This window comes from Momordica charantia, assembly GCF_013281855.1.
Source record: "Momordica charantia cultivar OHB3-1 chromosome 9 unlocalized genomic scaffold, Mcharantia_2.0 BLBB01000009.1, whole genome shotgun sequence".
Lineage (NCBI taxonomy): Eukaryota > Viridiplantae > Streptophyta > Magnoliopsida > Cucurbitales > Cucurbitaceae > Momordica > Momordica charantia.
Window position 1 is genome coordinate 9,642,239 of NW_028275167.1, and position 72,089 is coordinate 9,714,327.

At 38.4% G+C, this 72,089-nt stretch overlaps 4 protein-coding genes across 13 annotated transcripts; 1 reads left to right on the top strand and 3 right to left on the bottom strand.

The window, feature by feature from the left end:
• Positions 1 to 6,512: 6,512 nt before the first annotated feature.
• On the bottom strand, positions 6,513 to 31,970 carry LOC111023599 (rab GTPase-activating protein 22). Of its 5 annotated transcripts, none has more exons than XM_022301068.2 (12): positions 31,474 to 31,970; positions 30,608 to 30,750; positions 28,137 to 28,232; positions 26,047 to 26,150; positions 25,209 to 25,432; positions 23,574 to 23,696; positions 23,281 to 23,369; positions 15,101 to 15,206; positions 7,661 to 7,758; positions 7,085 to 7,336; positions 6,909 to 6,992; positions 6,513 to 6,752 (listed from the first exon to the last, which is right to left on the bottom strand). In XM_022301068.2, exons 2-12 carry the CDS (start codon positions 30,734 to 30,736, stop codon positions 6,741 to 6,743), a joined length of 1,317 nt encoding a protein of 438 aa, XP_022156760.1. In that variant the 5' UTR covers positions 30,737 to 30,750; positions 31,474 to 31,970; the 3' UTR covers positions 6,513 to 6,740. The 5 variants fall into 5 exon arrangements, with proteins under 5 accessions (XP_022156760.1, XP_022156758.1, XP_022156759.1 ...); XM_022301066.2 differs by having other exon boundaries at positions 30,608 to 30,777; XM_022301067.2 differs by having other exon boundaries at positions 30,608 to 30,780.
• Positions 15,261 to 21,160, bottom strand: LOC148208921 (uncharacterized). The gene has a single exon (XM_088117705.1). The coding sequence runs from the start codon at positions 20,968 to 20,970 to the stop codon at positions 20,158 to 20,160; it is 813 nt and encodes a 270-aa protein (XP_087973831.1). The 5' UTR covers positions 20,971 to 21,160; the 3' UTR covers positions 15,261 to 20,157.
• Positions 31,971 to 48,930: 16,960 nt separating the features above from the next.
• LOC111023598 (uncharacterized) lies at positions 48,931 to 58,812 on the top strand. Of its 6 annotated transcripts, none has more exons than XM_088117242.1 (4): positions 48,931 to 49,767; positions 49,896 to 50,143; positions 50,235 to 57,671; positions 58,348 to 58,812. In XM_088117242.1, the coding sequence occupies exons 3-4, from the start codon at positions 57,173 to 57,175 to the stop codon at positions 58,725 to 58,727; spliced, it is 879 nt and encodes a 292-aa protein (XP_087973368.1). In that variant the 5' UTR covers positions 48,931 to 49,767; positions 49,896 to 50,143; positions 50,235 to 57,172; the 3' UTR covers positions 58,728 to 58,812. The 6 variants fall into 6 exon arrangements, with proteins under 6 accessions (XP_087973368.1, XP_087973366.1, XP_087973367.1 ...); XM_088117240.1 differs by having other exon boundaries at positions 48,931 to 49,725; positions 49,821 to 50,143; XM_088117241.1 differs by having other exon boundaries at positions 48,931 to 49,725; positions 49,831 to 50,143.
• LOC148208922 (uncharacterized) lies at positions 50,666 to 53,668 on the bottom strand. The gene is made up of 4 exons (XM_088117373.1): positions 53,536 to 53,668; positions 52,840 to 53,405; positions 52,048 to 52,485; positions 50,666 to 51,130 (listed from the first exon to the last, which is right to left on the bottom strand). The coding sequence occupies exons 1-4, from the start codon at positions 53,666 to 53,668 to the stop codon at positions 50,666 to 50,668; spliced, it is 1,602 nt and encodes a 533-aa protein (XP_087973499.1).
• Positions 58,813 to 72,089: the final 13,277 nt, after the last annotated feature.

The following is a 72,089-nucleotide window of genomic DNA, read 5'->3' on the forward strand; positions in this document are numbered from 1 at the left end:
TTTATTTCAGAATATAGCAAAATTTTTCACTTATATAAGTAGTATATCAGATACTCCTATCAGGATAATATCGGTAGTATATTAGACACTCATATCAATAATATATTAGAATAGTATATTAGATGTATATCACATACGATATTGCAAAGAGTAGTATATCAAATGTATATCACATACATATTGCAGGTATATCAGACACTTCATATCAATAGTATATCATGTACATATATTACATATATATTAAAGATGTATATCATTTGAGTAAAGTTGTCATTTTAAAATTGGACCTCCATTCTTTTTCTTGTAAAAAGTGTTATATTTGAAAAACCTAAATGTGGATGCTATTTTGCTAATCTTACTAAATGTTTTTGTCTACCACTGGTCCTTTAATTTATGTTACCAAAAATATCAAAAAAAAATTACGCAAAACTGTTGCGCGTGATATTTACAAAATTTTGACACAAAAAAGTAACTTACACATATACAAAATTTTCTCACGTATATAACTAATATACTATTTTTAAATCATTGATAAAATGTACTACTGATATAAAATTCATCACTGCAACGTATATTATTGGTGTATTAATTCTTATGTTTGAGCTATTGTTTTCGAATATTTTATCATTAAATATGCTATTATTGTAGAAGTCTCAAATCAAAACAATCTACAAGTAATATAACAATTTATTTCCCTTTAAGCAGGTATATCTAGCAAAATCACAATCATACAACACAATAAGAGATTAAGGGAAAACAATAAACGACAAAGAAAATTTATACTCGTTCACCCTAAAAGTTTATGGGCTACGTCCAGTCTTCTATTTAGATGCAGGTTTTACTAATAATCAGAATTGGATACAATCACTCAAAATATCTCACCCAAATATTCACCCTCGAGAGGTCCCAACAAAAGTCTCCTAATTTCTAAGTATTTAACACAATACACTTAGGTACAAGAACGAAGAACTCACAATAGAATCAAGAATTAATTACCCCAAAATAAAGTGATCTAGATCTGCCCCTCTGCTGTCAGTGCTCTCGAGCCGCTGCCTCAAAACGTCACAAAAAACTGTATAAATTTCGACTAAAACAAACCTTAAATGAAAGTCCAGTATTTAGAATACTGTCGTAACATTGAGACGCTAGGTGTAGCGTCTCAACTATATTTAGAGATTAGTACATAGATGGTCTATTCAGATATCATAATTACATAAAAAGATTGAAAAATATAGAATTTAAATTTTTTTCATGAAACAACCCTAATTAGATGGTACCCATCACACAAATTACTAGTATATCATTTTAAGGATCTATCTCAATATTAAATAAATATTAAAATCTAGAATTGGTAAATTGGGAGCTCAAATCCCTTAAAATGTGTTAATGATATTTTCTAAAATAAAAAAAATCCCAAAACCCCAAAAAACCATCCATTTTCGAAACCCACCCCTTTCTTCTTCCTCCGACCGTCCGTTTTTATTCCTCCGACCCTCCGTTTTTATTCCTCCGACCATCTGTCGCTGTCTGCTTTCCTCTTCGACCGGTTCCGTTTTTCTTTGTTGCAAGAGCATTTCGTCTGCGTTTATCCCCTTCGGCTGGAGATTTCTGTCAGTTCTTCTTCTTCGGTCGTTTCTGTCTGCCTTCATCTCCGACCACCTCCATTCTTCCCCGTCGCCAAAGCAGTTCATCTCCCGATTCAAATGTTTGCATTCCAACGGTTGTTTTTAATTTATGATTTCGTGTGAAATATTTTATATATGAGGATATATATCATAGTGATTTGATTATGATATATCTTATAACTTAACTTGTATGTATGCGGATATGCGAATATATACTATAAGGATTTTGAATGTATATATGAGGATATAAGTGGATATATACTGTGATTTTGAATATATTTTTTGAATATGTAGATATATGTTTATTGAGACTTCAAAAGATGTTTCTGTGATTTTGAATTGCCTTTGAAGATTGAGTAGTGGGAGTGAATTAATAGAAAATCAATCTTGAGTAAATTAAGGTTTTGAAGGGCTGGATTAAGGAATTTAGGTTGAAAATTAGTACGGGACCCACAATAATTGAAGATTATGATAATAATTTATGGAATTAAATCTTTTATATATAAAAAAAACAAATAACTATAATAAATGTAAATGCATATAATGAGAATTAAAACAAAATCTTACATGCATAAATATAAAAGTGTAAAATTAGACAAATTTAGAGTGTAAATAAGTGTCTAAAACAGCCAACAGTATCTCTATTCCTACTTTTACAAATCACAAACTTACAAAGAAAAAATAAATCAAACCGTTGTTGAAACTCATTCACCGCTAATCCCTTTATCGACCTCCAATCTCTTACAAACTAAAATTTCTAAATCTAAAAGGTGAATAAGTGTCAAAAGAAAAGAAAAAAAATGGTAGAATAAGATGAACATAAGCAATCCTTGAAAAAAATGTGCCCTCATGAAGAAAAGTTATTCAGAATAATCACATGGAAGTGGGGGCAAGAGAAGCAGAATGGGGATTCCATTCCATTAAAATGGCAGCAAAGAGGAGAAGAAGATTGAATGCAGAATGCAGAATGCAGAGTTTGGACCCCCAACCAAATTGAGGGCTCTAATTTATTACTCTTCACAGATCTCTTTATTGCATTAAGGACACTTGTCTATGTTTCACTGCACACTTTTTCACTCCAGTCAAAATCAACAACAGCTTCTCTTCTGAGTTCTGACTCCATTAAAAAAAAAAAAAACGAAATTTAGTACGGTGTATCAATTTTTATCTTTAACGTCTTCGTGGGTATTGTAATCTTCGTCATAGACTTTAAAAGTATTGTAAATCGGTTTTTTGTTTGAAAGATTGTTGGAAAAAGTATTCTCATGTGTATGTCAGGTGAATTATAAAGTATGTATACTTGATATGAGATTGATACGATTTAAAAAAAAAGACAAAGTTTTCTATTTTGGTTGAAATTTGTAAACTTAGGTGGTGTTATTTCATGTTCGATTTTTGTGTTTTAATCCAATTAATTATGGCAAAAGCTTTGATTTTCATTGGATTAGTGATTTTTTGGAGTTTTTTACATATATTTTGGTCTGTGTAGCTTCAGTTTTAGTTTATTTTGGTCATTGTACTTTCAAAACGGTTTATGTACTTTCAACTTTAGTTCATTTTAATCCTTATGTTTTAAAATGTTTGTTTTGGTTCCTATACTTTTAAAAATAGACTATTTACAAAAATTCTACACATAATAAAAACCATTTAATATGAAGTCATGGTTAATGAGTTTAATTAACGAAAGTTCAATAGATGTGTATAACTTGAAATACGTATCTAAGTTTAGTACTCAATTTGATGAAATCGAAAATTTAAGGTGAAATTAGTATAACTAGTCAAGTTTAAGGGTAAAAACTCATTTCCTACCCTCTCTTCTCTTATAATTATGAGAAAAATTAACAAAAGAAAAAAATGATGTGACGATGGAATTGTTGACTGTAATTGATTGATTTGGCAAAAATATTAATTTAATAATATTGAACCTCATTTTCTCCTATCATTTCCTTTTTCTCCTCCACCCTCTTTCTTTCGAAGGTCGTCTATTACTGATGTTACAATTCATAGGGAGGTCGTAAAGGTTGTATACTTGTATGTAAACTCAAAATTTAAGAATCAAAAGCGTATTCTTGTCCTTTTATTTTTGTTTTTCAAAATCTAAAAGTTATTTTGTTTCTTGTTTTTCAAAGAAAAAAAATGAGAGATAAAAGAACACTATCCACGGTTCGTGTTTTTTTCTCTTTTTTTTTTTAATTTATTTTTCAAGCCTCTATAAAGTGTGCTCTTAAAATATATGCCATAAGGTTTATGTTTTGAAGTTTGTGTAAGGCTAAAACTTAAAGATTGAATACTTACGTCTAATTATAGCATTCAAATTTGTATATGAAATGCAAGTTCAGAAAATAAGATATCATACTCTTTTTTTTTTCCAAGGGGTGGGGATCAAACTCATAACCTCTTAGTTGGAGGTATATGTCAATTATCGTCGAACTATGCTCGCTTTGACAAGATATCGTACCCGTTAGTCTATTTAATGCATTATTTTTGTGCATTGATGGAAAATAGACTTCAATTGTTAGGCTAGAGACTCTAATACTCTCTCCGTTATGTGAAAAATTAACTATATATACCTCCATCAAAATGAAATAGATGAACTTAAAAAGCTTTTAAAAATAAAACCACTTATAATCACTCGACCTATCATTTGACAATGAGTCACTAAACTTCAATTCAACCATATGTGTTGAGACGTTTACTCATTTCTTAAAGATCGGAACTTCGTCAATTTGTCATTGTACTAACAAAATCAACAATATCTATATTATTTCAAATTAAAAGGAGAGAGTCAATAAAATAATTAATATAAATAATAAGTTGAAGAGACAATTGAGCTTACAAATAAAAATAAAATTGTATGGCCCAACACATGTAGATTCAAGAGTGATAAAATAATATTTTTGTTTATGTTTTGGAACAAATTGAAAAATGAACGAGAAATAAGAAACTTGTTTGTGTTGTTTCTAAAATTTCTATACAAGTTTGAGAATATTTCTAAAAAATGAAAAATAAGAAACATAAATTTTAATAAAATCAAAAATGAGAAACAAAAAATAAAAACAAGCAGCCATTTATTGGCAATTCTCCAAACATTTATAAAAATAGGATGAAATTAAGACTCAGACGAGTACAAATCTTAATATCAATACTAACTATATCTAAATTAACGAAATGCAAGCTCAATAACGAAATGCAAGCTCAATACTAAGGGAATTAAGTTCTAACAATTATCCTAAAATAAATATGTAGCTAAAATTGTCCGAGCAAGTAAACATGAATAAATCAAAGAAGATGTTGGAATTTATGAACACCCCAATTTTTTGCTATTTAATTTTTTGGTCCCAATGTTGTGCAATGCTACGGCAAAACACATCACAACTCTTGAATAACAAAAATTTACAAGGCAAGCTTAGTAATGAGACTTGCAAGTAGAAAAAAGACACTTAGACGCTAAAGTCAGTTGTAAGTCCAAATCTCTGAGTCGTTTTCAGATAAAATTGCATACTTGCTTGAGTGAAATAAGGGTGTATTTATAGGGGTTCAGATGAGGATTCTCGTTACGAGAATCACAGTGGGGATCGCAGCGCGATCCTGGCAGTTATTAAATTCGCTTAAAATACTCTCGATATATGTAGGAGGGGACGAACGCACTTTGGCCCAGAGCTCGGGCTCACCGAGCTACAGGACCCTCTTGTCATATGGCTAAGTTTATGTTCTCGGCAAGGTCAATGACCTGAGACCCACATGTATTCCTCGATTTCCACCCAACATTTCAAGCATGTGTTATGATTTCCATAAGTTTGCAAGCAAAAAGTGTGCATATACTTTTGAATTAACATTTTTAAGATTAAAACTAGCAAGCAACCCATCCTATGTTGGATCAATCTTCAGAAGAGAGATAGCAATAAGCACACTTAAGTAAACTACAATCAGTACATAACAAAGGGACTAACAAGGTAGAGTTAAGGTTCCACAAATTTCAACATAAAGAGTTAACTCATGCTCAGAATAAGGATAAAACTGAAAAGTTCAAGTTAGTTAAAGCATAAAACTACTGCAAGTCTATGAGATAATAATCGTTGTAGGCCAAGATGTAGTTCACGTGAGGCGATCAAGGTGACGTAGAGTTGGACTATTTGGTCTATGTCGAGATGATTTAAGCTAAATATGAGTTTATCGTAGGCATATTTAAGTGAAATCTCACCACTTGAACTATAATTATGTGGCTATAAGAGTGATTTTCCAATTATAGGCAATCATGTTAAATAGATTGGTGGATTTGAGAGCCCATAGAACTCAATGGCTCTCTCAACTTCTTCCTAGTACTAGGATAGTGTAATAATATTGATACAGTGTTGCATAGGGTTTTGTTAAAACTAAATATATTTGTGGATGTCAATTGGTACCTTCCAAAGCAAACATCATTAGTCTTAGAAACATGATATATGACATGGTTCATATATCAGAACTGATCTTTACTTCTAATTCTATATATCTATCGGCAACACATATTTTCGACCAAAAGATTACAAGTTTGAATTCTCACCCCCCACATCCTGTATATTGAACTATAAAAAAAAAACATAATTATACACAAACAATTATACAATATAATTCAGCATAATCTATATATCTTACCCTCTTTAAACAATAACAAATTGTCAAATATTTAATGGTAATGAGAAGCTAAGTATTTTCCCACAGAAATATCCCGATCCCTAGTTTGGCACTTTTATCACTAATCCTTATCACTGAGTTCGATATCTTTCTTTCTCTCTTCCCTTTTCTTTGGCTGGTTCATAAATATAGGCATTTGATGAAAGAGAATTTATGGATGACTGAAAAGTAATCTAATTACTTCGTTGTCCTATCATATTGGTATGACTGTAATAAAAGTAATGAAATAATGATAGAATCCAAAGATGAATTTGAGAGAGGTTTCAATATCCAAAAAGGCTAAATGCAACAGTACGTAAACATCTCATATATACACAATGAAAACTTAGATTTTTCCCACCATCTCCTCTCTCCTTGAGATGATCATTGGCAACAGATGGGATTTGATGGAAATGAAATAATGGTGGACAACTGAACTTGAGGCTAGCACAGCAGCATTTGTTAATTCTTGATCTGCAATTTAAGTACTCATTAGACTATTTGAATGTTCCCTCGATCAGCATCGTCAATAAGGTACATCAGCTCATTAGAATCAAAATTAAAAATTTGATGACGTAGCGAAAGCTTTTTAAATTCAAGGACAAGATAGGCACAACAATCAATTCATACCTTGCTCAGGTACTTCCTATGTAATTTCAATGCCTCGTTACATGCTTTTTTGGCATCCAGATTTCCAGTTACATCACCCAAGATCTACAGTCAAAATCGCCGATCCAACATTAAGAGATAATATCCACAACGCCATGAATGATAGTAAGAGGGAAAAAAGAAGAGGCGTGTCTTACATTTACAACATCATCCAGACCTTTGGCTTCCTTAAGAATTCGCTTGTTCTTGGCCTCAAGGACACTTGCAACTAGGAAAACTGGAAGCGCAAGTTGCTGGTCATTAGATCCACTCTTCACATTTTTCCTCTCAAATTTGCCATATCGTTTTAGATGTTTGTCATTCCCATTACTTCCGACTCCTCCCGTTGAAGCAGATCCCGACTCGTATGATAAGAACATGTTTGGATTGTATTCCATGGCCCACATCATCTGAAACCAGTCTATATTACTGTATCAGTTAAACAAATTTGAATATATCTACCATGCATCATATAAACTTAAGTACCAGGACCATGTAGTACTTGTACAGATGTTCCTCGTTCATTGTTTTTCAAATGAGTTTGTAAATTTGAAAGGTTAAAATGCACAGATTAAAAGTTCAAGAATGGAAATTGTAATAACTTTTGCATAGTTCATCTATTAAACAGTGGTTCCTACAAATATTTTTCAGTACTACATATACAGCGTTTCAGTTTCACATCAAGAAACCCAAACCAAATTTTCTCCTAAGTTAATCAAATAATTACTCTTTACCTCCCAAAGATATAAACTGTCCACAAAGGAGAACTCTCTACGAAAAAGCACCATCAACATCCGAAATGCAAACAAATATTCTCCACCATCTAAGTCCTCTGCAAATATGAAAGTATAATCTTGAAAACCAAACCCAAAAAGAACTATGAAACATGGGAGAGAGAAGAGAGAGAGATATATACAAGGGAAAAAAATATTGTTAACGCATGAGGAATTAGATATTTGGTATTTTGTAAGAATCATATCCATGTTGGATTTTAATCCAACTCCTTTGGAGTCAACTTTTTGGAATTAAATACATTGAGATGAACCAAATCTTTTAGAATGAGTATTAATTCAATTTCTTCATAATTATTTTTTGAGAAGAAACTATTTCATCGATGCAATTTCTTTAGAATTCTTCCCCAATATAATGTATTTTACATTTTATTTTGTAGTTTCAATGGGATATTATTTTTTGTTTCACTCATTCATTTGCGCTATGATCTAGAAGCACCAAGTTACAGCTGTTAAATTATATTAGTTTTTTTTCTTTTATTTTCTTGTTGCATTAAGGTTCTAATAGATTAGGACTCCCTTATTCTATTAGGTAAGGGTTTCTTTTAGATTGCTATTTAATCTACTATTGTATCAATTCTTTAAAAACAAAAGAATTATTTTTTTTCTTATCAATTGACATGGTATCAAAGTTTTGAGGCTTTTTTTATTGGCCTTCATTGCCAATTGATTTCTTGTTATTTTGGATTTTAATTTTTTGGGTACGATGTTTCTTCATTCTTGTTTGCGTGTTGTCTGTACGTGGGTTTTTCTTCCGCTGCTATTTAGATGCCCCTCAAGATTGTCACTGCCACCACCGCCACTGTTCAGACACCGTCGCGGTACAGTTTGACTTCGTCGTAGGTTCAAACACCATCGCTGCTGCCGTTTCTTTGTTTGCCACTGCTATTCGAGTTCGAGCTCATTGAAGTTCGTGACTTGTTGTTTGTCTTCGAGTTTGCCACTGCTGATCGTGGCTTGTTGGTCATTATTGTCGCCAAGTAGGTTTGTCGGTTGTTCCATCGTTGGATTGTCACCGTCAGGAGTGCCATCCGTTGTAGGATTCTAGACGTGTCTTTCATAGTTTGTCATCGTCGGGTTCGTGGTTGCTTCTTCTAGAATTTCAAAAGAAAGATCTTTTTGGGTCTAGTTCAGATTGGTTCTACGTTTCCTCCAAATCTGCTCTATTCAACCAAGTTCATCTCAACTCGATCCAATTCAACCTTTTTAGGTCCACCAAAATTACCAAATAAGCTATTATAGAAGAAACTAATTAAACTTCCACAGGATAGCAACAGTACATTCATCCTAGTTATAGGGTTGGATGGAAAAAATGACCTCAAATGGTCTCAACTTGTTCGAACATTCTTGGAAGGAAAAGGAAAGTTGAATCACATTTTTGGGAAATGACCGAAACAAGGAGATTTGAAGTTCGATGTGTGGGATGAAGAAGATTCAATGATCATGTATTAGTTGTGGAATTCAATTACTCCGACCATTAGTGATACATGTATGTTTCTTGAAAATGCCAAGGATATATGGGCACAAACAAACTTATTTAAAAGTGAAGGATGTTGCATAAATATATATGATATCAAGATTCGTATCTTGAAAACAAAAGAAGGCAGTTGAATAGAGACAGAATACTCTACAATCCTTCAAAGCTTGTGGCAAGAGCTGGATCTCTATCAATACAATGAAATGAAATGAGTAAGGATGCTACTACACTTTAAAAAGTTGCTGAAGAAGACCGAATTTATACTCTTCTTCCAGGTCTCAATGTAGAATTTGATGTTGTAAGAACAAAAATTTTGGGCAAAGATCCCTCATCTCTAAATAAGGTTATTAGCATGATTAGAAGTGAAGAATCTTGTCGTGGTATGATGCTAGAACCACAAATAGAAGGATCGATCATGAAAATAGGAAGTACTAAAATGACTAATGTCGAAAACAGTGCACATGTTGGAGTGCTAACAATTGGGACGGAGGAAAATCAAGAAATATAGACCAAGTGGGATCCACTTATTGCAAGAAATCGGGGCACACCAAAGATAATTGTTGGAAGCTACGTGGAAAACCTAAAAACTATCAGAATTCAAATTTCAAGAATGGGTCGAATAATGGTAATGCAAATAAAGGGAATAGTCAAGCTCACATTTCATCGAGTAAAAAAGGCAACATGACAGAAGAGATTTTTGAAAAAGGAGAACTAAACAGATAGATTGAAAAGCTAAGGAGTTTTTTTAGAAACTTTGAAAAAAAACTCATAATCTTTCTACCTATATTATTGACTCTGGTGCAATTGGATTATTGACTCTAGTGCAACTAACCATATTCTAAGGAGTTTTTTTAGAAACTTTGAAAAAAAAAACACATAATCTTTCTACCTGGATTATTGACTCTGGTGCAACTGGATTATTGACTCTAGTGCAACTAACCATATGACGAATAGTAGTTGTCATTTTATCTCCTATCATCCTTGTCCGAACAATAAGAAAATATAAAAAATAGAAAAATATATACAGATGATACCTTTATTAACAGTGACTAGTCAAGGAGAAATCAAAATAAATTCAAACATTACTTAAAAGAATGTACTCCATATACCCCGTTTGACCATTAATTGGATATCAGTAAGGAATTTGTTCAAAGATTTGCAGTAACCTTTTTTCTTGTATTTTTCAAGACCAGGGCAATGGGGAGATGGTTGAACTTGCTAAAGAAAAAGATGGACTTTATTATCTTGATGAACCTACTGGTCAGGATAGTGTTGGGAAAGATGTTCAAGTCTCTTTTACCTCACAAAACTCATCCTTCTTTAAATAAGCTTTGGTTGTATCACTATCATTATAGACTAGGACATCCCTCAATGTGATGTTTGTGAGTTTGTTTAGCAAAAGCATGTACCATTTCCTGGTAATAATAAACGAGCATCAGTTCCTTTTTCTCTCATTCATAGTGATGTTTAGGCCCCTCCAATGTGCCAAATGTTTCCAAATTTTGCTAGTTTATTGTGTCCATTGATACTGTACTCGAGTTTTATGGGTTTAAGTTTTGAAACAAAAATTTGATGTTGGTTCTACCATTCAAACAATCTTTCATATGATAAAATACCAATTCGAAATCCAACCCAAACGATTCCGTTTTGACAATGCCCGAGATTACTTCAACCAAACATTAACATCCTTTTTTCAAAAACATCCATGAGTCGTCTTGCGTGGAAATTTCTCAACACAATGGAGTTGCCAAAAGAGAAATTGGTCTCTTGTGACTTATGCCCTTCTATTTCAAAGAAATGTTCCTAAATCCTTTTGGAGGAAGTTGGACTAACAACCACTTATTTAATCAACCACTTACCCTTTGCTACTCTAGATCATAAAACTTCTATGATCATGATTGGCAACTTGTGACTTATGCCCTTCTATTTCAAAGAAATGTTCCTAAATCCTTTTGGAGGAAGTTGGACTAACAACCACTTATTTAATCAACCACTTACCCTTTGCTACTCTAGATCATAAAACTTCTATGATCATGATTTCTGCACGACAAATAACTTGATTCATCGAGTGTTCAGTTATGTAGCCTTTGTTCATGTTCATAGTCATCTGGCAAGGTAAACTTGATCCACAAGCACTCAAATGTATTTTTGTTGGATCCTCGCACACTTAAAAGGGATATAAATGCTATCATCCTCCTTCTGAAAGGTACTTCATCTCTGCCGATGTTACCTTTTATGAAGACACCAGCTTCTTTACCTCACCTTATCTGAAGGAAATATTGTTGGAAGATAAGGATTTATCCATTTCCAACCTCACCCTTCCTTCATCCCCTTTATTGAATCCTTTACCATCACCTATATTGAACTCTACTGAAATTGACTCTGGCCAATCCTCGTCTTTACCACCCATAGACACCTTACTTGTATCAAACCCTACTGAAATTGACTCCAATCAATACTCATCTCTACCACCCATAGACACCTCACTAGGACCATCTAACCCACCTATTACTATACTATAACATGTTTATTCAGGAGGGAACCCTAAGAAAGACAACCAATTCCAATAGTTTGAACATATCTCTAGAACTGAAATCAATAAGAAAATAAAGAAAAGAATCAGCGATGAATCCGACATTATAATATCTACTAATGATGAGTCAGATATGGACTTGCCTATTGCTTTGAGGGAGGGAAAACGAACTTACACTCATCATCCGTTTCCCGAACTTATACTCAATATCCGTTGTCTCACTTTGTATACTATGAAAAACTCTAAAGTGAGTATAAAAGCTTTATGTTAACCTTACTCAAGTAAATATTCCAAAAACATATACGGAGGCAATACAACATAAAGAATGAAGACAAGCAATGAATCTTGAATTTAGGCCTTAAAAAAAAATAAAACATGGGAGTTGGTTACCATACCTAATGATAAGAAAATAGTAGGTTGTCAATGGGTATTTATAGTGAAGTATAAAGCAGAAGGAACACTTAAAGAGGTACAAAGTATGGTTGGTTGCTAAGAGATATACTCAAACCTAGGGAGTCGATTACCATAAAACTTTTGCACCTGTGGCAAAGATCAGCACAATATGATTACTTCAATCTTTTGCTATAAATCGTGGATCGTGGATGTGATATGTTACAATATGATGTAAAAAAATATTTTTCTACATTGTGATCTTGAAGAGGAAATTTATATGAAAATTACACTTAGGCATGAGCAAGCAGGAAATAAGGTTTCTAAACTCATAAAAGTGTTGTATGGACTAAAGCAATCTCCTAGAGTTGCGTGGTTTGGCAGATTTTATCAGATTATGCTACTCCATAGGGGGTTACAACACTAATTTTTATGTCGATGTTGATGATATTGTTGTCACTGGTAATGTTGGTAATGAATGAGATAAATTGAGAAATTGTTTGATCTATGAGTATGAAGTTAAAGAACTTGAAAACTGAAATATTTCATTAGGATAGAAGTCACCTATTCTAAACGGGGCATATTCTTATCACAATAGAAGTATGTGATTGACTTACTTTTTAAAATAGGAAAACTTGGTAGTAGACCAATGGGAACGTCGATTGATCAAAACCATAGATTATGTGCAATCGAAGAGAGTCTTCTAGCAAATAAGGAAGCTTACCAGAGTTAAGTTGAAAAATTAATATATCTCTCTCATACAAGATTATAGTGTATGTTAGGGAAGTGGTAAGTTAATTTATGCTTAGTCCAAAAGAAGTTCACCTTCAAGTAATGCATCAAATACTTCACTATTTGGATAGAAAATCAACTTCTCGCTATTGTACTTCTTAGGTGGGAATTTAGTGACACGGAGAAGTAAAAAGCAAAATATAGTTGCAAGATTGAGTTCAGAAGTAGAATTAGAGTGATGACATTGGACATTTGTGAGTTACTATGGATAAAGATTACTTTAGAAGATTTGAAGATTCCATAGGAAGGAACTATGAAGTATGAAATTGGTAATAAGTCTATCATTAGTATTGCACATAATCCAGTTCAACATGATAGAACTAAGCAGGTTGAGGTTGATAGACATTTCATGAGGTTGATAGACACTTCATGAAAGAGAAGTTGGATAACAAACCTCATATGTACTCCTGTTGTGCCAACAAATAATCAAATAGTTGATATCCTTTCAAAAGGATTGAACAACAGCTTTGAGCATTCGATTTAAGGGTGTTCACGGTTTGGTTCGGTTCGGTTTAAGGGCCGAACCGAAACCGAAACCAAATATTTAAAAAATTAAAATTTCAAAACCTAACCGAACCACATGTTCCATATGAACCGATCCGAATATTCGGTTCGGTTTGATTTATGCGGTTTCTGAGTTGGTGTTCTTGTTTCTTATCCTCCACGAAGTTGAAGTCGAGAGAGGAGGATATGGCAACTGGCAACGAGGTCAAACGAAGGTAGATGAGGTGGATGGCAGCGGCGGTTGCATATGAGGTTGATGACAGCAGCAGCGGCAAAGGTCAGAGGAGATAACTGGCAACAATGAAGACAAGAGAGAAGTGGGAAGGAAATAAACAAAAACTTTGAGAAGAAAAATAAAGAGAAATAGAAAATGGAGAAGGAGAAGAGTTGAGATGGAGAAGAGGAAGAGTTGAGATGGAGAAGGAAGGAAGAAGAGAAGAAACAAAACTTTAAAGAAGAAAAAAGAGATAGATAATGGAGAAGAAGAGTTAAGATGGAGAGGGAAAGAAGAACAAAAGAAATAAGAAGAAACCCTAATTAAATGAATAAAATTTAAAAATTAAAAATAAGTAATTTATTTGAATATTTCAAACGAATTAAAAATTTATTTAAAAAGAAAAGAAAAAGTTTAAATGATAAGGCTGCCATCATTAATGTCTGTCACTGTCATTTACGAAGGACAAGACAGGAGGCTCATCAACTGTTCTTTAATTAATTATTATTATTATATATATATAAAATAATAAGTAAGGATATTATATAATGTATATTCGGTTTGAATATTTTACTTAACCGAACAGAATCGCAAAACCGCAAAAACCGAAAATTCGGTCCGGTTTCGGTTCGGTTTTTTGGTTCGATTTTGTTGATTTTGTTGTGCACCCCTAATTCGATTAACAAGCTGGGAATGAAGAATATTCATTCACCAGCTTAAGGGGAGCGTTAAATTATATTATACAATTTTTCCTTTTATTGGTTACGGTTTCTGTTCTAATAGGCAAGGGTTGCTTTTTCCTTTTTATTCTTCCCTGTAGAGTACAATTTAATCTACAATTGTATCAATTCTTTAAAAATATAAAATTATTTTTTTCTTATCAATTGACAATATGCTATAGTGATAGTGCAAGTCAATCCAACGAGAAGGAAACCTTCTAGACCTTTTTAATATCAACTTCTGGAAAGATGAAAGCAGAGAAAGACCAAATAAAACACAAATGCACTAGCCTACACCTCGAGGTTAGACTTGATTTGACCAAATTTATGTACCAATTATAGTGTGATGTTTCAAATATGGTGTTTTCAAGTGAAGTAATTTTTCTTAGACCACTTTATAGATCACTTGATGTGAACATTGTGATGTTTGGGTGTATTATTAGAAACGTAATTTCAACAACTAGTGGCCTTTACTCCTTTAAAAAAAAAAAAAAAAAAAAGGGACTAGTGGCCTTTAAATATCAAAGTTTTCACCAAGTATCCAAAACTCTAAAGAAACTCGGCATGATTTTCTAAAGTTGGAGAATTGTCGTGGCCACAGTAGAAAGAGAGGAATTGCAAATAGTTAATATCAACCTGACATTTGGAGTTACATATAAAATTGACAAAATAATAATAATAAAGAAAACGAAAAGGAAAAATGCAGTGTCTGGGACTACCATTAGAAGATGGTTTTAGAAAGAAAACGTCATACCAAGATGTTGATGAAGCTTAGGATCGACAGTTTTAATTATTTGTGACAACGTACTCAGCTGAGACTGCACTCCTATTGTACCAGTAGTGCACCTAAAGTTTTCTCTCTGCCATAGGGAACAGGGGGAGAGAATGGAGTATGAGAACTATAACCTGGAAAAAAGGCCTTAAATGTAATAGATTATACAATTTACAATATTGCGCATTTCATTTAGTCTTTGTAGAATAGTTTCTAATTTGGTCCTTAAACTTTTATGGTTGTGGACTTAGTCATTATACTTTAAAAAGCCTTTAAACTTGCAATTTTGTATCCAATAGATCTGTCATTAGTTTCATTAGTTTAACGTTGATGTGGTACACTGACTGAACTATTTAAGAATATGCTAAAAATCAGCCCGCTACATGATTACTATTCCTGCAAAGGCTGCCAATAAACAATCTTGAGAGAACTTTAAGGGATATTAGATCTTGAGAGTTTCAAGCAATAAATCTTGGCCGGTTATCAAGTATTCAAGTCCCACCAATTCAAAGGGCTATGGGCAGCGATACAAAAGTTTACTCATCTTATAGACACAGTATCGTGTGTAGTAGGTTGTGCCAATAACAACTTTTTGAACGACCAATGGACAGAAAATATCACTCTATCACACGATTTCCCCAGACTATGCCCTCGCCACTTCCAAGACAAATATCCTAAAAAGATAGAAGAATTTGGAAACTGGGAAGACAGTTTTCTTTAAGCATGACCCTTAAATTCACTTGCTCTGTAGTGGAATTTGAAAAGACAAATATCCTAGCAAGATAAAAAATTTCAAATGGGAGCTTAGCCACAGTAGCATCAATACCCAAGAAGTTATTCAAAGAGGACTCCCCTCTCTTGCCAATTCTCCGACCTAGTGTGTTATGTGCCTGAAAGATTCGGAATCCTAAGGGCATGGTATGAGTTTGTTAACAAATTTTGGAACATGGTGCTATCCTCCTAATGGCAGACCCCCTTACTCATAATATGAAAATGATAGGCCCCCAAATCACGAAGATCTATAAATGCAAGAGCATGAGGGGTGTTGGTGTTGAAGTACCAATAAATGGTTAAATCTCATCAGTTTATACTTTTGGGTTTGGTGATTTAACATGGTATCAAAGTAGGAGGTCCATGTTCGAACCTTTATAATAACATTTCCTTCTCAATTAATATTGATAGCCACTTAGGGTCTGTGAGGTATCTCCTCACAATGCTTTTGGAATTCAACAAAGAACCCGAAGGCGATTACAAGCAACACTCCACCAATTCGAGAGGGTGGATAACTCTCCCTACAGCTACCTTGAGGTAATAATTTCCACCATCCCTCTATCACCCTCTCGCAAGTCTATTTCTACCATAATCTAACCAACCTCACGACTCTGGGCCCCAGTCTCTCTCCAAGCCGTTATTCTCCCTCACTCCCTTGATTATTCTCCTCTTCCTAGTACAATTCCCTTCCTACCCCTTCTAGAATATGTTTTAGTTACTGGGGGTTTAACAACTTCCCCCATCATTCAGAACCACCTTGTCCCCAAGGTGGAAATCAGGGAATTGGTGAGGAATCTTCTCCCAAGTAGCATCCTCTGGTGGCAAGCCCTTCCAGCTAACAAGGGTCTCTTCTTCTCCAGTAGCTTCATTAACACCCGTGGCAAAAACCTTGTCAGGAACAGCCAACCATTCCATGTCTTCGGTGAGGTATGGTGGGATAGACTGCACCTCCCAACCCGAACCTTTAACTGGTTTCAATTGCGACACATGGAATACAGGGTGGATGGCAGCTGAATCGGGCAAGGCAAGGCGGTAAGCCACTTTTCCAATGCGCTGAGTGATTTCTAAGGGACCATAAAATTTTGCCACCAGCTTCTCGTTCCTCTTCTTAGCCAAAGACTTCTGTCTGTAAAGGCGAAGCTTCAGAAGAACCATTTCCCCCACTGAAAATTCTCATTCTGTTCTTCGTGCATTCGGATACTTCTTCATCCGCCCCCGTGCTCGAGTCAAATTCTCCTTAAGTACTGCTAAGGCCTGATCTCGATCAAATAACTGACATTCGAGTGTGTCATTGGTAGCTGGCGAAGAGCCATAGCTGAGTAACAAGGGTGGTGTACGTCCATCTAAGAAGCACAGACACGGATACGGGACACGGACACGGACACGATAGGACACGCCGATACGTCAATTCCTAAAAAATTAGGACACGGACACGTTGGGGATACGTTTATTTTTTTAATATTTTTTAGGATATATGTAAATTTAACACAAAAAATGCTAAATACAATGAAATGCATAAATATGAAGTCAATTACATCCTTCAAACAAAAGTTAAAAAACAAAGTTCCAAAAGACCATTATAGTGACAAAACAAAGAAGGGATGTAAAAGAGGATTGTTTTTATTAGAGTTTACCTAAGAAAAATGAAAAACAGAGGCAGGAAACAGAGACGGAGGAGTTTACCTAAGGAAAAAAAAAAGAAAAACAGAGGCAGGGGCGTCGGTGGCGGCAATAAGGGCGGGCGGCGGCGGTGTCGGCATCGGCGGCAAAGAACGCGTGCAGCGACGTCGGCTTCGTGGGGGAGGGGTGGTGGTGGGTGGGTATTAGGTTTTTATCATTTATTTGTTTTTTTTTTTAAATTACTCATGGGCATTGGGCCTTTTTATTTGGGCCCAGAAAACCTCCGTACACTACTTGGAAGGGTGTAGTACCCAAAGAACCATGGAAAGTTGTGTTGTACCAGTATTCTGCCCAAGGAATCCACTGTTCCCAAGTTCTTGGTGACTCGCCACAAAAACACCTTAGATAGGTTTCCAAGCATCGGTTGACGATCTCCGTCTGGCCATCCGTTTGTGGGTGGTAGGCGGTGCTTCGCTTCAACTTAGTCCCCTGAATGCGAAATAGTTCGGTCCCGAAATTGCATAGGAAAATCTTATCCTGATCCGATACAATGGAATGAGGAAATCCATGGAGCCTCACCACCTCCTTAATGAATGCAGCCGCCACTGACTTAGCCGTGAAGGGATGACTCAAAGGAATGAAGTGAGCATATTTGCTCAGTCAGTCGACAACCACGAAAATGGTGTCATATCCATGGGATCTAGGAAGTCCTTCAACGAAATCCATAGAGATATCCTCCCAAATGCGATACAGAATAGGGAGTGGTTGTAACAACCCTGCTGGAGACATCACTAAGGTCTTGTTCCTCTGACAAACACAACACTCTTCCACAAATCGTTTTGTGTCGGCTTTCATCCCATGCCAAAACAGCTATCCACATAATCTCTTGTAAGTGCACAAAATCCCGAATGTCACACCCCAATACAAAGTTATGGTAGAGGTGTAGGATTGAGGGTAGAAGAGAGGATGTTTTGGATATCACCATCCTATCCTTATACCGCAACTCCCCTTGCCATAAAGTGAACAGGGTGACTGTCTGGATCTTGGAGCAGGTCTTCCATGATCTTAGTCAGTTGGGGATCAGCCTAAACTTCGGATTTAATCAACTCCACGTCTAGCAAGGTAGGAGACGTAACTCCAAGGTACGGTCCTGGTGGCATCCGAGAGAGGGCATCAGCTGCCTTGTTCTCCAACCCCGGTTTATATTGTATGTCAAAGTCATAGCCCAATAACTTGGACACCCAACATTGGTACTCCAGTTGCACTATACGCTGCTCCAAGAGAAACTTCAACGCCTGCTGGTCAGTGCGAACTATAAATCTTTGCCCCAGCAGATATGGACGCCACCTCTGTATAGCCATTACCACTGCCATGAGTTCGCGTTCATACATGGACTTTGCTTGGCTATGTCAGGATAAGGTGTGGCTAAAGTAGGCAATAGGCCTCTGCTCCTGCATTAGAACTACACCCAAACCCGTACCTGATGCATCAGTTTCTATAACAGACGGCAAATTGAAATCTGGCAAGGCTAATACAGGTAAGGAACACATTGCTCTTTTTAGGCCGTCAAAAGCCTCTGTAGCCTGATCATTCCACTCGCAAGAGTCCTTTAGCAGCTGGGTGCCATTTTAGCCAAGACTCCATAGTTTAATACGAAATTTGCAGTAGTAGCCGGTTAAACCAAGGAAGCCTCGTAACTCCCGAACATTTGAGGGAATTGGCCATTGGAGCATAGCTTGAATTTTAGCCTGTTTTGCCTCCACGCCTTTTACCGAGATCCAGTGCCCCAAGTATTCGATTCTCGTTTGGCTAAAATGGCACTTTTTAAGATTGGCACACAAGGAATTATCTCGCAACACATTAAAGACCAGAGTGAGATGAGTTACATGAGAATCAAGGTTAGGGCTGTATATAAGGATATCATCGAAGAAGACCAGAACAAACTTACGTAGATAAGGCCGAAATATATGGTTCATCAAGGACTGGAACATTGCCGGTGCATTGGTGAGCCCAAAAGGCATCATGAGGAACTCGTAATGACCCTTATGAGTGTAAAAAGCAGTCTTTGGAACAGCTTCGGGTGCCATCCTGATCTGGTGGTATCCCGACTTCAGATCAATTTTGGAACACACTTGCGACCTGTGCAACTCATCTAACAATTCTTCGATGACAGGAATTGGGAACTTGTCCGAGATTGTAGCTTGATTTAGTACCCTATAATCCACACAACCTCCAGCTGCCGTCAAGAAGACTGGGCTAGAATAGGGACTAATACTTGGCCTGTATAATCCCTTTTTGGAGCATGTCTGCGATCATAGTTTCGATTTCTGCCTTCTGTGTATGGGCATATCGGTATGGCCTGACGTTCACAGGGGGTTCACCCTCTTTGAGTTGGATCTGGTGGTCCACTGCCCTCGGTGGAGGCAGGTCATCAGTGCTCTGGAGCACATCCGCATATTCGACCAAGAGTGTTTCAATCATCTCTGGCCTTTCCTCCCTTATCACTTCCTGCACGGTTCCCTGAGGATCGTTTTGAGTTGACAAAGCTCGTAGTTCCACTAGGAAGCCTTGGTCTAAGGGTTCCCATGCCCGTGCTAGTCGTTTGAGGGTAACCTCCATTCGATTAAGCGCGAGATCACCCCTGAGAGCTATGCACTTATCTCGCGTGTAAAGGTCATAGTTAGTGCTGGCAAATCTACCTCCATTTTGCCCATGGCCTGCAACCATTTCATGCCCAATATCACATCCAAGTCATTGAGTTCTATGGGAAGGAAGTCCTCAACCACGATGACTTCAGGCAGTTCCATCACCACCCCACAACATATTCCTTTCCCCTTGACAGCGGCCCCTGTCCCTGCAATGATCCCGTAATTGAACGTTTCTAATTGAGGGATATGGAGTTCATCAACTAATTTTTGTGAGATAAAATTGTGAGTGTCTCCATAATCTAAGAGGACCACTACTTCTTTGCCCTTCAATGCCCCCTTCAATTTGATCATTCTTGGAGTGGTTAATCCAACCACCGTATTCAATCTGCACATAACGGCCTTCCCTGTCTCTTCTGGTACTATTTCTTCTTGTATCGTGCTATCTTCTTCCTCCAGCATCATTAACTCCTCATCGCGAACCATGAACACTCGCAACTGCTGGTTCTTACACCGATGACCCGGGGTGTATTTTTCGTCGCACCAAAAACATAGTCTTTTTTCCTTGCACTTGCGATACTCTTCCTCCGTTAACTGTTTATAGGTTGTTTCTTTCTTCGTTGTTGCTCCCACATTAGAGGGCATTGTCGTCCCTGGTTTGCTCGCCAGGGTAACCGTTCGTGTGGGAATTACCTCTGTTGTCTTCGCCGTCGGTTTTCCGCCGATAGCACTGCTCTTCGTGAGACGGTCAGTCGCAGCTTCCCCTATACCTTGAGCTGTTGTGGCGATGTCCTCAATCAATTGGGCTCTGCACATTATCTGGTCTAGCCCAATGGGTTCTGTAGCCAGAACCTCTGCCCGTAAAATCGAGTCCAACCCATTGAGATAAGCCGATTCCAACACCTCATTGGGAAGTTGGGGTAAAGTCGTCAATAAGGGTTCAAATGCTTCCTGATATTCCTCAACGTTTCCTTCTTGTTTGATCGACAGCAGGCGATCACATTGTCGGCCTTCCTTCGACTTTCAGAATCGATCCAGTAGCCTTGTCCTCGAACTTTCCCAGCCGGTGAATCGATCTCTCTTTTCATGGTAACGATACCACGCCAGTGCTACCCCATCAAAACTTATTACCAAGACAACCAACTTCTCCTCATTAGTGAGTTTATGTATTTGAAAGTACCTTTCGACACGAAATAACCATGAGTCAAGATCCTTACCGATGAATATTGGCATTTCTACCTTCTTGAATTTGCTTTGGTCATATCCTCGTTCGTTAATCTGGACAATCCTCGTCGGCTCCTCCGTCTGCTTATCTCTCGGAATCGACGATTCACGCGTGAGGAAGCCTTTCCGCCAATTATCTCCGACATAAATCCTTCTAACATCGATTAGATTCGCTCGCTCATCGCCCGCGGTTCATCCACCTTCCCACACAAGCTAGTAATGGCGCCTTTGATATCGGCGATCTCCTTCTCTATCGCATAGCACCGCACCGCAGTTCAAGTTCCTTCACCGTCATCTTCGATTCAATTCCCCAAGCTCGAACGGCTCTGATACCAATTTGTGAGGTATCTCCTCACAATGCTTTTGGAATTCAACAAAGAGCCCGAAGGCGATTACAAGCAACACCCCACCAATTCGAGAGGGTGGGTAACTCTCCCTACAGCCACCTTGATCTAATAATTTCCACCATCCCTCTATCCCCCTCTCGCAAGTCTATTTCTACCATACTCTCACCAACCTCACGACCCTGGGCCCACAGTCTCTCTCCAGGCTGTTATTCTCCCTCACTCCCTTGATTATTCTCCTCTTCCTAGTACAATTCCCTTCCTACCCCTTCTAGAATATGTTTTGGTTACTGAGGGTCTAACAGGGTCTTCTGCAAATTTCTAAGCCCACAAGTGAGGAGAGTGTTAAAGTATGTCGATAAATGATTACATTTGTCATAACCCATGCAGGGTTCACAAGTGATTGCAATAGGGTATATGTGAGAGGGACGGTTACATAAGCTTGTTGTAGAGCCCATAGTATTTTGTTAGTTAGAGGCATCAGGTCGTGCCAATTGGGAAATATAGGGGAATAGCTGTTTGGTGAGTTGTAACTTTTTGGGTAACTCCTTTAGGTATTCTCCGTTGAGAAGAGGGAGACCGAGAGGTGGGGAGCTCTCAAAACTCTCCTTGGCTTGTACTGTGGGTAAATAAACAAACTGCTTCCTGTCAAGAGCTCCCCACCTTTCCCATAAGCAAAAAAAAAAAAAAAAAAACTGCTCAAACAACAAAACTATCCCATAATAAAACAACACAACCGTGAAGATTTCAGCAAAGGGGCCTGCTACCACTTCCTACAAAGCTACTGAACACCACAAGGAATATTAAGTCAAACCCCTACACAGACAAGGAGATTTAAGCAAGCTTAAAACATTTCCAAAGATCTTCAATAATGATATATAAAAATTCGTAAGAAGCTTCCTTTATGATGTGCTTATCACTAATAATAGAAGAATTTCCATTAGGAGAAAAAAGAAAAGACCAAATTTCAAGATCATCTTGATACCCTTCCGAATTTGAAGCAATGCTATTGAGGCTAACAATTGAATCATCACTGAACTCCGAAGATTCCTCATCTAACGTACCTTTAATAGCATCACATTAGTGGAATGAATTGTACAGTGAAAAAAGGGCAGATCTGCCTGGGAAAACGTTCAAAACCCCAAAAAAGATGAAATTATCCTTTAAGGAACACAAATCATAATTACTAGAGGGAAGTGCGACCAAATGTGAACCTTCTTTGTTACACTTTTGGTTGTAGACAAAAGGAAGAAGCTCCATCAGGAACACTTCACCAGAAAATTAGCAACCCGAAAAGCAATTGTTCACAAAATCAAAACTTCAAAACTTATGCTCGACCATTTCATACTTTAGATTTTACTTTGAGTAAAGAAATCCCAACTTCTCCAAAAAGTTGGAATAGATCTTCATTTTGTCCCTTATTGTTGAAGATGCCTGTATCCTTTCCTTTGACAGAATGTTCTTTTTAGTTGCTTATCTTCGAGGAATGATTTATTTAATAAAGGCAGCATATTATTGTCACTACAAAAGTAAAGTAGAAAGATAAGATAGTGCGCACCAGTCTTCGCATTGCATGATCAAAACACCAAAAAGCATCTGCTTCATTTTCAAGCAGAATTATAATCGGTGAGCAAATATCATTCATCCCTGCCAACACATATAATCCATCAAAACTTCTTCAAAATGGAATATGTACATCAGAAGAACTTCCATTTGATAAAAGAAAATTGGGATGATATGCTCTTAATTTCTTCAAAGGGGATGCCTTGTGAACTACTCATTTTATTTTAAATATTCTGTCTTGCTTCAAAAAGTGGGGGGAAAAAGAGGAAAGAAAAAAAAAAAACTTGCCTTGCATGTAACCAACTTCACCATCTATCCAAGCATAAACTGCAAGAATGTCCCAAAGTTTTGCTTGATTATCTTCATTTTCATAAAATACAAGAGCTCGATCTGTGCGAACTACATCCAAACCTGAAAGCCAAATTCTATAGCTTGAGTTAAGCACAACTTATAAAAAAAATGAGGTAAATAAATGACCAAAAACATTGAATATATAATTTTTATTAAGCCTTGGTAATGTGACATATTTGAAGGCCAAAACAGTAGTATGCTCAGACAAGTATCTACTTCTTCCTTTAAACGTGAAATGGCTACCTACAAATATACTCTGATACACAAACAACAAATTATTGCAATTTGCATCGCACCTAATATACCAAATGAATTACTTATCTTGATTGCAGTGTGTTGTGGTTGTGAGGTCCGCAAACTGGAGAAATAAGGACCAAAGAACTGCCTTGCTATGGATTTTTCATCTCTAATTCTTGAAGGTTAATAATTTGTTCGGTCTAAATGGATTCCTCCAGAAGCTCATTCTTTTATGGAATGGTTTTGAAAATATTGAACATCAAGTGAACAGCCTTTTGTTCTTTATCACCATATTATTATACTCTTTAAGGTTCATTGTGTAAGGCAGTTAATCAACTCTTTTCTTGTCGATTATTTTGATGATATGTCTTTTATAAGTTATGGTGCAAACTCCACTTCCAGTTTGATGTATGCTATAGGATTTTCAGAGATGTTTATTTTCTCATGTTGGAATGCTTTTGTAAGAAAAGTTGTAAAAAAGGTATTTTGAAATTGTATAATTAAAGCTGTTTTGTGCCATTTGGTTGGGAATTTTAAAAAATATATATTTTAAAAAGAATGAAGAAATTAATTATCTTTCGAATAAATTAAATTCTTTATAAATTATTTTTCAAAAAATATAAAGTATTGGGATTTTAGAATTTCTTTTCGCTTGTATAAATGATTACTTTCCTCAAAAGAAGCACAGACATGACAGGCTAGGATTTTCTTTTCTTAGAATATATATATATATATAAGAAGCACAGACATGACAGGCTAGGATTTTCTTTTCTTAGAATATATATATATATATATATATATATATATATATAGATGCAATCAACATTTCAAAATAGATCAAACATGTAAATTTACCATTTAAAAAAATCTACCTCACTAAATATAAACAAGTTAAGCCCATTGAATCATTTTTTAAGGGTTTCAATTACAGCAATATTTCACTTTGTTTGTTTAGGGCAGCCCATTTGTAGTGTATAAATGGGCTCTCTCAAATTAGCTTTTTCCTTACTTGTGAATGGGTTGCCCTTGGAGTGCATAAATGTGTTTTTTTTAAACATCTCACGTGTCCATGAAATATCCAAAATTAAAAAATAATAAAAGAGCACACGCTTCCTTTTGCATCTCAGACACATGTTCGGCACATGCCTGGACATATCTTCAATACCTTTTAATTATTTTTTACGTATCAAAATATTTCTCTACTCTCTATTCTTAGAGAGGAGAGAGAATCAAAGCCTCAAAACGAATAATGCAAAAAAGGTAAGAATGAACATAAATAAATCAAACCACCTTATTTATAAGAATTGATATATGAAGTGTTGATCAAATTCATACCTATCTGATGTAAGGTTAGCTTCCATTCGGTAACTTTCTTGTCCAAGCCAGAAGGGTTTCCTCCATCCCGAGAGCCAACGATATCTATTTCTTGTAAATTGCAGCTTATTTCCTCCTCTACTGGCCGTCCATCCTCGGTGATGATAGCCGCTGTAACAAACTTTCCAGTACCAATAAGAGGGACCATCCTTTGACATTCATCTTTCCACACACCATATTGCTCCCTTAATAAATTCAATATTTCTCATTAAAAAAAGCGTCATCCTGCTTCCTAAGATCATAAATGTACAAGAAATTATCATGCTCCCCTAAGAAATCGACGGGAGAACACAAGAATGTTAGCAAGATGAGCAGAACAAGAAATAGGATACGTATCAACAAGTTCTTCATGAAGAGAAACAAAGAGTGATTGGAAAAACTACCAACTACGTGGGGAAAAAATTGTAATATGCAGATATTTGAGAAAAATACTATAAAATAATATGCACGTGTTTGTAATAAGCATTTAGTATTCAGTTCTAAATCTTCAAGGCTCCATCTCAATATCCTCCACTTATTCATTCAAGACCCATTCCTTTTCCAGCATTTTTTACTCTGAACCTTTTTTTATGTATAAATTCTACCTCAGCATATTGATCTGGTTCTTGTCCCAGCTAATCCAAAATATTTGTCACTTACCTAAACGTGACACAAATTGCCCCAAAATAGCTTATGGCAACAGGACATCTTCACACATCTCTACTTGCCCAAAGGCTGTTCTCGTCAACCAACCAACAAGCCCTTGCTTCTCTAGTTCCTATTTCTACAAGTCAAATATAAAATAAGAAAAGAAATATACCTACGTTGTCGTCTAATTCCATTCCGTTCTTCAAATGTGCTGTCAACATCAAAACAACCCAACAAAAACTCCCAAACCGCACCCTTGATAGAAGGATGAACACCCTAAAATAGAAACAAGAAACAAATTTAGTATTACAGATAATTATACAAGCGCTTTTGGTGAATTTCTACATATTAAATCAGCAATAACTATGCTGAGATTAAGAGGTCATTCGTTGACATCATATCTATTAGACACAAATAAGCAAAGAAAGAAAGTTTAGATGCATTATTTTGTTCAAAAGTTTGGATACGATGATTCTGTTTAGGCTATTAATAGGACTTGCTGTCATTACCACATACTCCAATTCTGGTTTATTGAAGTGCATCGTTGCTGGTCAGGGCAAACACTTAGTCCCCCCTTTCCCATTCCTTTTGTAATTACTTCTTGCTTAATATAGACATCTCTTATCCAGAAAGAAAGAGAGGAGTTAGAGAAGTAAATTTCTTGAAAATGTAAGAGAACTTACGAGAAAAGTAGCTACAAGTGCAATTCCAAAAAGAAACTTGTGTTATTCAGCCATTCTACGGGCATACCAATATGAAATCAATTTCAAAGAGGAATCCAAAATAGTTGCAATTACTTGTCATGGTTAGAGGATTTCTTATCTTTCCAGGGTCATGCTCACGGGTGGCTGAATTGTAGTGGCCTTTTCATGGTGAAATCCCTCCTTTTCCTTCTGACCCAAGTCCCAAGGTGATCCTGATTGGCTATCTGCTCTTCGTAAATTCCTTTAGAAAGCTTATATGACAACCACCTTTTTACCCACTTGCAAGTTCCCAGGGATACTTTGGTGGAAGCTCTTGGGTCTGTTTAAAATGTAAATGCCTATATGTCTTAGATGCATTTCCTATTGGAAATTTTCCAAATATTCTAGTCACGGCCTCCAAGACAAAACTAAAACTTTGCATTTCCTATTGGAAAATTGAGCAGAAAGAATCAGAAGAAGCTTCAATGATTCATAAATAAGTATAAATCAGCTTTGAGAAGTTTTTCCTTTTCCCTATTGAAGCTTTGTATAGGAGAAAGGTTTTTCATATTACTTGAATGGTGTGAAATGCTTACATTAACAAAGGTCTTTCAACCATTTTAGCTAAAACTAAGTAAGTGATTAGCTAAGACTAAGCAAGTAGTTAGCTAATACTAAGCAAGTAGTTTACCAGTATCAATAAAATCTCAACAGAATCCTAACTTTAAGTTGAACCAATTTAGCTTGATTTTCACCTATTATTGGAGCCAACCCAAGCATTTTTGCGATTCTTCTTCTTCTTCTTCTTCTTCTTCTTCTTCTTCTTCTTTTTTTTTTGCCATAACTGAAGGCCGTTCTCTTCTTCTAATATCTTCCTTCCACCATTTTTAGTTATTTTCATGACAACGTCATTTATCAATGAATTAATCCCATATCTTTAGAAAACAAAAAAAATTTAAATATTGTTTCGGAATTTCCCTTCTAGAAAAATAATATGCAGCAACATTTTTAAATTCAAAGAATTTCCAATTGACTCATATTTTAGCGAAGTCAATGCCTACATGACCCTACAAATAGAACCCAATTACTTAAACTCGTTATAAATTGGAAGCTTCTCAGCATTGGGTATGGTAGAACCAACCCCGTCCCCCACTTTCTCTCCCCTATTCCTGTATTTCAGTCCTCTCCCTGTCCACCAACATATTTAATAACTTGGTGAAAATGATATCATAACTTCAAATTTGAACTTTGAACCCAACCACACCATAAAAAGGTAATGCACCTGATGAAGCCCCCAGCAAGTTCAATAAGCAAAAAGTTCTGCCTCCATTAACAATACAAAAAAATCTCATAGAACAATTGATTTAAAAAGGAAGTAGAAATTCAGCAATATATAATGTTAGTGCGATAGAGTAATTTACTGCAAAATAGCAATTGAACTTGATTTTTGTCTTCATGGTGCTTGTGAAAATTTTATGGTGCACTATTTAAACAGATAATGCTAAATAACAACCACTTATAGCGTGATGCAAACAAGGTTGAGATCATATCATTGTTGTTATTAAATAAATATATATACCCCACGGTGAATTCGTCTTAGCACTTTAGCTATATCCAAATGACCATCTTTAGAAAATGCTGCATCCCATCTTCTTGCACTTAGAGTCTTCCCCGGCTGCAGACATAACAAAACAAAAACAGTTGAATGCATATAAATTATAGTATACTTAAACTAGCTGAAGTCTTACACGAGGAGGATAAAATCCTAAGAGTGAAAACCAGCAATAATTAGAAACAAAAAATATTGGCCCCTACCTGATAAAATTTTAAGTATGTATAAAATATTGGAATTAGCATCATAGAATATGTATAGAATAAAGAAGCTCTTGATCTTTTCTTTTTATATTTTATATTTTTCACAAAGAAACTTTCCATTAATATTTACAAAAGTTACAAAGCTAAAACTGAGAAAAAATAGATCTCCAACAGATCAAGAAATAGAAACACAAAACTTGGCAATCTGAAACAAAATCCTAAAAGAAAGCTTCCCAATAAAAGAAATAATACCAAAGGAGAAGTAATTGCAGACTTTCCTCCCAAAGAGCTTGTTTTCCTTCAAATAAACTTTGATTCCTTTCTCCCCAAATACTCGGCATAGTGACTTGCCCACATTAATCCATAAACTTTCCCCTTTCCACTTTAAGCCATGGACACAAAGGAGTTGGAACGTATTCTTTTCAGCCTTGTGGTCAACCCAAGAACAACCAAAGCCTTAAAACAAAACCTCCCATAACCTACTAAAGGAACAATGAAAGAACAAGTGAAGAAGGCCCTCCCCAGCTTTAATGCACAAAATATAGCAGCTTGGATTTAAGGACCAAAAAGGACATTTTTTAACTCCACCAGCCATGTTGTTTAGACTTTCCAAGAAGACAAACCAAGATAAATTGTTCACCTTCCTTTGACTCTTTGACTTCCACAAAGCTGAGAGACAAACAATTTTGGGAGACAAGGTGCTAAAACAAGCTCTCGCCAAAATTGAACATAGCTCAGTAGTTAAGGAATCTCTACTTTCTCTAAGAGGGTAAGAGGAGCGTAGATCCGTATCCCCACCTCACACTCATGATATGATATTAAAAAATTAAAAGTTAAAAATAAATAAATAAATAAATAATTAAACTCTAACAAGTGAGTTTACTGAAAAAAAAATTCCAGAATACCCAACTTCCATCTTCTCTTGTCGTCCCTTCCTAGGTAGGGCGGACACGGTCAAAATGAAGAAGTGTCGGTGTCCGACACACGCTCCGGCACGCGTCCGACACATGTCTGAAATTAATTTTTTATTTTTTTAATTTAAAAAATCCGACACAGGGGACACGTCTGGGACACGTGAGTGTCCTTTTTTTTTTCTTTTTGATCTTTCTCCTCCACTTCCCCATTCTATTTTTTTCCCTCTTACCTAGTTTTCTTATTTCTTCTTCATCAACTGAAGACCAAGCTAGGGGTTTTTTTTCTTCTCTAGAAACTAAATAAAAATCAACCAAAAGTCACGTACTCCCAAAACTTATAGAAGATAGGTGAACAAAGAAGAAGATGTTAGGCCCCCAATAGTTAATATTTACAAGAGGAGGGGTAAAAAGGGAATTATCTTGGGGAGGGAAGGAAATGAATAAACTGTTAGGAGAGTGGGGCCCAGGGATCACATGGGAGTGAGGGCCGAGCGATTATAGGGGAGTGGTAGGAAGAGATACTTTTTCATTCAGTTTTTCTTTGTTAGGAGATAGCAAGTTGGCTAGGAGGGAGAGTTACCCACCCTCTCGAATTGGTGGGGTGAGTTTGTAAGCCTATGGGCTCTTTTGCTTGAGTATTAATCAAAGGTTGTGAGGAGATACCTCCCAGAAGATAAAGAAGAATGAAGAAGAGGCGGCGATGTTGAGAAAGGAGAAGGATGAGAGGAAAGGAGGCGAGAAAAAAATGAAGTAGGAGGGTAGCAGGTTGTGATGAAAGAGATAAACACTAGGGCTAGATTATGAAGTAGGAAGAGGAAATCAAAGATGAAAATAGAGTCTTCTTTATTATGAGAGAAAATTTGGAGCTAGAGTTAGTTTTTCTTTTATGCGTATATATAATATATATAATTTCTATTTAAATAATAATTAAAAATCATTTTAAAAAATTAACGTGTCCCCAACGTGTCGTGTCCTACTTTTTTTAATGTGTCTGTGTCGTATACGTGTCGCGTGTTCGTCTCGTGCTTCTTAGGTCCCTTCTTTAAATTGGCTGCCCCTCTATAACTTTCAAAAGACCATAAAACTCTCTCATTTTCTCCCCCACAAATATTTCTTCTTATGATAATCCTCCAAGATCTTGTTTCTTCATCCCAAAAATCAAAAACCAAAAACCAATGATTCTATATTTTCTGATAAATCGAAAATGCAAGCAAAACAAAGGGGTAAAGGCTTAACTCCCAACACATATAACATTCCAAAAAGAAGATTTCTTCTCATTTTCTACCTTAAATTGGTGAAAAGATTTTAGAGATGTTCATACCTTAATCTTAAAACGGGTCTTCGGAATATCTGCTTGGCACTCGGGTCTAACTGGATAAAATGAATCCAGCTCATTTGTGGCTGCAGTGTTCGTCATAAGAATCCTAGGTAGCTTCACACAGCCAAGCATCCAAACCAATCAGCCTGTCTCAGCCATCCAAGTTAGTAACTCTGCTACAATAATTGACAATTTTAAGAAAAACCAATTTTGGTTAAGATATACAAAGAGAGACCAAATAAAATAATAAAGACCTACCAACAGAAGGAATACAAAAAAGAACAGAAATCAAATAAAAGAATCAGATGTGTGAATCAAAAGGAAGGAGACCTCCTCTCACTAACTAGGTCCATGAAAACTCTCATGTCTCCTTGCAACCAAATACACATATAACAGCAAAAAAGACAAACGTATCGTGCCACACAACTTGTACTCTGTGATAGTGAATCCAAAACGACTCGATCATCCCATGACAACGCCACATTTTGAACAATATAAATACCAAAAGTTTTGGTACAGATAACCCCACACTTTGCAATCAAAAGGATGAACACCCTGTTGCATGTGACATTATGTATCCCATATCATTTCACAAATAAAACAACATACCAATCTCCCTAGATCAAAAACAAGGGTCCTACAACTTGACCAACTCGAATCCCTTCCCATACAAAAGCCATTCAAACGACAAATTTTCTGATGTTGAGCAAACTAATCCTCTCAAACACGCCAGAAATCATTCCAATTTCCTGATCAATAATGCAGTCATAGATGAACGCAGAGCTATAAACATCAAATTCTAGATTCATTTCCTGATGTACAAACACACACAACGGAACTATTATAGCAAGAATGAACGATTTTATTACCTTAATCCCGAGCAGCTTCGAAATTCAATCGAGTATGACCAAAAAAAAAACCAGAAATTCTGTCCCGTGGTTTTCCCAGAAGACGAAATGATGAGGAATTGAATGACAGAGAAATTGGGGAAGAAAGAGGCGATGAATGTGGAAGACGAATCGATACGAATTATTTATGGGTCGACGACGATTGATGAAAGCGATTTGAATCGCGGTGTGTTCTTCCTAAATTCTAAACTAGTTTTTGACTAATTTTAGACACTTCTCCTCGAAATGGGTTGGACTACGATCTCCTTGACACTAGCGATGGCTAAAAACTTGGGAAATTTTTGTAACAAACAATGAAATAGATCCAAAACATTGAAATTTTACAAAGAAAAGAAGTTAAATTCATAATCCGATGAGATAAAAATCTAGAATACTTCCCGTTAGTAGAGATATTAGTAGTTTTTCTCGTACAACTGCGGATGTTGGGATTCGACTCACAATTTCTTCGTCGAAGATGTCAATTATCGTATAACTGCACTCGTTTTGACGAAATGATAGTTTGAATTATAGTAGTTAATGATAGTTTGAATTATAAACGTGTGACTTAGTTTTTGTTGGTCTCTTATTTATATTTAATTTAAATTTTATCTCAGACCTTTTAAAAGTTTCAATTATCAAATCTAGTAAATTTTTGGAGCTGTAGCAAAAATATTAATAGAAACTTGTAAAAATAGCCACCATTTTTTAAATTTGCAAGAATGTAAAATCTGTAAGCATAATAAGACAAAAGTTCAATATACTTTGAATGAACCCGAAACTCAAACAATGATGAATGTGATATACCAATGATACATATGATATATATACTATTGATATATCTGAAAATCTTGAAGGTTAAAATCAAAATAACTAAAAAGTAAAAAAACAAGATTTTAAATATTTTGTCATATTTGCAAAACCCAAAAGTTTATGCTATATTTATAAACATGACAAATATTTTTGGTGCCCATTACAAATCTTCTAAATCTTTCTTACCTTTGTTCAACTCAACGAACTAAGTTAGATATGGTGATGTAAAACAAAATCATTCGTTAAAATACTTCACAAACTTGACGAATCAACTTTAGAATGTTTCTATGTTTAAAAAAAAAAAAGAAAAAAAAAACTTTAGAATGTTTCTATGACAATACAAATCTAAGTACTAGAATTGCATGATGGAGTTCAATGCTCTCTAGTAAATGAATGGTCAAAAGACTCGATGTCAATAATCAAATGTTATACAAATGGGCTAAACTTGACTATGAATAGCTTATTAGAATTCAACAATAAAAAAGAAATAGTCCAAAATGTAATCATAACTTTTAAAGGAAATAAAATAATCCTAAATATCTAAGAAAGAAAATGTTTTCCCAACTATTAAAAATATCTAAATTTTTTTTAATATTATCAAAAACATGAAAAAAAAAAAAGAGGAAAATCTCTAACAAGATACCTAATTAAAATAAGAAAATAAAGTAACTGGCAAAAAGGTTGGAAACAATTGGGGCATGCCTACACAAGTAAGTAATGGGTGCAACGTAACGCAGACACGTGATAGCTGAACCTACCAGTAAGGGTATGCGCATGCAAGCAAGTAGTATGCGTGGAATGTGGGCACGTGATAGCTGAGCATGAGGCAATGAACTTACGTCGAGGATGAGCAAGCAAGGGCATGTGCATTGAAGATATACTTATGCCAATGATACTGACGTCTATGTCATGTACGCTATGCACATGTAGGTTTGTGTAGGCGACATAGGCGTCAACCTCATAAAAGAGCCTGAAGCCCAAAGGTCGGTCCTAATTCAGTCTAAAGTCAAAGTTTGATGGATTGAATATGGATCACTCTTCTGCGGGTTGATTTGGCCTATGCGAGTCATATTTACTTGTTAGGTCGTCCAACAAATGTTTAATTTGGTCCTCATATATATATAACAATTAAACTTTTTAAGTTGTTTATATTTGTATACTTTAAATATTGTAGTTAATTATAAAAATTAGTGTGTGAAAAAAATTAGTGTGTAAAAAATTATTAAAAGATTTATTAAAAATAAAACATTTAAAAAATATTAATATTTTTTCGTAGACAAAAATTTAACAAAATTTTCAAAAAATAAAATAAAATGATATTAAATAAAAAATATCAGTTTACTCGATTTTAATAAATTTTGATTAAAAAATTTTAAAATAATTTTATAAAAATTAATTACGAAGGGTTGCCCCAAGTTAGATTAAAAGTTTAATTCAATGAACCAAGCACATGAGTTGGGTCGGGGCCTAGTTATTGGACATTAGGTCGACTCAAGACATATCCAAATAGTGCTTTAGGTCTACTAGGCCTATCAGGTTTGAGTCGATCTTAGGTCTTCACTTCTTTAGTGAAGCGAGCCCAACCTAACCCAATGATGAGCTAATATAAGAATTTCGGCTTGAGCAAGATTACTTCAAAGGTTGGCGCATGGGGCTTGCATGTGCACAAGATTGGGCAAGCACTTTAGTGTGAATGCATTTACTGGCCATGTGGGCTTGCGTTGGGTAATGTGAAGCCGCAAAGACTTTGTCGTGTGTTATGTTGGTGCAAGATAATTCAAGCTCCAACATGGAATACTCAACACGATCGAATACCTGCACGCAAAATATATGTGCACACCGGTGTGGTGCTATGCCTAATGCAGTCTAATGCCTAAGTAAGACAAATGGTTAATTAGCTAAGAGTAGCAAAAAGTAGGATTGTAGAAAGTTACCTTACGCTTCAAGCCTCTTCTTTTATTTATAAGGAAAGTCTCCTAAGGTCGGCTTAATTGAACTGCCTCAATCGAGTAGGGGTCTAGTTCAATGAACTGGCTCGATCGAGTCAGGTTAGCTCAACTTCGTTGGGTTGGGTGGTCCGACCTGATTGGCTTTGTCGAGAATGACCAATTCTTTTAGAATTGTTTAAAGAAGTAACTTATGGAGAAGACCAACTTCCGTGCTATTTTTAAGTTTTTCATTTTTAGGTTTGCTATTTTTAAGTCAAAATAGAATATGATTTTCAATAAATACATTTTTTTTTTAATTTTACAACATACACTTCTTCTCCTCTTCTTCTATTTTCTTTTAGGTAACTATAGTGTTTGTTCCAGCTCTTAACCATGAGTGTACATATATTTGAGTTGGTATGTTAACCTTATCCCAAATTCTGCGAACCACTGGATCCAGACCAAGATCTGATCTTGTTATTTATATACTGCTCATATCATGAAACCAAGGGTTCTCATCGGGTTCATCTTCCATGTTCAGACCTCCTCATTGAGTTCTATGTTGAACATAACTGTTAATATGACCAATGCATTTACTATTTGATTATTCTCCCTTGGGAAATAATCGAATGAGATTTCATCAAACTCTTGAGACAGTCTTGTGATGAGTTACTTGTAGGACCACAACTTAACGTCGCTTGTTTTCCATTCTCCTCTTAACTTATGAATTACCAGCATGGAATCTCCCAAAACTTTGAGTTTTTTTTACCTTCATATCAATAGCAGCTTGGACATCCAAAGAGCATGCTTAGTATTCAGTCATATTATGTGTGCAGTCAAAACATAACTTGGCGGCGACAGTTTTTAGGTGATATCAATATAGCCCCTATCCCATGACCTAAATTGTTAGAAGCACCATCAAACATCATGGTCCATGTTTGTAGGTCTGAAATTTCTTCAGCACTTTGGGTTTAGGTGAGTATTTTTTCAATCTCTAAAATTAAAGATTTTTTTTATTAGGAATCTAAAATTGGATTCATGCAGGGTGTAAGTTTAGATGGCTAGAACTACTTGGTGGTTATGGTGGAAATATACTCATTTGGGAAGTCGAATTTCATTGATTCATAGTCATTTATAGGTTGTTGAGCTAGGTAGTCGGCTCGAGCACTCCCTTTAATGGTCTTTTGAGTCACATAAATAATGTCGTATTTGGACAAGAGAACCTGCCACTTTGCAAATCGACTTGAGAGAGACGACTTTTCAACAATGTAATTTATGGGGTCCATTTATGAAATGATTCATGTTGTATAACATAACATGTATTGTCTTAGACATCGGACAATCCAAGCTAAAGCACAACAAGTTCTTTCTACTATAGAGTATCTAGTCTCGCAATCGGTGAACTTCTTACTTAACTAATATATGGCCTATTCTTTTCTATCCTAATCATCATGTTGCCCCAGTACACATCCCATTGAGTTTCCGGTCACCCTGATTATAAAATAAGGGGTCATCCTTGTTAGGTGTGTTGCCCTAAACTCGTAGTTTGTAATTATGTAAAAACAAATTAATATTCAATAAAGTTATGTTTTCTTATTCAATCGAATTGTTGTTGAATTTACAACATTGTATTGTCTGAATCCAATAAACTAAACATCTAAGGTTACTATCATGTAACCGAGACAGTATATATACTGGGTATATATTTGATATACCCTCGGTTTATAAGTGGATAATGTCTCGGGAATAATCTAAAGGGTCTATAGTATATGGATGAGGCTGGGTACCTTATCTTTACAAAACTATGGATATGACCCACTTTGTAAATGTTACAAACGACCTTATCTATACATTGAGTTTGCCTAAGATCAGACTGTGAAATAGTCAATTTTTAGATGTAACGTCATTGACTAACAGATTGCTATTTCATAGGATAACCAGACAATTTATTCTCAATCCTGAGTGAGTTATGGACTCCTGCCCGTGAGAGCTCGTCCTTTGATCTGTATGGATGAGAGTGACCCGAGTCGCCGACTCAACATTCCTACCATTTTGGGGACGAGACCGAGTGGGGAGCTGGGAACATAACTTCACAAGATGACATTCACTCATCCCGACTTTAAGGGAGTAGATGAGTGTTCCCTTTAGTGCTGACTTCGGGACTTGAACAAGGGGACCCATCCTCTCACTAGCCTGAGAGGGACTTCCGGTTATTGGTCGGACCATAACCGGGTTGTTCATTAGAGGATCAGTGGTACTTAATAGGACTGTACATCGGTCGGTCGGGTCGGTTATTGGGCAAAAATCAACGCCGACCGACAAACGGTAGGTTTCGAGAAATGGAAACCAACCGATTGACCATTGTACATGTAACTGACCGACCAAATTGTCGGTTCAGTTGGTGGGTTTTCGCCAAACTAACATCGTTGAAGGTCGAAGCAGAAAAAACTAAATCAAATCAAAACTTACTCCTCTGATTCCGATTCCAGTTTGAGTGATGGGTGCCAATGGCCGGTGGGGTTGGATCGCCCGGAAAAGCGAGGGGACTGAGGGAGAGAGCGTCGACGACGATGGTTGAGCGGGAAATACGTCAACGATGGGGACTGTCGGTTGAGGCGAGAGAAAGGCGCCGGTGATGAGGGTTGAGCGGCGACAATGAGGGAGACAAATGGCGAGGGGACTATCAAGAGGAAAAGGAGACAGATTTCGAGAGGGAGGTAGAGAAAAATGGAGAGGGAAAATGAAAATAGAAGCGGCGCCTGAAACTTAAAAATGAATATATATAAATTATAATATTAGATAAATAGATATAAAAAATGTTTTTTTTTTATGTATATTTCGGTCGGTTTGATCGGTTATAGGGGTTTAAGGCTTGCCGGCCGACCGACCGAAAATTTGGGAATCTCCAAATCTGACAACCGATCGACGAGGACCAAAACCGACCGACCGACCGACGTCAGTTTGGTCAGTTACGGTCGGTCGGGTCGGGTTTGAGTAGTCAATTGTACACCCCTAGTATTTTAGGTAGAAGATGTAACACAGTGGTAAAACGGTAATTTGACCCAGTTGTGGTTATGAATACTCGTGAAGGATTGACTTGCCGTTAATGGTCGATATCCGTGGACACAAAAATATTTTATAGTGAGAAGAGTGCAGTGGCGGGTTTTTAGTGGAGTAACCTGCAATTCACATATGTTGATTAAGGTGATTAATGAGTTTAACCAATTAATCTCATAACGTTGGAGCTTCTGATCTATAGGTCCATTAGGTCCCTTGTTACCTCGTAAAGGGTAATTAAGAACATTAAGTCTTTGAAAGAATTTGAATGGTTCAAATTTAATTAAAGGGAATTTGAGCTAATTGTGTATGACATCATTAATATAATGTATGATGATGCATTATAGAACTATATAGTGTGAGAGAATAATATGAATTGGATTCATATTAAAACTATAGGTTAAAATTTAATGTGAATTAGATTCATATTAAATACTATAGGTTGTGAGGGAAATGTATATTTGAATATGATTCAAATATTAATTGATTTAATTAAATTATGTTTAATTAATTAATTAATTAAATGAGACATAATTAATTATTAATTAAATTAAAATAGTTTTAATTTAATTTAATTTATTTATTAAATTAAATATAATTAAATATATTCATTAAAAACACAGAAGAGTGCCCTGTTTTGTGGTTGATTTTTCCATTGTAAAAGTTGTACCGCAAACAAAATCTCTTTCTCTCATTATCTTACAAATCCAGAAATTCTCTGTTTTTTATTTCTTTTCAAGAAGGAGGATCCCACAATCCGGGTTCTTGTTGCTAGAGATATAGCAAGGTTGCTTCATGGTGGTGTCCAATCTTGGGTTCGTGAAGAATTGTTCGTGTTGTCACAAATTTTGTGCTCGAGGAAGAAAATTCATTCATGACCTACAAAAGTAAGTTATATTCCTCCCAAAAGGATTGACCTCTAATTTAGAATAGAAATTGTTCTGTTTTAAATCCAGCATCGTATAACTTCTAAACAAGTCGAATCACAAGCGATCAATCACTTCTGCTGGGGATTCGATCCCTTCAGTCCTGGAGTTGGTGGCACAAAAATTGAAGGATTCTATAAATATTGCTTAATCTTGTCAAACGCTACTTGACAATCCACGCTCCATACCCCATCACTGTTTGCGAAGCAATTTGAAGATGGGTTCGCAAGTTGCTGTCAGGTGGGAGATAAACCTTGCAGTGTAATTGAGTTGTCCATGAAATCCTCGAACTTCTTTCTGAGTCTGTGGAGGTGGCATCTCTAGAATTGTTTTGACTTTATCCAGGTCAACTTTAATGTCCTCTTTACTTACTATAAAGCCTAGAAGTTTTCTAGTGGTTGCCTCAAATATGCATTTGTTGGGATTGAGTTTCAAGTTTGAATTTTCTCAATGCGATCAAATAGTTTTTTAGAAGAGTTGTGTGCTCGTCACCTTGTTTTTGACTTGGTAATCATATCATCTACGTAAACTTCAATTTCTTTGTTTATCAAGTCATGAAACATGGTAACCATGGCACGTTAGTAGGTTGCCCCAACGTTCATTAGTCCAAAACGGCATAACTTTATAGCAGAAGGTTTCCCGTAGCGTTATGAATGTGGCATTCTCATGATCTTCAGGTGCCATCTTGATCTGATTGTAGCCTGAGAATCCATCTACAAATGAAAAGATAGAGAATCATTCAGTATTATCCACTAACACATCAATATGAGGAAGCAGGAAGTTGTCTTTTGGACTTACACGATTAAAATCCCTATAATGCACATACATTTTTACCTGCCCATTTTTCTTTGGTATGTGAATGATGTTCGTTGTCACGGTCGTACATTTTTCAACCGTGCGGCGCCATGATCTAAGCTGGACCATGGCCAGCCTTACGAGGAACTCTAGCTCCAATCCACTTTTCACACCCCTTTGTGGCTTCGTCGGACCTTAGGCGAGGTTCTTTCTTCCTCTACCGAGCTTCACTTACAGCGGAATTCTCACTTGACTCGGCAATGCACATCGCCTGTACGTGCATTTAAACTCTAACGCGACTCTAGCCGGCTTGCCTCTACACTAGGCCAAGTCCCACGGCTCTACCTTGCCTCTACTCTAGGCCAAGGTCTTCTGAACGCGACGTCGCAACTTGTTTTCAACCATCTTGGTTCTCGGCCACTCGACCGTCCCGCTCCTACGATGAGCCAGGACCTTACCGGGATGAGTTCTGACCTATAACGAGGCCAGAACGAGCTTAAAACGCCAACCGGGTACAACCGGGACATTCCTGCCGCTTAACTATGTCAGAACTAGCTTATCGGGCCCATCGGACGCCTCTAAGACCATTCCTGCCGAGAAACTAGTCAATAACGGGCTAAACGGCCTTACCGGGTACTGCCGGGATGATTCCTACCGACTTCCGGACAAGGAATAACTAAATCTGGCAACCGGGATGAGTCTTGCCGCTTACCGGGCCAAGACTAGCTTTTTCTCACTTACCGGGTGCCCACTGGTACTTTAGGATGTCACCCCGAGCGTCGGGTTGTCATCGGGCTTCACTGCTCACTTGGACACGCATACCGAGAACCGACCCATGTGCTTGTCTTAATGATCGGGACCTTCCAGACATCCAGCCATCCGGACACTATCGTGGCACGATGACTCTTGCGCTCGTGCCGTGTTGTTTGAGCATACCGTACCGCATAGGGACCCCCGTGGTGCAACCTCCGACACATGGACCGAGGCGCAATGCCGGCACATCCGTGCCGCCCGACACTGTCCTCGAGTTTTCTATCCTCGACGGAAGTCGCCCAAGACACTCGTCTTGTAGACGCTTGCCCTCGCCATGACACACGCATGTGCCATGGGGTGGCTCACTTAGGCCCTGACATGGTCCAGGGGTGGTGGAGAGCCAACACCATGCCTCCCCCTAAGGTACATTCTAAGGCAAACTTGACTTGGCAGGCATGAACGTCGAAAGTGGCGAGGAGTCACTCGCCAACGTAGAGTGCACGTTTGAACTCCGATTGACACGAAACTTGGCGTGCTTACATATCTCACTAATATGCACCTAACTTTAAAGCCGCTCGTCCAAACTCTCGACGGAACCCCAACTTCTAGGGTCGTGGCCCGGGGCCCCAACTGGCCCTCATTGAGCTTGTCACCGACACCACTGACGTCGCCTTCGCTTTGCATTCTGCATATGCCTTCTCTAGGCATTCTTGAGCACATCCATATGGTGTGATAGGTGATGCACCATCCTCCTTGGTCGCATCACGACACTTCACTCTCGGCCCTTGACATGGCCCGATGGGCGACATATGCTTGTCGCTGACACTTGCACACTACGTGGGCGTCACAACCTACTCTCTACTAGTATGATTGTGACATTCGTCACCCACTCAAGATAATTAGATATCGTAAGGAACCCTGCATCAATTTGTTTTCTTACTTCATCCTTTATCTTGATCAACATATCAGGCATCATTTTCCGTAACTTCTGCCTCACAGGTTTGTAATTTGGGTTGATTTGCAAACTGTGGACCACAATATCTGTATCTAAACCAGTCATATCTTAATAGGACCGAGAAAAAACATAAGCTATTCAATAACCCTAATTCTATCAACTTTTTATGGCTTTTTCAAGACATATTAGTGCCAATTTTAACGTCCTTAGTCTCTGTTTGCGATCCCAAGTTAATTGTCTCAGTTAATTCCTCGTGGGGTCCCAACATATTTTCTTCTTCTTCTAACATTCTCAATAACTCAGATGAGGGTTCATCATTTACTTTCTTATCAGACTCGACGTTGTATACAGGTGTATCAAGCTCGTATCTCAAATAATTATCACATTCTTACTGCTTAAGACATAATGAGGGAGAAAGGAAAAGAAAAGAAAAGAAATTCTCTGTTCGGCTTATACCACAACCCAAATTTCTGTGTTCATAGCCAAATTTGTCTAAGTCTCTATTGTTTCTTTTTAAGCTACCTTTCTCTAAAGGTGGTTTGGGTCTTTTGAGATGTCCATATAAAGTTGTGGCATGTGCAATCTCAAATGATTGAATTGAAGACTCAAAAGCTTTTTCTGCTACTTCAATATATGATATCGAAGCAAGTTTTGAAACTAGGATGTCCTCTTTGTCCTAATATAATCACCAATTTCTAATCAACTGCAAACTTAATTTCCTGATGTAAGGTGGATGAAATTTCTCCTGCCGGGTGTATCCAAGTCGCCCTAAAAAGAAACTGTATACTAACGTAATATCCATAACTTGAAAAGTAATGTCAAAAGTGCAAAAACCTATTTGGATCGGGATCTCAATATCCCCAACAATAGCACTATGTGTCCCATCAAATGCTCTCACTATCATAGTATTGGGTCTTATATGGGATATATCAACGGGCAACTTCTCTAGTTTAGATCTCAACATTATGTTTAAGGAGGATCCATTGTTGACAAGGACTTTGGCTACCATAAAGTTTTTACACTTGACCTAAATGTGGAGAGCCTTGTTGTTTCCTATACCCTCTGGTGGTATCTCCTCATCTGTAAAAGTAATAGAGTTGGATGCAGTTATATTCCCAACAACATTGCTCATATTATCCACTATGATGTCATGTGATACGAAAGCCTGCTTCAAAACCTCCAATAATGTATTCCGACGCGCTTCAAATGATAGAAGTAAGACATAGAGATCTTCGTGGTATCCGACCTAGTTGTTTGATAACTTTGTATTCGCTATACTGACTAGCTTTAGAAACTCCCAAGTCTCTTCCTCCGACACGAGTTGTTTAGGATCTGCATCCTTTACCACAATTGCTTATTCCAGTTCATCATAAACATCTTCATTGAGTTTGCCCTTCCCTTTCTTGTCTTCCTTTGTCTTCCATTTCTTCCTTTCAATTGCTTTTTCCTTCCTATTTTCACTTGTGGGCTCGTTTGTGTGCTTCAACAAACTATCTGGTGTATAACATCTCCCAGTTCATGCCAATCCTCCTACCTCAGTGATATTATCAACTGGGAGTGAAAAAGGTCATACTTATTGCCCAACAGTTACCTTGCACTCGTATCTCCAAGGAACTGCTTTAGAATTTTTATACTCAAAAGGAGTCGGGACTTGAATAGTAATTGAATTCCGGCTACTGTTGGGTGCGTCAGGCTTTTCATGATAAAAGATCGTGAGAGGTTTTGGCTTAAGAGACACAGTTGAGCCTTCAGCTAATGAGCAACCTTCTATGACATTTACCCCTGCTCATAGTACATGCGGTGAGATTGTGCAATAGTGAGGATTTTCGAATCCAACAACTTTTGAACCCTCTTTCAAAAATAGCTACATTGTTCTAAAGAGTGTCCTTTTGCCCTAGCATGGAATGGGCACATAAGGTTTTCATCATATCCTTCATATTTGAGACCCAGATATAGATGTTTCGTTGATACATATCCACTGCCCAAAAGAATTTCAAATAGTTCATTCACGGGGTCGTAATTTCTGCAGTCTTACTCTTTCGCTAAATCCCTTGGCATTCAACTACATTTATTTGTTGGTTTTGACGATTTAACAAAGAATTATTATTAACATTAGGCCTTTTTTCCCTTTTGAAGTTCAATCATCCTACTTTGATCAAAGCTTGAACTCTATATTTGAGTGCAGTGCAATTTTCTGTTGAATGTCGAATGGCTCCTTCCTGATAATCACAACTAGCATTTGCATCATACCATCTTGGATACGGAGACTGGATCGGATCCATAGGTACCAATGCCAATTGGTTACTTTGAAATAACTGAGGTAGAAGCTCTGTATAGGTCATAGGAATTGGGTCGAACTGCTGTTGTTTATGTGCCACCCTATTGTTCAATTGTCGTTGGGTATAAAAGGTATTCTGCTGCTATCTCCTATGTTGGAAATTTTAACTTGCTGTGGGTTGGAAATTTTGAGGGGCAGAGTACTACTGTAAGGTTGCATTTTTCACATAGGGTTGATTATACCCGTAAGGCGTTGGGTAATAATATGAAGAATATCGTTGCGTCCTATCATATGATTGTGCTTCCAAGAGAGTCGGTCTTCTCCAATTTGCACCTCACCTTCCTTTTTCTTCGAAGAACTTGCTTTCTTCATGGTTGATGACTCATTAGCAATACTAGTTATCCAGGTCGTGCTCAACCCCATACTCGATCCATTCTCCGAAGGTCATAATATCAAATTCGTGGAATAGCTTCCTATCATCCGATCATAGAAAGGATGTTTTAGGGTATTGATGAACATGAAATTAGCTCCTTATCATCAATCAAATGAGGCTGGACTTTAGCTATTGTGTCTCACCACCTTTGGAATATTATTTAAGGTATATTATGCTTATACTACTTTAAGAACGAATCAGCTAGATTCTTCCACGAATCGACATGAGCGCTATCCAACTGCATGTACCAACGAGACTCTAGACTAGATAAACTATCCTAAAAACAGTAAGCAGTTTTTCATTTTGGACATATGTTGCCATCTTTCTACAGTACATTATAAGATAGTTTTTAGGATAAAATACCCATCGTATTTCTCAAATTCTAGTACCTTGAACATTGTAGGAATGACTAAACTAGACACTAAGCACAACTGAGAGACATCGATGCTACCAAACATGTATGTTCCTTCAACAGCTCTCAATCTTTCTTCAATAACTTTTAGCTTCTCACTATTGGATGCACTTTGTCCTTCTAGGTCATTTTTAGCTGGGAGTTCACTAAGATTAGGGACGATAGCAGGTGCTAGCTATTTAGGCTTTCAAGGAGGATGACATATAATCTTTCTCAAAGCTCCTCGATATATTTTCTTGTTTTCTCTTGCTCAACTTTCTGATCTTCCATAATTACTTTGTCCTACATATAGTAAGGTAAGTGAGATGTGGTATCGGTGAACGAGCTATCTTGAACAATCCATTTTTAAAAAAGAAAATAAAGGAAAAGGGGATGAGAAGAAAAAGGAAACCGTAAACAAATAAGTTCATGATTTTATTAAAGAGAGGGTAAATATATAAATAAATAAAGATAACAAGAAAGAACTAAAAAAGCAATATTGTGCCAAACTTGAGTTAAAATGTTTAAATCATTAAATTTGAGATAAATTAAAGCAAAGTCTTAATAAAACTGTCCCCAATGCTCTAGATCTCAACAAAGTTTGCCAAGAAATTTGAGCGTGCTCTTGCCATTCGGTTGTGTAGGGGCAATGGTGGACGTGAGAGTGCATGCCTCCTCAACTAAATCATATGCTTTTTTAGTTGCCTATCTAACTTGAGTGAGCACATATTGATTTTTTCACGAAGAGACAAGATTTCTGTTTGTAGGGAAATAATTTTAGATTCTTGTTGTGCACTTTAATGTCTCGTGCCTTCAAGGGTTACGTGGTAGCCTTTAATTGATCCCTAATTGCAATCTTCCTTTAGCTGATGTTGAGTTCTTTTTTTGAGTTCACATTCCATCCTGCATGCTTTCTGCTGAGTGGGCTGATTTGGGCTCATCTCAGTAAAAACTCTTCTAGTGGAAACCTCTAGCTTATATTTTCCCTTGTCAATTGGTAGGAGGACCATAGTTTTTCCCCTACTCAAATGTCATTGCTTGTATGCTTCAAACATATCATCGTGATATCGGTCACTTTGGATTACGACAACCAATCTCCATGCGTTTACAATCTCTTGAACTTTGTTTTTGTGAAATTCAACATCACAGACAAATTCATAGTCTTTTAAATCATGTGTGGCTGAGATAAATTGACGTACTCATATCTAGCGCAGCACCATTATTGGGGCATAAGCTATGCACCCCATGGACCTAATAATAGTAAAGTTTGAAATTTACCACACCTATATATCATATGTAGACACCGTATTTTGTCCGACTCTATTTTTATTTTATTTTATTTATTATTATTATTATTATTATATTTATTTTAGTTCTTTGTATTTTATTAAAAAGCCAAGTTTTTCCTTTTTTAATCAATTGTTAAAAAAAAAGTAAGAAAAATAAACTAGATTTGTTTTTAAATAAAAGAGTTTCTTTTTTTTTTTAATAAAAGAGTTTGTAAGGCACCTTTCCTGCTTAAATTCTACGACTCACCGTTGCTTTGTACACCCTATATAAAGAGAAGGCTTTGATTTTCTGAAGGAGAAAAAAAAGGAAGAAAACTCATTACTCCTCTCTCCCTAACCCTACCATAATCACCTCCTCCTCGATCATAATCCTCCTTCTTTCATCGACTCTTGTAGATCCAACAACGCCCCTCACGAACTCCAACAATGTCTCGATCCGCTTCCACTCCAACTAATAGGCCCACAATATTCCTTACATAGGTAAACAAGGTGGGCTAAGTTACGTTTGTGATGTTTGGATTTTATTTATTTTTTATTTTTTGCTCACTGCTCAAGTTTTAAAGCTTTTGGGACAATTTTGGGTTATTTTCCAATGTGTTCTTAGGAGAAAAGAAAAGAATTGAATTTTTAAAACTCCAAAACAGGTGGTTGAGGCTGAGGCTGTGGCCTTAATGCGACTTCCGTTATCAGCTACGGAATTGGAAAATGCTTTATTTTTTTTTTATTCAACAGATTAGAAGAAGAGGTTGAAATTTAATTGAAGCTTCATTTGCCACTGTGTTGGCATCTCATAAATATGCACAAAGTAGAATCAGACAAAATAGTTATATACTACAACAAAGGTGTCGGGTGGAGATTTGATTTTGAACATTGACTCGAGAAAAAAGAGTTATATTTCTAGAACCTAATTGTTCTTTTCACTAAAGGAGGAGTTCGTTCGTTCGACCACCATTCGTAGTCTTTTTTTTATTTTTATTTTTTACGTTCCATTGCTGCCATTTTTTAAAATAAAAAGTCATTTTTAAAAAAATAAGAATTTGTTTAAAAATAATATAGTTTTGTTAATTTAAAAAAAAAACTAAAACTTGTGGTAAATAAGTTTTGTTTTTTTTTAATGAGTTGAATTGCAAATAACTAAAGTTTAGTTTTAGAAAGAAAAGAAGTAGTTTTAAATTAAAGTTTTCGAAAGGAACTTTAAAGATATGTTTTTTTAAAGGAAAGTCAAATTTATTGTATGGTGTGATATGGTAAGAGCTTTAGGCGTTGGCAGTTGCGGTCCAAATTCGAGCCTTCATGCGCCACGATTTTTTTAATGTATCATTGTTTTCTTAAATTAATAATTATTTCAAAAGCTCCAATGACGGAGGTTGGAATTGTCCAATACCCTCGAGGTGATATTTTTCCTAATGGCCTTTGTGCCACTCATAATTGAGAATTCATATTTTTTCGTAAAATGTGAATTAATAAATTTGGGACATTTAAAATAAACTGCAAAAATATTTTTCTTTGGACAAAATAAAATAATAAGATAATTTAAGACAAAATTTGGCAACTGTTTTTAAAACAGGTGTCGTAGGGTGCTAAAAGGAAACTCCACATTAGCTAAAGAAAGACTACAACAGGCAAGAAGAGAGGTCGGTGACCAAGGAAAAGAAAACAGACCGCTGGATGTAGAGGTTCGAGACCTTAACAGAAGAATGTACCATGTAAGAAGGGAAGGAGAGAGCACACAGGAAGCCTTGAAGGCGCAAAACAATCAAATATCACAACAAGAAGCTGAAATTGCTTCTCTACAAACAGAAATCTTGTCCCTTCGTGAAAAAATCATTGTGTTGGAGGAGAAAGAAGTAGTTAGCTCAGTATGCCTAAGAAAATCAAAGATTGAGGGAAACTGTTCAGGTGCTTACGAGTCGTCTTGACAAAACACAGAATGCTGCTGATGGATTAATACAAGATTATGCCCATATCATGGAACAATACAACCAAGTGTGGTATGAATTAGAATATGTGAAGCGCGATAACACAATGTTACGTCATAATTCAGAATATGTGCTCACCCAAGTCAGCCGGGCAGCTCGAAGGGTGGATGGTTTAACTGAAGAAGCACGAACTTTCACGTCTATTATTGCCCCTACGCAGCCGATGAAAAAGCACACTCAAGTTCCTTGGCAAACTTCGATGAGATCTGAACATTGAGGACAGTTTTATTGACACTCTGCTTTAATGTATTTTCAATTTGTAATCACAAACTTATTTCCGGTTTTTTTTTTCTCTCCTCCTGGTTTTTATTATTTATTTATTTATTATTATTATTTTGTTCAACAAAAAGGGATTGTTCAAGATAAAAATCATAAAACATTTATTTATATTTTTTGAACATTGACAAACAGTTTCTTGATTTTTCTCTTTCCACTCTTGGGTCGGAGTTTTATTGGAACACATGCTTTAATTTTCTGTCAATGTTTAATGATTTAAGATTTAGGTCAATTTTTATATAATTTGCGAAAACTATTTTAAAGGAAAAAAGGAAAAGTTGTGGAACTTTTTAAAAATAGGATTTTTTGTCAAAAAAAAAAAAGTAATAATTAAACAAAATGAATAAATAAATAAATAAAATAAAATAGAGTGAGGAAAATGGAAAGGCTAATGTAAATGCAATGAGATTCTTTTTTAATGCATCACTTTGTTCAAGCCAACCCAAACAAGAAAATAAAATAAAATAAAATAAAGTGAGTGAAAAGTTTATGCTAGTTGTAAAATGAGTGTAAAGTTAATGCATAACGAGGGAAACGGTCGCCACATCTTCATTATGCTTTCGCATTATGGTCAACTTGAGTGGACAATTTCATACATTGAACAAAAATTTCATGGTCACACTACTTAGTCTCCAATCTAATCCTACAGGTAGAGTCCGAGTAGGAGACTTGTGAATCTGTGTGAAACACATGATGATGCAAAATAGTATTTACAAAAATAAATCATTAAAAATATAATATGTACAATAAAACGAAAAAAATGGATCAAAATTTTTTTATTACTGGATAATAAATGTCAAAAATAATGGTCTGACTCTCTTAATATTCATAGTGGAGTCGCCAAATTGTAGCAATGTTATCGGGACGTGGAGTGGCTAACATCATCTCCTAAAGGGTCTCTTTCAAAATAAGGGTTTGGAGTTGCCACTCACCATTGACGAAGTGTGATTGGTCATCTAAAGAAATATTTAGTCTGCGAAAAACAGATTTTTGGTTTGAGAGTCGTTTGAGTGTAGGAAATGTATTAACACCCTACAACACCTGTTAAAAAACGATACTATATTTTACCACAAATTATCCTATTATTTTTTAATGATCCAAAAGAAAAATAGATTTTTTTATTTATTTTGAATGTCCCACATTTTATTATTTCACACTTTGTTATAAAATATGACTTAATACGTATGAGTGACACGAATTCCATTAAGAAATTTTATCAGCTCAAGAATAATTGGGAAGATTACAATCTTCGTCATTGGAGTTTTCCAAAAGAATTTATTTTTTTTAAAGGTTTATTTTAAAACATTGATAAGTTTTGAAACTTTTTTTTTAATTTGAAATTTCTGGATTTTTTTCTTTATTTAAAATTTCTTTTCTTTTAAACAAAATTCAACTTTACTTATTTTCTCCTTAAAGGAATTTAATTTAAATTTGTAGAATGAAATTTATTTACCAAAATATTTTACTTTATTTGAAAAAAAATTAAATCTTATTTTAAAAGGTTTGATTTTTTTTTTTTTTTTAAACTTGATTTAATTTACTTAAAATTCTTTTCCTTATTAAAAAGAAATCTTCTTTCCATTTTTTTAAAACAACTTCATAATCCACTTTTTCTCATTTATGTTGTTCTAATGATGGAGTTCGTCGGAATCTGTTGTTATCGCCGCCGCCACTCAAGATCTGATGTTGCTACTCGCAGCACAGGTTTGGAGGTTGCCGGAGTTCTCGTAGAAACGCGTTGGGATGACTGTTTGAACTGTCGAGTTCGGAGTGGGTCGGAATTTGCTGCTGCATCAAAGTTCTTAGCTGCTGTCATTCATGTCGTTACTTGTGTTCATAGTTGTTGGGTGTCGTTGAAATTCGTAGCTGCACATGCCGGAGGTGTAGATCTGTTGTCGGGAGCTGGTCGTCGGAAATTTGCTACTATAGACCTAAGTTCGTTGTGCTGTCACCAGGTTCTGCCGCTGTCGGATCTACTGCTGCCATTCGCGCCGCTGCCTGATCTACTGCCACCAGAGTGGGTCGCTTGAACTCTACTTTCGGGGTGGGTAAGGGAGAGTGAGAGTGAGAAGGATGAAGAGAAAAAGTGGTGGCTATGGAGGAAAAATGTGGAGTTCTAGAGAGAGAAAGAATAATAAAGGGAAGAAAAAAGAGGCTCTAGGGTTTTGGATAGTTTTTTTTTTTTGACAAAAACGGAAATATCTTTATTAAAATAAAACACCACAAAGGGCAAAATTAGACAGAGGGGAAAGACTCTCCTCCCTCAGCAACCACGAAGGGAAAACCCTAACCCAACACATCGATTCACGCCTCAACAACGCCGATTTCGCCACTGCATCTACTCGCCAATTCCGATCATGTTTGGTATGCACAAATCGCACCCCTTCAAAACTCTTGCACAATTTGGTAATGTCTTCTACCCATATACCAAGTTCATTTCTAATTTCCTCTACCTTCAGCACCAACCAGATTGCCTCTAAACAATCAGAGGATATTTCCAAAGATCCAATTTCTAAATTTGACGCCAAAACTAGGGCCTCCTTGATGACACACAACTCTGCGTGTAGCGGTGGCAATCCAGAAAGAAGAAATCTTACATTTGCTTGCCATAGCTTGCCCGAAGGTAAACAGAAAACAATCCCTAGGCCTGTTGTCAACCCATCTCGAGAACAGGCAGCGTTGGTAGAGATTCTCATGCATCCCGACAACTCCCTTGACTCTGTCGCCATCTCTGTAATGGGAGCCCCCATCGCCTGAGTTGAGCGCCTCCTTGCATCTTACGGTAAGAATCCAGAAAATTTGACATCCACTTACATCTTGCTTCTATCGGCCAACACTTCTGATCCTTATTTCTTCTATTTCTGTCACACTAGATAGCCCAGCACACAACTAACGCCCATGCCAACTCACCCGCAGACAAAAGCTCACACAAGCGCCACCACGAGTCCTCGAACTTTGGAAAAAATATCGACTGTAATTGAACAGTCGGCAGGCTCCGCAACTAAATCTCCTTGGCCCTTGAGCATTTAAAGAACAAGTAGGCAACATCCTCTCTGGACGAATCACACACTGGACAAAATTGGGTAACATCCATACCTTTACTAGATAAATTATCTTTTGTAGGGATTATTTCATGTATAGCTCTCCATATTAAATGTTTTACTTTAGGAGGAATATTTAAATTCCACATAATCTTCCAAAATTTCTTATTTGCATCTGGGCTAGATGAGGACTGATGTAGCTTAGACTTTATAAACATCTTGTACCCACTCTTCACAGAATATCTTCCTTTCTTATCATAGTGTCAAATCCAATTATCTTGGATATGGGATAGGCTGATAGGAATTCCAAGTATACATTGGACATCTTCTGGTCTGAACATAGCATTTAGCTTATCAACATCCCATTCCCTACCATGCTTGATAAACTCCGACACTCTAACGTTCATATTAGCCCCAGGGGGTGTAATTGGTTTGAACATTGATTCATGAGGTAACCATTTATCTTTGAAAACCTTTATTTTCTCCCCATTACCAACTCGATACCGTAACCCCTGTACCAAAAGCTCACGGCCCCATAGACAACTTCTCCAAAAATACGATGAATTCCTTCCTCTACCTGCTTCTAGAATCGATGATTCAGGATAGTATCGAGCCTTGATAATCTTTGACACCAGCAAATCAGGAAATATAATCATGCGCCAAACTTGCTTTGCTAGTAAAGCTTTATTGAAGCCTTCCAAATCTCTAAAATTAAGCCCCCCCAATTCCTTCGGATAACACATCAAATCTCATCTCTTCCAGTGAATCTTCCTTTTCTCCTCTGATGTACCCCACCAAAAGCGGGCAAACATTTTTGATAAATCATCACAACAAACTTTTGGAATCCTGAATACACTTATCGCTTAAGTTGGTATAGCTTGCCCTACACTTTTAATTAGGATCTCCTTACCTGCCACTGAAAAGAACTTCCTCTGCCAACCCTGCAAAGCTCTCCACACCTTGTCTTTTAAAAATTTCCAATCATCTGAGCGTTTTCTGGTAAAAGCTGAAGGCAAACCTAAATAATTCCCAAGGTTATGCACCGGCCTCACTCCAAGAAGGGATTGAAGATAATGTCCCCTATCCGCCACAATATTAGGTGAAAAGCACACTACAGATTTGTCAAAATTTACACTTTGACCTGAAGTGCGCTCATAAAGCCCTAAAATTCTCTTAAAAGCACAACACTCAGCTGCATCCGCCCGAAGAAAAACAAGACTGTCATCAGCAAAAAATAGGTGAGATACCATTGGGCCTTGATCAGACAAAGCCAACCCCAATACCTGATTCTTGAGAGATGCATTCGTAATCAACGAGGACAGACCTTCCGTACATAGGAGAAATAAATATGGGGAGATAGGATCCCCCTGCCGAAGTCCTCTAGTAGGTATTATCTTCCCTAATGTTGTCACATTAATGTTAACTGCAAAAGATAGCGTAGATATGCAGTGCATAATACGTCCAACCCACTAAGTAGCAAAACCCAACCTCAACATAACTTTTTCTAAGAAAATCCACCCCGCTCGATCATAAGCTTTGCTCATATCGAGTTTTAGTGCAGCGAAACCCTCTCTACCCAATTTCTAATCCTTCAAAACATGAAGACACTCATACCCAATGATTATATTGTCAGAGATTGATCTACCTGGAATAACGTCGACTGAGATTCAGAAATCACTACATCTAGAACTTCTTTCAGCCGATTAGCCAACACTTTTGTCCCAATTTTATAGGATACATTACACAAGCTAATAGGACGAAAATCAGTTACTCTACTAGGATCCTTACACTTCGGGATAAGGACTATCGTCGTCTTATTCCAATCTTTAATACTGCTTCTTTCATTAAGGATCTTAAGAACACACGCCACCGTCTTTGGTCCCACCACAGACCAATATCTCTGATAGAATAAAGCTGGAAACTCGTCCGGCCCTGGCGCCTTTGTTGGAAACATCTCCCTTACTACCCGATAAACCTCTCCTTCAACAAAAGGAGCTAGCAGCTTTGCATTCATATCCGTTGAAACCCTAGATTGTATAGTTTCCATCACTTTATCAATATATGCTAGATCCAGCCTAACCGACTGAAAAATAGAGTTAAAATAAGAGATTAAAGTGTCTCCTATTTCATTTTCATCATTCGTCCAGCTTCCCGAAAAGGTGGTAATACCACCAATATACATCTTATTCCTCAATGAAGCTTGTTTATGGAACCATTTGGTGTTCTTATCCCCTCATTTCAGCCAATTCTCCCTTGATCGTTGTTTCCAATAAATTTCTTCATCTTCCAACAACTTATCTAACTCTGTTTTAATGGCGTTGATCTTTGAGAAGTCTAAAGGGAACTGTCTCCTGTACTCCTCATCAAGCACAACTTTAAGTTTCTCAATTTCACTGAACAATCTTTTCCTTTGCTTACCCCCTTACGGTCTTAATGCCAACTTTGATCCTTTTAGATGTGCTCCCAACGACTTCTCCTTCCACTCCTGATCTAACCACTTACCTTCTGCCTCAATCAAAGCTCTGCATTCCTTGTTTCCCGTCCACATCTCCTCAAATCGAAAAATACGTGACCTTTTCCTCCCCAAAGGACTCCTTTTATTCTCAGCCAGGCTACACTCAATTGCCCTGTGATCCAACCTTGCCCAAGGAAGATGAAGAACTCTGTAACTGTCAAACATTTCTAAAAACACGTTATTGCACAAAAACCTGTCAAGTCTCTCTTGAATCTGTGCCTCCTCCCTCCTATTATTCCACGTAAATAGATCCCCCACACAATCCATTTCAACTAGACCGCATGCATCCATCGTTTCACGAAAGTCAGAAATCAAAGAACTCCTCCTATGCCCACCTCCTATTTTCTCAAATTCCCAAAGAATTTCATTTAGATCGCCCCCAACCAACCAAGCCGTATTGTCCATATTGTGAATCCGCTTCAAAAGATTCCACGTCTCCCCCCCGTTTAGACGCATTAGGATGTCTATAGAACCTAGTGAACCTCCACCTAAAAGACTTCCAAACAATGTTAGCATCAATGTGATTAGATGAAAACGATCGAACGGAAACATCTACCTCAGAGTCCCACAATAAACACAACCCTCTACTAGAGTCTCTACTCCCTACTGAAAAACAACCCTGAAACTTCAACCTATCTCTCAGCCTTCCAATTAATGAAACATCGGACTTTGTCTCAGAAAGAAAAAGCACTTGGGCACTTTTGTGACTCAAAAAGTCACACTTAGCCCGGAACGCCCTAGGATTCCCCATCCCTTGGAACGCAAGATTTTCATTGCTTCCGACAAGGCTGGACTTTAGCCTCTGCCGACCTCAAAGCAATTTCTATAAGTTTATTCCCAGCCTCAACTACAACCATTCCACTCACCTCACAACGTTTAGAACCCGACTCCTTGTCAACCTGGATATCGTCCATCTTCCTCTTACCATTCACTTGCTTCACTCCACCCCCTACACCCAAATTCCTAGCTTTCCTCTTCCATCCTCGGACATTGACGGCCCTCCCCTCTTGAAACTCCCTATCTACCAACTGGGCCTTGACTGCACAACCCAAGTCTACAGCCATCAGATTTTGCAAACCATCAGCAAATTCATCTTGAACCTTCTTCTGTTCCAGCTGCCTCTCTTAAAGCATCACTCTGTCACTCCCACTAATCTGATTGCACACCATGGCATCCTTCCTAACCAAATCCTCTAGGCCCAAATCACCCCCACTACTACTTGATCCCCACCTCTTACCCTCAATTAGAACCTCCAACTTCGCCCCACCTTCTAGGGCACTTGTAGGGCCACTTACAGGCATATTCTCCTTCAAAGAGCCAACAGGCTCCCTCGAAACTACCTCCACCCGCCCCACAGAATCTGCCATCCCCTTCTCAATCTGCTTGTCTGTTAGGGCCCCATTATCCACCTCCCTCACACTTCCTCTGTTCAAAACCACCTCTGGCCCTTTCCTCCTCCTTTGTCATCCCCCTGATAGCAGAGCCAAGGACCATATTGTAAATATGGACCCTCCCCTGAATTCTCACCTACAGCTTCATCGCAATCAGACTTGACATGCCCAACTCGACCACAACAAAAGCAGAAATCCGGCAGCCTTTCATACCTGATCGGCACCCAACACCCCCCATAGGCCTTTCTATATTGACCTTGATACCACGCCTGAGTGGCTTAGTTATATTTAACAATACTCGCAAACGCAAACTGCTCCCCCAGCAGAATTTATCCTCCGAACAATCCACCCCCTCAAACTGGCCGATAACATTACCCAATTGTTTAGCCATAGAAGTATTCAGGCAAAATAACGGCAAATCACAAAAGCGATCCCAAAAAGCCGCCTTATTGAAATCAAAACCTGAAAGTTTTAAGGTTAACACAGGTTTCTCCAAGACAAGCAATGCCTTATCAAAAAACTAGGGACCCCCTCTCAATACTCTATTACGAATGGCCGCTGACTCGAAACGGAAAAGAAAAATATTGTGCCCTAATGATTCCACCCCAAAATCCCCATTGACATACCAAACTTTCTTTAGAACTCTCAGCAGAACCTCCCTTTGGATATTTCGCTTTAATAGAAGCTTTCCAACCAAACTTACATCCAGGCACTTTTCAACATCCAATGCCGCTACCCCGTCCACATCCACTGTAACTTCCTCTTCTTCGGAAGTCAATGATAGTTTCCTCCATTCATCAACCAAGGCCTCTATACCCATATTGATCTGTGCGAAAACTAAACAGACAAAAAGCCCGACCAACTCCAAAGAAAGCTAGAGAAAAACCAGTCAAAGACTGGGAACAACGCTCATCCCTAGAGAGAGCGAAAAAAAAACCCTAGGATTTTGGATAGTAATTAGAGAAAAAGGGGAAGAAGAACATGAAGAATATGCCACTGAGGTTTGACGAGGGGAAAAAAACAAAACACAATCCATTTTTTAAAAATAAAATCCTTTTTGTTTCTTAATTTTATTAATAAAATCGAATCCTTTTAAACAAAATCTAACTATTTAACTTAATTAAAACTTTACCATAATAAGATAAACTTTAGTTTTTTCTAAATAAAATAAATAAGAAACTAAAATAAAAACTAATTAAAATAAAGTAAAAATGAAAGAAAATAAAAATGAGAGTCGGACTAAATACGGTGTTTATAATACTATCGTGTCAAAAACCTACAAATAAAAAATGATAGCTTGAGGTTCCATTGTGATATTTGTCCAAACAAAACTCCACAAATCAACAAAGAAGGTCGTGATGATAAATAATGGAATTTAACAAAGTGATCTTAGTGAAAAAAAATGACTAGAAAAAACGTACCTACGTCAACCACGAGATGATATTTATAAGCAACAATATAATGAGTCTAGTATGTATGTGTATATATACATACATTAGTACAATCTATCATAGTATTTTAAATTAAAATTTAGTTTGATTGATTAACGGTGAGATATAGTCGCATAACCATGCTCAAGTCAAGGGATCGAAATCCCTATTTGGATGTATGTAAGTAATGTTATGAGTAGTTGAATGAAAACGCGTCCAAAACTATTGTTGGCACATAATTTTTGGCTAAGGTTGAGTTTGGATTATAAAATTGCCATATCAAAGCCTTGTTGAGAATAGACCATATGATATCAATTTTGTCCTTTCTATACTGCGTGGCTCTTTCTTGTGGCGTTTACATACTAAAATTCAGGTTGAAAGTAATTTAAAAGAGGGAAAAAAAAATGACCCAATGATTTTAAATCATTGGTATAATTTAATGTTTTGCCCATTGACTTGATAAACCCTATTAATAAAATCATGTATATCTTGTCGCTAATTACCAAACTATTGAACTCTTCAAACTTTTTTGCTCTCTATTAAACAATAATAATCAACTAAAATATACTAAAAAAATCGAAATAACAACTCATTTCTCTTCTCTCCTTCACATTTTATCCCATCAACATCAATCAAATGAGAAAAAAAATAATAAATTAAAGTTTAGTCCAAATTTTAAGTTTGTTTATTGATCATTGAACTTTGAAAGTGTCTGATAATTTCTTAGCTAAATTTTTAATTTTGTCGGTCTTTAAACTTTAGAAAAATGTTTAATAGGTCTCTAAAATTTGATTTTGTGTCTAACAAGTCTCTAAACTTTCAATTTTGTGTTAATAGTGTTCCTAGCTATTCGACATTTTAAAAAATTCATGGTCCTATTCGATACAAAATTGAAACTTTCACGATTCTATACAAAATTAAGTTTTACGCGTAATTAATCGGTTAATTTTAAAAAATAATTAAATAGGTCAGTGGCCTATATTTGATACCAAATTGAAAGATTAGGGATTATTAGACACTTTGTGAGTTCGCCGGTCTATTAAATATAAAATTGAAAATTCAATGACCTATTAGGCACAAAATTGAAAATTCAAAGATCTAAAATTGAAACTTTACGATTCTATTAGATACAAAATTAAATTTCACGCCTAATTGATCCGTTGATTTTTAAAAATAATAAAATAGGTCAGTGGCCTGTATTTGATACCAAATTGAAAGATTAGGGATTATTAGATACTTTTTGAGTTTGCGGGACTATTAGACATGAAAATTCAATGACCTATTAGATACAAAATTGCAAATTCAGGGATCATAGATCTAATAATAGTCTTCAACTAAACTTATAATTTAATCCAAAAAAAAAGAAAAAAAAAATCCCTTCAACCCTATGAATACTCCTCGACCAATTGAATTCAAACACATAAACCAAATCAAATGTCTTGTTGTTCTTCTTCTCCCCTTTCTTCCAAGGCTTCAACATTTCTCCTCTACCTCCTCCTTGTAATCACATCTCTAAAAATCCTTAATCTCACTTTAAATCTCCTTTCCAATGGCTTCAACAGCTTGCCCACTTTTATTTTCTCCCTATTCTTCAAATCCACACCTTGTGTTCTTATTTCCTTTATAAAGCTCCCTGCCCAAGCCCTCCTCAGCGCATTTCAGCAGCTTGCACAAGCCATGAGGGCTGTTCTCATGTACACAATAGAGATGGGTTTGGGAATCATAACTTCTTTTGTGCTTATGGTGCTCGAGTTTCTCAAGAATGCCGTTTTCGGTTCGATTTTGGAGTCTGGTTCGATCTTTGGTGGCCTGGTGGAGAAGACAAAGTCGTCGTTTATGGAGAGTTCGATGACGGATCAAGTGCGGGAGATTATCGAGAGCATTTCGAAGAAGATCATCGACATGGCTCTGGAAACAGCAAGCTCTTTTGCAGGTAGGTGTTAAGAAATATGAATAGAAGATTGAGTTTAGGTTTGAATCTCATTTTGGTATTCAACTTTCAGGATGAGAATTTAAAACTTTTAAAATATACATATTGGTCCTTGAATTTGTAAGAGATAATCATTTTAGTCCTTAAAAGTTTCAAAATTTCTACTTAATCCCTCACTTTAAAAAAATAATTATTTTGGTCGTTGCTATTATTTTGTCATATAATATTTGCTCAATAATATGCCTCCAGACACGTAATATATATCCAATTGTTATGAATAAAATAAAGATAAAGAACAAAATGGATATTTTTTTAAAGAAGAATATTTAGATGGTTACCTACCACTGTTAAAAAATTGCAATTATGAATGCATAAAAAAATGGAGAGAAAATAGAATAAATAGTAGTCCATTCTTTTTTTTAATAATAATGGTAAATATAATACATGTCCATGAGCATCTAAATACTATTATTTTACAAAATTTCAAAACTTAACATGATATGTTACATTACACATTTTCTTATATATTAGATTACGTACTTTCTTCTCTACTAATATTAATAATCACGGACCATTATGCTAATTTTTTAAAGTCAAAGCATTACAAATATATGAATAAAATATTAAATTTATCATAACTTATCCCCTTACACTTTTAGATTTAGTGGTAATTTAATAGGCAGCATGTTCGACTTTGTGAAGGACACCATCCTTGAGTTGTTGAATGAGCCTAGTTCAGCCATCGGAGAGCTGGTAGAGAAGATGAAGGAGGCATTGGCAGGCAGCTCGGCCATGGACGGGGTGCGGGAGATTGTTCAAAACTTCTTAAGCAAGATGATCGGTGCGGGATCGGGAGTGGCGAGTTCTTCGGCCAGTGGTTTGTTTGAATTTGTGAAGAATGCTTTGAGTTTGGCTGTTGAATCTGGTCTCACTGTTGGAGGCTTATTGGAGAAGATGAAGGAATCTTTGGAGGTTCTAAGTATGGAAGGACTACGAGGGATAATTGAGAGTATTTCCAAGATAATTTTGGATGTCATTTTTAGCTATTTATTTGGCTAAATCTAAGATTTTTCTTCTATTTAAATTCTAACTTTATCATTTTTTTAAATTATAACTTTTACTTAATGATAAGTTTAGTGTACTATCTCAGTGAGTTGACATAAATTTAGTAGAATTAAGTCAATTTGAGAAAAAGTAGTCAAAACTTTTACCATTAATCTGGTTCAAAATGTGAAAAACAAATTAGAAGGTTTGAAAATGATTAATATTTAATGTTTTGAGAGAAAAATTTTACAAAAATTTTTAGAGGGAGAAACAAAAATCTTAGAGAAGAGAATAATTTTAGAAAGAGAAGTAATCTTAGAAAGTAGATGGGAACTAAAAATTTTGAGAGGGATTTAAAGAAAATAGAGAAAAAAATTAGAGAGAATAATCAAAATTAAAGATAAATAAAGTTAAGGTAATCAAAATTAAAGATAAATAAAGTTAGAGAGTGACAAATTTTAGAGAATGAAAAAAAAATCTCCTAAAATTTAAGATTAACATAAGGTGAATAGAAAGAATGAATGTATTCAAAATTAAAACAATAGCTATTTTAAAAACTAATTTTATATTTTTTTATTGATAAAACATGTCCTAAGTTTATGCTAATTTACTAAATATTGTGACTTGTAAATTTACCATTAGTTGTACATTAAGATCCATTAATGTAAATGGTATAATTGAAAATTTTCATTTTCAAAAAAAATAAATAATAATAAAAATTGAAAAATGTTAATGCATATAAAAGGAGGAAATTGAAATTTCAAATCATACCGACTAAATAAAAACCGCTCAAACGTGTGGACTAAAATATATATTTAGTAATTATTTTGTTTCAGTTATTAAACTTTTCAAATATAAATATTTATTTTAATCACTGCTAGTCCAATATTGATGGTCTGGTTTAATAAAAGACTAAGTTAAAATAATAAAGATGATATCAAAAAACATAACTCAATCAATTAAACATTTTTAAAAAATTGTTTTAAGTTTTGTTATTATTCTTTTTTTTTTTGAATACAACATGTTGGGGAGGGGATTCGAACTCACAACCACTTGGTTGGAGGTATATGCCAATTACCGCTGAGCTATGCTCGCTTTGGCAGTTTTGTTATTATTCTGCAGTTCATTGTTTAACAAATAAATAGTATTGGATCTTTAAACATGTGTATTAATGTGTTTTATTCGACGTATATATAAACACATAAGTTAATTAAGCGAAATTTAAGGGCCCATTTGGTAACCTTCCTGTTTCTTGTTCCTGTTTCTTTATTTTTAATGAAGAAAAATTTATCGCATGGTTCCAATCTCCAACAATTAAAGTATGATAAAACAATCTTTCCATTTATGTTTTGGAACAAATTGGAAATGGGAACCAGAAAGGAAAAAGGGTTGTTTCCAAAATTTCTATATAATTGTGAGAGTGTTTTCAAAAAATGAGAAACAAGAAATAAACTAGTTGCAAAATGCTTAGATTTCTTAAGAAAATTAGAAACGAGAAACAAAACAAGAAACATGAACATTACCAAACGGACCTTAAGTGGACAATAAATAACTTTAAAAATAATTAATGTTTAGAAATTAAAATAAATATTTTAAAATTTTTAAAAATGATTATTAAAAAATGAAGACTAAAATAAATACTTTGAAATTTCAACATTGAATAATAGATTAAATAATGTTAAAAAGTTTAAAGAATATAATGCAAATTAATATTATAATTTGGATTATCTCATCTTGATAGATGGGTTATGTTTAATTATTTGTTTCTTACTATATTAAATATTTTAATTATTGAGTTATTTTATTAGAGGAATTTTTTATGACTAAATCCTCTCTCTCCTCCCGTTTCAAAGTCAAACTCTCTAGGTGATCTCACATTTTTGCATTAAAAAAATACATTTGGTCTAAGAAATGTAATGATTTAGTCCATGTATTAATTACAATTCATCGTCGTTAACGTATCGGATCCATGTGGAAACAGATTCTGTGGAAGTGGCTATGCTTTTGAAGGGGGATGATGAAGATCTCACAGAAATCTGGTGGGTTGTGGAGAAAATCCAGAAATTGAACAAAGCAAATGGGCAGCGAATACTTGTGCTCGTACTCTTGCGAGGAGAGCTTGTGAGAGAAAGGAAAGTGAGACTTTGGAATTTATGTTCGTGACTAATGTGTTTGGCTAACAGGGACGCTGTTTTATTTTAATGAAGTATTCTTCTTTATTTAAAAAAAAAGTTAAGATTTAACAGAAAGCTGGCGTATGGTTACAAACTAAAATTGAGGTGTACGAATTAAAGGGTAATTTAATGGGTCGGTTCAATCTCGATTCAGTTTGCTTCACGACTCCGATCTACGGCTGGTGACTTGTTTCTTCTCACCATAATTCAATTTTCGTTCTCCCAACAACAAATTTCAAAATTCTAGGGTTTTCTTTTCTTTCTTGTAAAAATTTCTAGCAAATTCTCGATTGATCAATTTCAGATTCTTGCTTCATCATACAAATCGAAGACTGCTTCATCCTCTCCGACGATGACTTCATCTTCTTCTTTTAAGCTTAAACCATTTTAAATTTGAACCGAAGCGACTAAAGGTTGAGTCAACTTGCCAAATAACCTCTTAGTTTGTACACATATGTTTGGGGAAGAGAATACCCTGGACACGTAGAGGACCCCTATTGGTGCTCCAAGATGACTCATGAGTCATGCCCAGCTCGGACGACCGAGATCACCACCACTAGCGTTGACAGATGCTAAGTATGAGGGCCGAGATGAACCTGGCCGAGGTCCGACCTATCGGGAAGCTCGGTGGGGGCCGATGTGAGCTACTGTCAGCGGCGTGATTATCGGGTATAACCGTCGGTCCCGAGATTACCAGGTGTAACCGACGGTCCCGAGATTACCGGGTGTAACCGTCGCGAGATTAGCGGGACTACCACCCATAAGTAGAGGACTTCACTCCACGATCAGGTACGATGATTTCTGACCTCGAACAAAACTGGGAATCCGACCTATACTGACTTGATCGTCGGAGTGCTCACCTTTTTGTGCAGGTCCACCCAAGTATTCAGATCGGTCCGGAGGCCGAGTTCGAGCTGCAATCTGAAATACACTGTTGTGCATATCCTTGCATAAACATTTGGCGCCGTCTGTGGGAAACGACAATCTAAGTCATCCCAATCCTTTTAAACCAGTACGCGAGCGAAAATGGTTCAACCAGCAAACTCGACCAATACGGCAGATCGAAGGACTCTAGCTGCCAGCGATGCCCGCCAGAGGGAGGTTGGAGCAGCAGTGGTAGAGGGGCAAGGTCACGACGGCCTAGCAACAGAACCCCTCCGCAGGTCGGCACGAATCACCGCGCCTGTCCTACCACCTGCGCACCCCCCAAGGACATCCATGGCCACCCGTGCCCGAGGTGGAACCTCTAAGAAGGGCGCCCGGGGTCCAGCCCCGGCCCCGACAAGTGAGAACTTGGACGCACTCCAGAGAGAAATGGAGGCAATGCGCACGAAAATGCGATCCATGGAGGAAATGTATAACGAAATGATATTAGCTGTAGGCGCAGGGTCCCGATCTGAGAACCGAGTGACGCGCGTTGGCATACGCGAGCAAAGGGGTTCCCACCTCGGCCCAGTCGAGGAGGAACATCCCGAAGACAACGAGAGCGAGGGACACACTTGCTAGAGAGGAGACCTCCGTGAACACCTCAACAGAAAGAGAGGCTCATCTCTCCGAAAAGGACAGTCACCATCCCGCTCACACAGGAGCTCCAACCAGCAGGCTGAATCCTCTCGCAACCCAGTAACTCCTGCAGGAGTGATTACAAGGGAGGAGTTCGACCAGCTGAAGGGCCAGCTCGACGCTCAGGTGGAGGCCTTAAAGGCCAAATGTGAGCAGAAAGAAGGTCCACTGAACGATGGCGACTTGGGAGAATCGCCCTTCACCTCGGACGTTTTGGAAGCACCGATCCCTCCGAAGTTCAAGGCTCCTATCGTGAAGCCTTATGATGGGTCGAAGGACCCCAAGGATTATGTTGAGGTCTTTGAAGGCCTCATGGATTTCTAAGTGGCATCAGACGCAATCAAATGCCGCGCTTTTCAGATCGCGTTTACTGGCAGCGCGCGATTGTGGTATCGAAGACTGCCAGCCAGGTCGATCTCGACCTACTCTCAGCTGAGAAGGGAGTTCCTCGCCCAGTTCTCTTCTCGGCATTATGACAAAAAGACAGCGACCCATGTCGCCACCATCAGACAGAAGGAGGGTGAGACGCTGCGAGAATATGTCACCAGATTCCAGGAGGAGCAGTTGAAGGTCGCACACTGCTCCGATGACTCAGCCATGTGCTATTTTCTCACCGGTCTAGCCGACGAGGCCCTCACGGTGAAACTTGGAGAGGAGGCCCCGGCCACCTTCGCCGAGGTGCTTCACAAGGCGAAGAAAGTCATGGAGCTCCTCCGAACCAAAACCGGCCGACCAGAACGAAAGATCGGCTGGGGCAGAAGTGGAAAAGATATAGAAAAGGCAGATCCCAAGTCCAAGGACAAGGGATCCTTTTCCAGCGGCCGAGCTGAGTATCGGAGGGCGGAGAACGGACCTACCAGGAGCCGACCTTACGAACGCTTCACCCCGACCACGATTCCAATTTCCGAGATCCTAACGAACATCGAGGAGTCTGGAATGGAAAAACTACTCAAACGTCCTGAGAAGCTTCGGGGAGCCCCGGAGAGGCGCAACAAGGACAAGTATTGCCGCTTCCATCGGGAGCACGGCCATAACACGTCAGACTGCTGGGAGTTGAAGCGCCAAATTGAGGATCTAATTCAAGATGGCTACTTCAAGAAATTTGTGGGAGAGCGCAGGACCAGCTCGGCAGAGAAAAAGGAAGAGCGGAAGCGTTCGAGGACGCCGCCACGGCGCACTGACCGACCTGCGGTCATCAATACCATTTTCGGAGGGCCAAGCGGGGGTCAGTCCGGACATAAAAGAAAGGAGTTAGCTCGTGCAGCCAGGCGCGAGGTGTGCATCATCAGGGAGCAGAGGCCGACCTGCTCAATCACCTTCGACGGTGCAGACTTGAAGGAGGTCCACCTGCCCCACAATGATGCACTTGTGATCGCTCCCTTGATTGATCATGTGGTGGTCAGGAGGGTGCTGGTAGACGGAGGCGCATCTGCTAACATTCTGTCCTTACCGACCTACCTCGCCCTGGGATGGACGAGGTCGCAATTGAAGAAAAGCCCGACACCGCTGGTTGGGTTCTCTGGAGAATCGGTCATCCTAGAGGGTTGCATCGACTTGCCGGTCACGCTTGGGCAGGACCAAACTCGGGTCACGCAAATGGCCGAGTTCGTGGTGATTGACGGTAGATCGGCCTATAACGCCATCTTTGGGAGACCCATCATACACTCATTTCGGGCCATTCCCTCGACACTTCATCAAGTTTTGAAGTATTCCACCCCCAATGGCGTGGGCACGGTCCGAGGAGAACAGACCGCTTCAAGGGAGTGCTATGCCTCCGCACTCAAAGGTTCATCGGTCTGCACCCTTGGAACTCTCGCCAGTAGGGATGTGACGCTCGAGTTCAAGGCCGACCTGCCGAGGAGGGAGTTTGCCGCACCCAATGAGGAGCTCGAGCTTGTTCCTCTGCTTAGTCCCGAGAAGCAAGTAAGCATAGGAACCAAGCTGGGGGCCACCGACAGAGAGGAGCTAATCCACTTCCTCAGATCCAACTCGGATGTCTTTGCGTGGTCCCATGAAGACATGCCTGGCATTGACCCGAAAATTATGACGCATCGCCTCAGCATAGATCCGTCATTCCAACCTGTAAAGCAAAAAAGAAGACCTATAAACAAGGAGCGGAGTGATGTAATTGTTGAGGAAGTTAGCAAACTTTTGAAAGCTGAATACATAAGAGAAATTTCGTATCCCGAGTGGCTCTCCAATGTTGTGTTAGTTAAAAAATCTAACGGAAAGTGGAGAATGTGCGTAGATTTTACGAACTTAAATAAGGCATGCCCGAAGGATTGCTTCCCATTGCCGAGGATTGATCAGCTCGTGGACGCCACAGCCGAGCACGAACTGCTCACCTTCATGGACGCCTACTCTGGGTACAACCAAATCAAAATGCATGTCCCCGATCAAGATCATACCGCATTCATAACAGACCAAGGTCTGTACTGTTACAAGGTCATGCCCTTCGGTTTAAAGAACGCAGGAGCGACCTACCAGAGAATGGTGAACAAAATGTTCGCCAAGCAAATCGGCCGGAATATGGAGGTGTATGTGGACCACATGCTCGTCAAGAGCAAGCAGTCGAAGTCGCATCTCTCCGATCTGACCGAAGCCTTCGAGGTTCTGAGGACATATCAAATGAAGCTCAACCCAGCTAAATGTGCCTTTGGAGTCTCTTCGGGAAAATTCCTTGGCTTCATGGTGAACAACCGGGGAATCGAGGCCAACCCCGAAAAGATTAAAGCCGTGGTCGAGATGGAGGCACCTAAGACGCTGAAGCAGCTTCAGTGCCTCAATGGCAGGATTGCGGCCCTGAACCGGTTTGTTTCAAGATCGACAGATAAGTGCCTTCCTTTCTTCAAAGTCCTACGAAAGAAAGGGCTGTTTGAATGGACAGCGGAGTGCGTACAAGCATTTCAGCAATTGAAGAGCTACCTCTGTTTGGCACCTTTGCTCGCCAAGCCCATCCGGGGGACAAGCTCCAATTGTACTTATCAGTGTCTGACAGTGCCGTCAGCTTGGCCCTAATCAGGCAAGAGGAAACGCGGCAAAACCCGGTCTACTACACAAGCAAGGCTATGACCGAAGCCGAGACTAGATACCCTCAGATGGAGAAGTTGGCTCTCGCTTTAGTCACCTCGGCCCGACGGCTTAGACCATATTTCCAAGCCCATACGGTGGTGGTGCTCACTAACTTGCCCCTAAAAAACATCTTCCATAAGCCAGAAGCTTCTGGACGCCTGATGAAGTGGGCAATGGAGATAAGTGAATACGACATCCAGTTCGAACCTAGAGCTGCGTTGAAAGGGCAAGCAGTGGCAGATTTCATAGCCGAGCTCACACCACCTTCCGAGCTGAGCGAGTCCGACCTACCGTGGACAATCTATGTCGACGGATCCTCCAATGAGAAGGGGTGCGGGGCCGGGGTCCTCTTGCTCGGACCAGGATGCGAGCGATTTGAGTATGCCTTGCGGTTCGGCTTCCGGACTTCCAATAACGAGGCTGAGTATGAAGCATTTATTGCCGGTCTACGAATCGCCAGAGCATTGAGGGCCTCTTGTGTTAAGGTCTTCAGCGACTCCCAGCTGGTTGTGAGCCAGATCAAGGAAGAGTACCAAGCCAAAGACTCCCGAATGGAGAAGTATTTGGGCAAGGTCAGATCGTACCTCGCCCAGTTTCCAACTTACGAAGTAAACCGGGTCCCCCGAGCAGAAAATTCTAATGCCGACGCCTTGGCCAAGTTAGCATCAGCGTACGAGACCGACCTGACCAGGTCGGTCCCCGTCGAGATCTTAGATAATCCCTCAATCTCAGAGCCAGATCTGATGGAGATCGGCGCTCCAGAGTCCTCATGGATGGACCCGATTGCGGACTTCATTAGGGGTAATTCACCACAAGACCCCAAGGAGTGCAGAAAGTTGGCAAGGCGAGCAGCTCGGTTCGTGGTCCGAGGTGGAGCATTGTACCGACGCGGCTTTTCCCTGCCTCTATTGAGATGTCTAACCCCTGAAGAGGGCCTGTACGTCCTCAGAGAAATCCACGAAGGAGTGTGCGGCAATCACTCAGGCGTCCGGTCGCTGTCAGCCAAAGTGATTCGACAAGGATACTATTGGCCGACCCCCAGCCAGGACGCCAAGAAGTTCGTTAGAACTTGCGACAATTGCCAACGCTACGGAACCATAATCCACCAACCTCCCGAGCTGCTCACCCCCATCTCGGCCCCGTGGCCATTCGCGCAGTGGGGGGTAGATATCATTGGTCCTATCCCTTTGGGTAAGGGCCAGACCAAGTTCGCTGTGGTTGCTGTGGATTACTTCACAAAGTGGGCCGAGGCCGAGGCGCTCTCCCACATAACGGAATCCAGAGTCACGTCCTTCGTATGGACAAATATCATATGTCGCTTTGGTATACCACAGGCCATTGTGACAGACAATGGGAAACAGTTTGACAACGCCAAGTTCAAAGACTTTTGCAGCAAGCTTGACATAAGTCACCTTAGCTCGTCCCCCGCACATCCGCAAGCAAATGGGCAGGTGGAGGCAGTGAACAAGATCATCAAGCGAGGCATCAAACTTAGACTGGACTCCAAGAAAGGTAGGTGGGCCGAGGAGCTACCAGAGGTCTTATGGTCGTACCGGACCACCCAAAGAGAATCGACGGGTGAGACCCCGTTCTCCCTGGCCTTCGGCTCCGAAGCTGTAGTCCCGGTTGAGATCGGCATGCCATCTGACAGAGTAGAGCATTACGAGCCTACGGCAAATGAGGAAGAGCTGCTCCTCAACCTCGACCTGTTGGAAGAAAGAAGAGCAATGGCCCAGCTACGCCTGGCGGAATATCAGGGCAGAATGGCCAGGCATTACAACGCTTGCGTTCGACCTCGGACCTTCCAGGTCGGACATCTGGTCTTAAAGAGGGTCCAAACCCATGTGGGTGCCCTTGATCCGACCTGGGAGGGCCCGTTTGAGGTCAAGGGCATAGTCCAACCTGGGACGTACATATTGGCCGATCTGAAAGGAGACGTCCTCGCATACCCGTGGAACGCGGAGCACCTGAAGCGTTATTATCCTTGAAATGCCAAAAGGGTTTTCAATGGATCTGTAAAAACTGTTTCAAAAGAATTATGATCGGAATAAATCTGATGATTTAATTTCATGATTCCGAGTTCGACCAGAAATTAAATGGGGGCCACGGATTCCCACGCGATCACATTCCAGCAGTCGGTTAGAATTCAATCCTCCAAAACCTAAGGGTACGAGGTGCGATGCCAAAACCTAAGGGTACGAGGTGCGATGCCGAAACCACTGATGAACTTAAAATTCAAACCTTCAAGGTAAAGAGACGATGTGAAAAGTTCAAAATGATCAAGCCTCTGAACCTGAGGGTACGATGTACGATATGAAGAACAGCTACGGAGTTAGGATTTTAGCCTTTTAACGTTTTTAAGTTAAAGGTGCGATGTTAAAAAATCCAGAGTTGGTACAATGCATTGAATGCTAGACAGAGATTCAAATTCAAACTTTCAAATTATTTTAATTGAAGGCGCGACCTCAAAAGTAAGAGGTGCGAGGTGACATTGGCTGCAGTTCAAAGAAAAAGGAAAGAAAGGAAAGATGTTGCCAACAACAAAGTAAAAACAAATGGGAGCTTCTTTATTGAATGGAGAGCAGAGCCAAGGCTTGTAGACCTTGCAGCTCTGCCCTGACACTTACAAACAAAAAACAAAAGAAAAGAGAAGAAAGACAGCGAAAAGCCTCTTGAAGGGTGGTCGCCTAAGAGCCTGCTTGAGGAGCGCCCTCTTGAGTGGTGCCGACCTGATCCTCTTCGAGGTCGGAGTAGTCAGAGTCCAGATCTTTGACGTACTTATCTACCAACGCTTGGGGGCCAGGGGTGCCGCTAGGCCCAGACGCCCACTGCTCAGCATACCTCTTCTTCAGACCACCGAAATCGATCTGAAGGTCAGACATGTTGGAAGCAATGCCCTTCATGAGAAACTTGAAGTCCGCGTCAGAGAAGTCTTTGGCAAATCCATCGAAGTCAAGATGTTGCCTAAACGATTCCTCCAATAGGGCTCCATTGCTGAGACGCTCCTTCACCGTCTCCAACTCGGCAGTCGCATGCTTCAGCTCCCCCTCCTTCGCTTCAAGTGCCTGGAGCATATCGTCCTTCTCCTTGAGGAGTTGGAACTTCTCCTTCTTCAGGCCCTTGGTGATAGCATGGGCAGCTCGGAGCTGGACCTTGCGTCTGTCTTCTTCCTTCTTCAGCAGCTCGGCCTTGGTCTCCACCTCGGCCTTCAAAATTTCCACCTCAGAGTGAGCCTTCAGCAGCTCATCCTTCATGGTGGAGGAAGCAGCCTCCAAGGCAGCAGAGAACTCCTCTTTCTCTCTCGCTGCCAGAGCTTCCCTCCCATCCAGCTCGGCCTTCACGGCCAGAGCCGATTGAATGGAAGCAACGAACACTTGAGAAAAGGTACAAATAAGAAGTTAGGCCGAGCTACCTGTTAGGTAAATTGAGCAAAAACACCAATCTTACCTCAGCGGCGTAGTCGATGGTCCTCTGCAGAACAGACCCTGGGTCACTTACAAATTTGGACGCCCTCCTTAGGCAGCGGTCCAAACTTGCGGCCGAGATACGGGACACCTGGTCCCTCACCCCAGAACTTGACGGCTCAACTCTGAACCGTGTTGTCACATCGGGCGTCCCGCCCATCCTAGCCTCAGGATCGTCCACCCGATCTGCGAAGCTCGCAGGCAAGACCCCACGAGCTCCGACCTCCAAGGGGGAGGTGGTCTTCTTCTTCTTCCTCCTTCGCTTCAGAGGGACTTCCTCCCTCACCTCCTCGCCCAAGGGCGAGACGTCCACCGCCTCGGTCTGATCCCTGGGGCGCTTCTCCCTCGAAGGACCCCTAGAAGACTCCAGCTCGATCACTGGGGCTGGATCTTCCGAAGCTGGCCCTACCACAGCAGGGGTGGCAGGTTTCGAACTCTGGGCGGCCTCAAGAGCATGGGCTCGGCCCTTGGACTTGCGCTTCACGTTGCTTGCAAATCCGCAAACCATGGCTGCAAAATAAAAACAGGGGTCAACACAAGGTTAGAGAAAAAAGGGGGGAAGCAAGCTCGGCATACCAAGTTCGGAGTTCGGCCTTGAGGATTCAATGGGACGAACTGCAGGGTTGTAATCTAGCAGTCCGGACTCAAGCAGCAGCTTGTCGGTCACCAAGGTTCCGACCTTCCTACCCCTCGGAAAACGCTCCTTGTAATATTTCAGCGTGTCGAAGGAGGCTTGCGTAAGCTCGGGGACTGGTCGGATTGAAACTGCACAAAGACAAAATTTGAGTCAGACCTGAATAACAAGAAAGAAAGTTATCACAAGAAGTAAGAACTACTCCGTACCTAGGTTCCCAAACCTAGTGGGAACGTCAAAGAAGGAACGACCTGACTCGTCCTTTGCAAGCCATTCCCCAGAAGCGTAGAACCACTTCCTCACCCATCCCTTGATGGAGGTCGGCCCCTTAACTATACCGCCTGCGCCTTTCCTTGCGCACATATAGAACCGACCAGGCTTCTTAGCTATCCTTTTCGCTTCGAAGCACGCGAGGAGCTGGTCTACGTCCAACAGCTCGGCCTCTTCACTATCCCGAGCTCGTAGCCAAAAAAGGATGACCAAAGCGAAAATGCACCCCACCCATTGGGGGCCACTTGAGCCGGAGCCAGCCCAGTTCGGAAAAGAAACTCTTGGACGAAAGGGTGAAGGGGAAGTCTGAGGCCGTACTCAAACATTTTGAAGTAGAGAGTGACCCATCCCTCTGGAGGATTGTCAGCTCTCTCCCCCTCCTCCGGAATCCTAAGGAGGATGTTCTCAGGGATAGCGAACCCCCTACGAAGGGATCCGAGGTAGTGCTCAGGTATCCTAGAAGGGTATTCAAAACCCTGACCCGAGGTGGAGGCATCACTATCCTCCCCGTCATCGGAGAACCTAAAGTTTTCTATCTCCTCGAGCTCGGACTCTAACCTACGAGCTAAATCCTCATCGGATCCTAAGTTGCTGCTAAAAGAGGACGACATGGCAACTACGTTCGAAAGAGAAAGTGAGGGAAGAGACCGACCTACCAAAGGTTCGAGCTACCTTCAGATCGAACTCCAAGAGTTCAGGGAACGTAAGGTATGACCTGAAGGATTGGGGGTATTTATAGCTCGTCGGAAAAATTTCCCCACCATACACGTGTAATCAACGAGCGGCTAGGATCCTCCCTAAGATCCGAAGCGTCGGAATATTTGAATATTCCGACGATAAATCTACCGCAACGGTTATATTTTCCCACGAATAGGATGTCGCCACGCGTCCAAAGCAAGTCGAATGAACTTCTCTGCCAGGTCGAGATCGGACCAGACAGAGAGGGGGCCAATGTTTGGGGAGGAGAATACCCTAGACACGTGGAGGACCCCTATTGGTGCTCCAAGATGAGTCATGAGTCATGCCCAGCTCGGACGGCCGAGATCACCACCACTAGCGTTGACAGATGCTAAGTATGAGGGCCGAGATGAACCTGGCCGAGGTCCGACCTACCGAGAAGCTCGGTGGGGGCCGATGTGAGCTACTGTCAGCGGCGTGATTATCGGGTATAACCGTCGGTCCCGAGATTACCGGGTGTAACCGTCACGAGATTAGCGGGACTACCACCCATAAGTAGAGGACTTCACTCCACGATCAGGTACGATGATTTCTGACCTCGAACAAAACTGGGAATCCGACCTATACTGACTTGATCGTCGTAGTGCTCACCTTTTTGTGCAGGTCCGCCCAAGTATTCAGATCGGTCCGGAGGCCGAGTTCGAGCTGCAATCTGAAATACACTATTGTGCATATCCTTGCATAAACAACATATATCCTAGTTGGCAATTAGGTTAACTCTTTCTGTTAAATTTTAATCTAATATTTAGCAGTAGGGACATAATTAAATCGTTAATGCAAGTACAGATACCAGATGTGTTATTTAACGTTTATTTTATTTCTACAACATAAAATTCGACAAATCAAGTACTCTCGAAGGATACTAATTTTCAAATATTGGACAAAATAACAATAGAAGAGATCAACATAAAAGCAGTCAATAGAGAAAGAAAGGGAAAGAAAGTTTAACGAAAAAGAGGAATAGATGCGTGAAATAAAACTAAACATTTAACATAAAATAAAACTAATTCACATTACCGCAAACAACTTAGTTAATAGCTATCAGATTATTCTTTTTGTTCATTATATTTATAATTGGCCGGAAAAAAAAACAATTTTTTTTTTATCACAAATGAAAAACACAATCTCTTTTTATTTTAGTAAAATATGTGGGGTGGGTTCGAACTCTTGAATCTTAGAAAATATTCAAAATTTTAAAATTAAATAAATGATCAATTTTTTTTTTTAAGTTGATTAACTATCATACCTATTGTCTTCATTTTCATGAAACGAATCTGTTATATCTTTAAATCAATGACATTGGCAAGCAAGTTTCTACAATGTCATTTTTTCATCGGAAATTTAAGTGCGTGGCTAAATTTTGATACATGTTTTAAAAAATATCCATTAGTTTTAAATTTTGCACAAATGACTAAAGGGTATTTTAGGAGTTTTACAAAAGAACGTGGTTTTACAACAATAC

Coding starts and splice junctions, on each gene's coding strand:
- LOC111023598 (XM_088117239.1), top strand. CDS start 57,173: ATGTCTTGTTGTTCTTCTTCTCCCCTTTCTTCCAAGGCTTCAACATTT. Junction 57,672..58,347: donor AACAGCAAGCTCTTTTGCAG/GTAGGTGTTAAG, acceptor GTAATTTAATAG/GCAGCATGTTCGACTTTGTG.
- LOC148208921 (XM_088117705.1), bottom strand. CDS start 20,970: ATGTGCAGAGCCCAATTGATTGAGGACATCGCCACAACAGCTCAAGGT.
- LOC148208922 (XM_088117373.1), bottom strand. CDS start 53,668: ATGGGGAATCCTAGGGCGTTCCGGGCTAAGTGTGACTTTTTGAGTCAC. Junction 53,406..53,535: donor AGATAGGTTGAAGTTTCAGG/GTTGTTTTTCAG, acceptor GAAGTCTTTTAG/GTGGAGGTTCACTAGGTTCT. Junction 52,486..52,839: donor ATCTAAAAGGATCAAAGTTG/GCATTAAGACCG, acceptor TCTATTTTTCAG/TCGGTTAGGCTGGATCTAGC.
- LOC111023599 (XM_022301068.2), bottom strand. CDS start 30,736: ATGCTTGGCTGTGTGAAGCTACCTAGGATTCTTATGACGAACACTGCA. Junction 23,370..23,573: donor TGAAGTTGGTTACATGCAAG/GCAAGTTTTTTT, acceptor ATGTGTTGGCAG/GGATGAATGATATTTGCTCA. Junction 6,993..7,084: donor GTCTGGATGATGTTGTAAAT/GTAAGACACGCC, acceptor TTTTGACTGTAG/ATCTTGGGTGATGTAACTGG.